The sequence below is a fragment of the Durio zibethinus genome, chromosome 5, assembly GCF_047325235.1.
Source record: "Durio zibethinus cultivar Kanyao isolate XHJ-2024 chromosome 5, ASM4732523v1, whole genome shotgun sequence".
NCBI lineage: Eukaryota > Viridiplantae > Streptophyta > Magnoliopsida > Malvales > Malvaceae > Durio > Durio zibethinus.
The window spans coordinates 2038254-2097865 of NC_143166.1; the positions used below are offsets into that span (position 1 = coordinate 2038254).

At 30.9% G+C, this 59612-nt stretch overlaps 3 protein-coding genes and 2 pseudogenes across 3 annotated transcripts; all 5 read left to right on the forward strand.

The window, feature by feature from the left end:
* Nucleotides 1-3849: 3849 nt before the first annotated feature.
* LOC149518657 (receptor-like protein kinase FERONIA) lies at nt 3850-4989 on the forward strand. The gene is made up of 3 exons (XM_089760362.1): nt 3850-4166; nt 4255-4501; nt 4567-4989. Exons 1-3 carry the CDS (start codon nt 3850-3852, stop codon nt 4987-4989), a joined length of 987 nt encoding a protein of 328 aa, XP_089616488.1.
* Nucleotides 4739-6195, forward strand: LOC111282400 (receptor-like protein kinase FERONIA pseudogene; annotated as a pseudogene).
* A 34377-nt stretch (nt 6196-40572) lies between these two features.
* On the forward strand, nt 40573-42045 carry LOC149518658 (cytochrome P450 CYP749A22-like). Its single transcript, XM_089761452.1, has 2 exons — nt 40573-41108; nt 41191-42045. Exons 1-2 carry the CDS (start codon nt 40695-40697, stop codon nt 41629-41631), a joined length of 855 nt encoding a protein of 284 aa, XP_089617578.1. The 5' UTR covers nt 40573-40694; the 3' UTR covers nt 41632-42045.
* Nucleotides 42046-44431: 2386 nt separating this feature from the next.
* Nucleotides 44432-45621, forward strand: LOC149518659 (cytochrome P450 CYP749A22 pseudogene; annotated as a pseudogene).
* Nucleotides 45622-45666: 45 nt separating this feature from the next.
* LOC149518660 (cytochrome P450 CYP749A22-like) lies at nt 45667-47070 on the forward strand. Its single transcript, XM_089761453.1, has 2 exons — nt 45667-46045; nt 46128-47070. The coding sequence occupies exons 1-2, from the start codon at nt 45734-45736 to the stop codon at nt 46566-46568; spliced, it is 753 nt and encodes a 250-aa protein (XP_089617579.1). The 5' UTR covers nt 45667-45733; the 3' UTR covers nt 46569-47070.
* The last annotated feature ends 12542 nt before the right edge of the window (nt 47071-59612 follow it).

Below are 59612 nucleotides of genomic sequence, written 5' to 3' on the forward strand. Positions count from 1 at the left end.
ATTTTTCACTCTTGTGGTTGCGTGGTGTATGATTGCTTAACGGAGAAAGTGGATGGGACAAGCCGTAAAATTGGAAGATTATTTGTTTTAGAAAACTTCAAGTGTCACATCATCCTTTTAGTCAATTTGATCATCCTTTCGTGCAAAAATCCTTATTAGTTTATGTTGTTCAAAATCTTTGATCTTTTTTCCTTTGGCGCTATAAGTTAGGACATATTTTTTGTTCTAAAGTTCAATATTTGATATCTAGTGGCAAGTTAGGTTATGTTAAGTCAGAAATGTCTAATAATTGTATCAATTGTAAACTAGCAAAATAGTTAGCTTTACCTTTCAATAAAAGTGAATTAGTTTCTTTATCTTCTTTTGATCTTGTTCATTGTGATGTGTAGGGCCCATCTCGTTTACCTACTATAAGGGGTTCTTATTATTATATTATTTTTATTAATAATTATTTGAGGTATACTTGGATTTATTTATTTCAACATTGTTTGGATTTGCTTAAAATTTATTAAGATTTTTCTACCATGATCAAAACATAGTTTTCTAAAACAATTAAACATTTTCGTGCTGGTTTACTTGAGAATATCACTCAAGTAATTTAAAACAGTTTTTTGCTTTTCAAGGTACTTGTCTTGAATCATCTTGTACTGATACACCATAGCAGAATGTTGTTGATGAAAGAAAACATCGTCATATCATGGAAACCACTAGAGCCTTGTTGTTATCTTCATTAGTTCTTAAGAAATTTTAGGGGAAAACTACACTTACTTTAGTTTATGTTATTAATTGTATTCCTTCTTCTGTCATTGGTGGAATTTCTCCTTTTGAACGTTTGTATAACAATACTCCTAATTATTTTGGGCTTCATATTTTTGGTTCTACATTTTTTGTTTCACTTCCTAAAGTTCAATGTGATAAATTATCTCAAAAAACTACCATTTGTGTGTTTTTAGGGTATGGTAGTGGACAAAAAGGATATCGTTGCTATGATCTTATTATACAAAAACTTCATGTTTCTCGACATGTTACTTTTTGGGAAAATATTTTAATGTGTTCATTACCTCATTTTCAGAAATCTACTAATGATCCTCATGGGTCTTTTGTTTTTGTTTTTTTTTATCCTTTTGTTGATTTAAATGACCCTAATCAATCTTTTTATCTATCTCAAAGTTCTCTAACTCCTTAGCAAATTCATCCAAATGAAGCTTGTACCATTACTGACTCAACCATAAGCAATCTTACACCATCATTATCCAATTTGTTAAAGTCGTCTGTCCCATAACTTAGACGTTCAACATGTGAGCAAAAATGTTATCATCATTTTCATTGTTTCTTATCTACTATTCTGTTTGTTTATGAACCTAAATTTTATCATGAAGCAAAATCTAATCCTTTTTGCAGCTATGAAAGAATAATTAGATGCCTTAGAGAAAACTCATACTTGGGATCTTGTTGATTTACCTTTTGGAAAATCTATAGTGGATTGTAAGTGGGTGTACAAGGTAAAGACAAAATCAAATGGGTCTATCAAGAGATATAAAGTTAGGTTGATTGCAAAAAGATTTACACAGGAGTATGGTATTGACTATAAAGAAACCTTTGCTTTTGTAACTCGAATGGCTTCTATTCGAACTCTTATAGCTATTGCTTCTATTTAAGGATGGGATTTATCACAATTGGATGTAAAAAGTGTTTTCTTAAATTGAGATCTTCATGAAGAAGTTTATACAAAACCTCTTTTTGGATTGTCTTGCCAAACTAATCAAGTGGGCAAGCTTCGACGAGCTTTATATGGTCTTAAACAAGCACCGCATGCTTGGTTTGAGAAATTCAGCATTGTTATGCTTGACTTCGAATTTGTGTAGAGTCCTTATGATTCAGCATTGTTTATTTGTCGATTTGAAAGAGGAATTGTAATTTTGCTTCTCTATATTGATGATATGGTGATAATTGAAAATGATAACCTTGTTATTCATAATATAAAAAATCATCCCAGGAAAACCTTTGAAATAAAGGATCTTGGTCCATTACGATATTTTTTAGGAATTAAAGTTGATTGTTCCTTTCATGGATTTGTCTTGTCTAAAGTGAAATATGCTTTTGATTTTATTTTTAAAGTAGGCTTATCTGATAATAAAATTATTGACACTCCTCTTGAAACTAATGTCAAAATGAAAGTTATTAATGGAGAACTTTTCAATGATGATACTTTGTATAGACAGTTGGTTGGTAGTCTTATATAATTTGACAGTTACAAAACCTGATATTAGTCATGCAATTCAAGTTGTAAGCTAATTTATGACAATACCTTGGACAATTCACTTTGCTATAGTTCTTAGGATATTAAGATATTTGTGAGGAATGATACATAAAGGTTTGTTGTTCTCATCAACTTCTAAACTTGAACTTTGTCTTTTTTTCATTTTGATTGGGTTGGTAATGTTAATGATCGACGTTTTACAACTGGTTATAATGTTTTTCAGGGTAATTCTTGGATATTTTGAAAAAACAAAAAGCAGACAGTTGTGGCACATTCAAGTGTTGAAGTAGAGTATAGAGCTTTATCAGACACTACAACAGAATTTATGTGGTTTTGTTGGTTACTTATGGATTTAGGTGTTGACACCTCTACTCCTATTATACTCTTTTGTAGTAGTAAAAGTGCAATTCAAATTGTTCACAATGATATTTTTCATGTATAGATGAAATATATTAAAATAGATTGTTATTTTATCAAATAAGAGATACACAAAGGCACCATCATGCTACCACATATTTCTTCTTAATCACAAGTGGCAGATCTTTTTACAAAGTCCCTTTCAAATTCATGTTTTTATTATTTAGATTTTAAACTTCAAATGTTTTATTTCGAACCATCTTCAATTTAAGGGGCTATTAAAATGTATGTTATGTTTAGTTGACTTATAAGGTTGTGCTTTATTTTTGGATATATGTTATGAGCTTTAAACCCATTTATATATTTATATATATGTATTTTACAACCTTAGAAATAATATTGGTTTTTCACTCTTCAAATCATCACTTACAAAGGTAAAAAGAGACTTAATTAACAATTTTTAATTCTTTACTTAACTTGACCTAAGTATAGAAAAAAATTTTTAAGTTTGACTCCAATTATACGATTCTTGCTAGATATTTCTCTCTATAGCCATCCGTTCTATCCTTTATCCTTAAAAGAATAAATTACAAATGTGGGGATTTGAATCAAAACCGTTAATTTTATGAATAAATCGGAGCTGGAACAGATGCAACTTTGCTTTTAAAGAAAAAATAATAACCCATGAAGCAATCCTCCCAGTCAACACAAATTAATTTACGGAACCTTCCAAGAATTTTAATGGTTTTCTAGAGAAGAAAAGTTTACCCAATTAGCCTCAGTGGAAGACTAGAGAAAGACTTATTGTCAGTATTTAAGTAATGAAACTGTGAAGCTAGTATTCTCAGTTGCAACAGAAAGATTCTTATAATTTCCTTGTTTTCATTTCTTTAATGGCTATGCTTTTATGTTATGACTGTTGAAATTCAAGTTACTTTCCCAGTGCAATGAAGCAATTGGGACTTTTGAGGAATGATCAAAGAAACACCCGCGTGCTTTTGGATGGAACTATATTCTCGACTTGATTCTCATCAATTCGAAAATGAAAGGCCAAAGTTTCCAGGAGGACCAAGACATTAGCTCTGGATCAGACAAATTTGGAATGGAAACATCGGACCAACGACCCCTTTACATTTGATTACCAATTTAACAACCTAGTTATTGGATGCTTCGGCTACGCTTGCCTACCTATCTTCTTCTCTTCCTTGAGCAGCTGTTACAATATTGCCTCTATGAAGAAAATTCCCAATCCCTACGCCTCATGGATATCACTTGTTTCTCTGCTTCACCTCAGCTTCTTGTTCAATTTCTGGAATTGTTTTTCCTCCTCGGACCAAATAATTCTTGACTGCGGAAATGCGGGAAACTCATCGTTTAATGGTAAAACTTGGATTGGGGATGTAAATCTTTTCCCGGATTATTATGAAGAAACATGGATCGGCCCTGTGATCTCGATTATAACCGGAAAGGTTCCGGCGAATCCATATGCAACTGCACGCTTCTTTCGTTCTTCTTTCACCTATAGTTTCCCCATGTCCCCTGGCCTCAAGTTTATTCGCCTTCATTTCTACCCTACTTCTTACACTGGCCGAATTCTCTGTCACCTCTGGCAATTACACTTTTTTAAACAATTTTAGCCCTTCTGTAATGGCAAGCATTTTGAAATCACCTTATTTCACTAAAGATTTCCTCCTTAACTTAAAGAAACAGTCCTTGAATATCATCTTCGCTCCATCACTACATGCTTCAGACGCTTTTGCTTTTGTAAATGGGATAGAGATTTACTCAATGTCCCTCAAACTCTCTGATTATGGAGTGAAGGAAACTTCCAATGCTACGTCCATTCAAGACGAACCTGAGCTTGAGATACTTCACAGAATCAACGTAGGTATAGTAACAGTCTGAATAAGCCGTTCAGGGTTGGGCTGGATGACCAACTATACAGACAGGGTTCTAAAAATGGCACTCCTATTGAAGCATATGATGTTCATATAGACTACAATACAAGCTCTTGGGCATTAAGTGAATATGGAGCACCGGGGGACCTGTACAATACAGCCAGGACAATTGGTGGTAGTGATGAGGCTGCCAATGTGGGGTACAATCTGACATGGACATTTCCTGTTGACTCAGGTTTCAAATACATTGTTAGGTTTCATTTCTGCGAGATTCAACTATATGTAACAGAAGTGAAGCAGAGAGTGTTCAACGTGTATGCCAACAACAAGACAGTGGAAAGCAGCCTGGATATAGTTGCTATGGCTGGAAGTCCTTTGGTTGCAATGCATAAGGACTATATAATCACAGTTTCAGAAGTGAAAGAAGAAAGAAATGATCTTTGGCTTGCCTTGCAGCCTAACACTGATTCATAGCCACAACTTGCTGATGTAATACTGAATGGAGTTGAGATCTTGAAGTTGACTGATACCAGTAACAATCTTGCAGCTCATGTTCAACTAGACAATCCGGGCAAGACTACTCCATCTAATATCTTCCTGGGATTGGTTCTGAGTATGGTTTTTGGAATTTGTCTAGTCTCTTCAATAGTCTACCTGGTTTCTCATTGGATTTCGAAACGTTACGAAGAGAAACCTTGGGAAAACAAGCAGCCTAAATGTTAAATCTTCAGATCATTACCGTCAATTTCCCTTGGAAGAGATAAGAGCTGCCACTAACAATTTCAGTGAAGCTCTTGTGCTTGGTTGTGGCGGGTTCGGTAAGGTTTATGAGGGTTAGCTGGAAGATGGGTTCACCAAAGTGGCAGTTAAGCCCAAAAATCCTGAGTCCCACCAAGCAGTCCAAGAGTTCAAAACTGAAATCGAATTGCTCTCCACTTTTCGTCACATGAACATTGTATCTTTGCTTGGATATTGTCAAGAGGACAATAAATTGATCCTGATACATGATTTCTTGGCTCATGGCACTCTTCGTGATCATCTCTACGGGACTCAAAATCCACCACTGTCATGGACTCAGAGGCTCAAGATTTGCGTTGGCGCTGCTCGTGGATTACACAACCTCCACACGGGCACAGAGCATTCCATCATTCACCGGGACATCAAATCAACAAACATACTCCTGGATCAAGATTGGATGGCCAAAGTCTCAGATTTTGGCCTGTCAAAAGTAGGCAAGACTGCGAGATCCTTTAGGAACCTAGTCGGCTCTGGACCAAAGGGTACCTTTGGATATTTGGATCCTGAATATGGCCGAAACAGAACTTTAACTCGCAAATCAGATGTTTACTCTTTTGTTGTGGTTTTATTTGAAGTCTTATGTGCAAGACCAGCTCTTAATCGTGAGCCAAACGAGGATGATCAGACGAACGTAAGATTGGCTAAATGGGCTGTTCATTGCTATCGAAGTGAAAAAATTGATATCCTGATTGAACCATACCTAAGAGGAAAGATCATGTCCGAGTGCCTTACCACATTTGTGGACAATGCAGTAAGGTGCCTGGCCAGTAGGCAAATAGACCGGCCATCAATAAGTGATATGCTCTGTAAACTCGAACAAGCATTGCTGTTGCAGGAGAAGCCTGATGTTAATATCCAAATCAAAGACGCATGACAAAACAGTGATAGCAGTAGCAGAGCATTGATATTTCGGATACATATTGTACAAATTATAATAGAATCTGAACGCTACAATAAATTCGTAAGATGCATGCACGTGTCCAAATTTGGTGAAAATTTTTTAATCAATTAAATTAAATATTTAATTGGTTAAAAATTTTAATTGAAGATTTACCAAAGTTACGTAGATCAAGATCCAGTCAATCAGAATTCACCTATAAATCATCATTTTTTATATCTAATTAAATTAAAATAATTTTAAAATAAAATCAAAGTGATTAAATTCTTTTGAAATTCTCTAACATGCAAGTGAGGTGACATTTTATAGGAAGCTTTTGTCTTATAACCTTTGGATGCAGGACATTTTCTAGGTGATTGGAAGATATGACTAATTTTTTTTCGTTCTTTTCTTCTTCCATGAACTGGGTATGATTGTGACTTCTTTTGCGGATAGATTTTGGTTGATTATATTATTTATATATAAAAATATTAATTTCAAAAGTATTAATAATGATTGATCTAAATATTTTTATAAAATTTTAAATTAACAAATTTATCTTTAAATATATAGTTTTTATTAATTTATTTTAGTTTAAATCAACTGAAATTAAAAATGGAGTTTATGTGAAATTAAACTACTTAAAATTTTAATTTAAAAAGTGTTAAAAGTGATTAGCTAAAATATCTTTAGTAAATGTTTTCATAAATTTTAATTTAAATGTATTTTTTTATTATAAACTCTTTTTATTAGTAAACTAAAAAAGTGTTAAAAATGATTGACTAACAATAATTATATAGATGATTTAATTCTAAAAATATTAAAAGTGATTGATAACAATATCATTAGTAATTTTTTTATAAAATTTAATTTAAATGATTTTTTTAAATTATTTGACTCTTTTTTTATAAATATAATTAATAATTTTTCTCATTAAATAAAGATACAAATAGAATGAGATTAAAATTTAATATGCATAGGAATAAAACAATTATATGGATTTTGCTTATTTACTTGTTGTCAAAATAATTCTATAGGTAGTTTATGTTGATAAATAAATTCATTAAAGATAATCATAATTAAGTTATTTCAGTATATAAATATATATATTTTGCCTTTCAATTTTTTGTTTTAATATATTAATTATATATGTGTGTTAATGATTTTATTATTTATATGTTTTATGAATTGATTATTTGATCACTGATAGTATAATTAAATCTTTTTAATCTTTTAAAATAATTTTTTAACATATCATTCTTACAATTTAGTTTGACTTCTAGAGTTAATTTTTCTTTTTTTTTCTTTAGAAATTTGTAATTGTTATTCCCAAGAAGAAAACTAATATTAAATTAAATGCAAATAAATTTTGCCCCTCCACCAATCATTAGCAATATGTGATTCATTGAACTTTTTTATTGAACTTTCTACCTACAAAATTAGATGATTATGGAGGTGATGAGTTAAAAGTAGCTTAGGATTGGGTTTCGTCAAATTCTCATAAGAATTATTCATCTTAATCAAAATAATAATTAATTTAATTTTTTCTCAACTTTTATCTTAATATGCATATATATGATTAATTTATATCTCAAGATTGATATTTCAAGATTATTTAATCTTTTTTAATTATATTAAATTACTAGCTTTTTTTTTTTTTTATCATCCAAGTGATTGAATGATCTAACGTGAATTATTTTAAGTAAAAAAATTATCAAGTGAAGTAAAAGTAATTATTTTTGGTGAATTATTTTGACAAAATTCATTGGAATTAGCTTTTGAATGTATTTATGCTAAAGTTTCATTTATTCACAAAAACTTATGCTGTTAATACTAAAAATGAAATCATTATAAATTGTATAAGTATTATGTAATAAGTTTGTATTTATGTTGTTAATTTTAAAAATTATGTATTTTAATATTTTTATATAATAAAAATGTATGCAAAATAAAATTTTTTAAATAAAAGAAAAATTAAGCTTCTAATTGATATAACATATAATTACATTTAATTAACGGAAACACCAATCCAAAATTTTTCTAAGTAGAAAAATGAAATGAAAGAATGATTGGTTATGCATAACTCTATTTTTTCCATATGATAAAGAAAGTTAGCGCTATATAATGTTTCAATGAAAAATACACAAGTGTATTGTTTTCAAATTTCTTTAGAATTAATGTGAAACTCTTTTACTTAGAAAGACATTGCATACTCCTTTATTTTCTCCTTTATGTTAATTGAAGAATATTCACTGTGATATCAAAAGTTTTAAAGTTGTCATATTAGATAATATTTGTTCAAAAGAATTGAAATTAATCAAATTAATTATCACATGACATTTAACTTAAAAATACTATTATAAATTGAATTTTAACTAAATATAAAAATGATATAAGTGCATTTATTAATAAAATTCATTGGATAAATATTTATTTAATTGTGTATCTAGTACCTCAATTATTTTAAATTTTGACTTTTCATACTTTCAAGTTAGATTTTAGATATAAAATCAATGACCAATTGGGTTGAGTCAAGTTTCGTTATATACTTTTATTCATAGAGTACTCAATTATTCATTTGTGCAGCTGTGCATACTTTAACCAATTCAACCACATAAACAATAAAAATAAGGCATTGAAGATGAATGAAAAAAAAAACTTAAATAAATAACTTTTAAATTGTTACAAAAGATGAATAAGAAATATTGAATTTTTATTGGGTTACTATATCAATTGAGATTGTAGTAAAGTTCAATTATTTTTGGGTTTTAAATAACTATTAAGTTATTAAAATCAATTGAAATTGAGTTTAATTAGTTCATTTCTATAACTATGTATATTATATTATTTTTAATTAAATTAAAATTTAAAATAAGTAAAAAATTTTATACCCAATTTGAATTTTGAATTATTTGAAGTTTGAATTGATTAATTCATGTTTTTTTAACTATACTTTTATGACATCGATAATAAATTTCAAAATAGAATGAGAGTACAATATAATAAAAATTTAAGTGCCAAAATGATGGAGATACTAATAATAATTCTAGAAAATATATTTTATGTTCAAGTCTTATAGAGATTAAAAATATATCTTCTTTTGAGGATTTGAAATTCGTATTGCAAAAATATTAATCCAAATCAAAGAGATTATAATTGCTTATTTGTTAATCGAGTTCTAGCTATATGGATCGAGGAAAACAATTCATACATTTGAAAGAGATATCGTAATTCATACTTATTTAGGAAGACAATATAGAGTTAAATATTATTTATATTATTATGACCTTTTATAATATTTCTTAGTCTTTCCAAATAGAGAAGTTCATTAATATCAAAATATTAAAAAGTTATTTTAAATTATGGTAATAAGAATGAAGTAATAATTAAAAATATGCTATTTTTTGTTTATTAGAAGAAATTTTTTTATGAAGAATGTGTAGGTAATTATTGTGAATTGAATATTTTAAAATTATTTTCTATTTAATTTTTATAAATTTTATTTAGTAAATTTGTTTTCATTATTTTTATCATATATATAACAAAATTTTTGCATAAAATTATATATTTAAAGATAGAAACATAGGGCAAAATTTATTACTTCCATTAGTGACAGAATATTTCAAATATTTTAATATTTTTTATGCAATTGTATTTCACTAGCAGTTTTGAAAACACATACACTAATAATTCAATGAAATCATCAATAAAACTTATCTTAATGTGTACTACTTTACCACAAACTAGAACATTTAAAGAATATTTTAAAAATATTGACTTAATATATATATATATATACATATTTGTATATATTTATTTAATTTAGTTTTAATATTTGCATTAGAATAAAAATTTATTATTTTAACTTATTATTACTTACTAAATCATTGATAGTAAATTAAGAACATTTACTCATATTTTTTAAGTTATTTATATTTGAACATTTTCTTCTTTCTTTCTTTCTTTTACAAATTACATTTTCTAACATATATTGTGATTACTTTCTTTTTGGATATACACAAATTAGTGATAATATAGTAATAAATAATTATTAGCTTAGTAATTAATCATTGAAAATTTAATTGTATTAAATATAACTTAATAATAATTATCGATAACTTAGCAGTAAATTAATGATAACTTAATAGTAGATTAATGATAATTTAGTAGTCAATAATTGATAACCTTTTAGTAAATGAGTAATAATACAATAATAAATGCATAATACCTTAATAGTAAATTAATTATAATATAGTTGTAAATGCATAACAATATAGTACTAAATCAAGGATAACTTAATAAAAAATAAATGATAATTTAGTAGTTAATTATTGACAAGTTAGTAATAAATCAATGATAACTTAATAGTAAATCAATTTCAGTTTAATAGTAATTAATTTATAGTAGTAAATCATAAATAAATTAGTAGTAAATCAATTATAAATTAAAAGTAAATAATTGATAATTTAGTAGTTAACCATTGAAAATTTAAAAGTAAATACTATAATTTAATAGTAAATCATTAATAATATAATAGGTAATTAGTGATAACTTAATAGTAAATCATTTATAATTTAAAATTAATCAATAATAATTTGGTAGTAAATCATTGATAATTTAATGGTAAATTGGTGATAATTTTATAATAAATAATTAAAAATTAAGTAGTAAATTAATGATAACATAATACTAAATACATAAAACTATAATAGTAATCATTGATAATTTAGTAGTAAATTGATAATGTAGACACTTAATTTAGTCCAGGCTCGGATCAATTGGGCTTGGTCCAAATAGGTAGACCCATTTTATTTTTATTTTTTATTTTGTATTTTATATTTTTTTCTTTTTTCTTTGTATCTTATGTATTTATTATTTATTTATTTATTATTACTATTTATTAATATTTATTTATTTATTTTTATTATTTATCTGTTAGTATATATATGTATTTATTATTATTTATCTATTTATATATTATTATTTATCTATTATTATTATTATTTATCTATTAATATTTTTATTTATTTAATTATTTTCTTTTAATTATCTATTAACATTTTTTATTTGATTTGATTTTCTTTTTCTTTTTATTCGACTGAGATTGGGATGGAAATTTGGGAATCCTACAGTGAATTTGGGATTCAATCAGAGTCCATATTGGATTCAACGATTGAATCCCAATCCAAGGAGGAGTTGGGATTGATCAGAAACTCTTCTGATCAATCCCTATAAATAGATCCATGAATCAAAGGACCAGAACACAAAAACATAGACACTGACTGAGAGAGAGTGAAAAGAGAAAGAAAAAGGCATCCAAAAGGGTCAGAGGCAATTTCAGGATTTTTTAAAAATTTTGGCGAATTTTTTTCTGGAAATTTTTGGAAAATTTTCAAATTCTGGTTGAATTTTTTGGTCAAATTTGAATTTTTCAGCCAGCTACCCAGTTTCTGATGACTATTTCCAAAAATTGATCAACTTTCCGGTGAGCTTGAGAAGAAAAACCCAGATTTTGATGAAAATTTTCAGAATCCGACAAGATTCAATGAGAGTTCTTCATCTATTTAGAGAGAGGGGAGAGGAAAAGAAGGGAAGAGAGAGAAGAGTAGAAGGGAATTCTGAAAAAAACTGACCTTCAGCCTTATATACCATCCCCAAAACGACGTCGTTTTTGCGTTAGTAAACCCACAGGATCCGCGCGTTTTGCCAAGATCCAACCCGACCCAAGCACCAACCCTCGTGCGACCAACGTGTGACCTGAGTGTGAAGCCAAGCCGAGTTGCCTACACTTGAGCCTCGTCTTCGAGCCGTCCTTTCTTTCTCAAGTCGAGCCGAGCTGAACCGGTAAGTCGAGCCGTTCTCAGGTTTTTTTTTCTTTTCATTTCATTTATTTATTATTATTATTATTTATTGATTAGATTATAATTGTTTAATACTTTTTATTTTATTTTTCTTTATTTTTATTTTCAATTTTTATTTTATTTATTTTATTTTATTTTCTTTAAAGTTTTTCAAAAAAAATTTTTTTTGAGGAAAAGTTGAAAGTATCAATTTTCTTTGAAAATAAGATTTCTAAAAAAAATTTTGAGGAAAAGTTGAAAGTATCAAGTTTCCTTGAAAATAAGCTTTCAAAAAAAATATTTTTGAGGAAAAGTTGAAAGTATCAATTTTCCTTGAAAATAAGTTTTTCAAAAAAAATATTTTTGAAAAAAAGTTAAAAGTATCAATTTTCCTTGAAAATAAGCTTTCTAAAAAATATTTTTGAGGAAAACTTGAAAGTATCAATTTTTCTTAAAAATAAGTTTCTAAAAAATATTTTGGAAAAAAGTTAAAAGTATAAATTTTTCTTGTAACAAAAGCGATGAATTTTTGAAAAGGAAAGGATTTATATTTAAAGCAATCATGTTTTTTTTTCTTTTTCCTTTTTTTTTTCTTGGATTTTCTTTAATGTTAAATAATTCGACGATGGAGCCTCTGCAAGTGAAATAGTAGTTTCCTTGCATACTCTTGAGGTGAGGGAATTTTCTCAATTTTTTGCTAAAAGTATTAGAGTCAATTGAGAATAATTTTCAATAATTAATTACTTGATAAAATTTTAAGGCTTATTGGATAACACAAAATTAAGCTGGTACCATCTTTCGATGAGCGTCGTGAGGGTGCTATAACCTTCCTCACACGTAACCGTACTTCCAAACCCTGTTCTGGTCAACAGACCCGAACCTATTCTTTTAAAGACCCTTAAACTTAGGTGTTCCCTAAAAGGATAGATTCCTTAGGTGGTAATTGCACCTAGATAAAAAAAATTGGTGGCAACTCCTTCAAGTCAATGTCTAGCAATAGATCCTCGGATCTAGACATTATGACAGCTTGGTGACTCCGTTGAGGACCTCTGAGAGTCAGGCCAGTAAATAAATTTTTGTTATCCAAAAGCCCAATAAAATTGAACCTTTTGTATAGATTTCTTTTATTCATTCATGTTTATTTACTTTATTAATTATGTCATTCATATGCATATGTATAACATGAGCTCTATACCCGAGCTCCGTCCCTCTAGGAGGGAGTAAAGTACCTATTGCTTTCGTGAGGTTTAATGCCTCCGTAGTGGTTGGCGAAATACTCCCACTCAAATTGAACATTTTTCGCTTGTAGCTTGTAATGGGTGAAAATTAGGGTGCCTTACTAGTCTGTGATGGACAATGATGTAAGGAGCAATTTAGGAACCTTTAGACTTTAACCTTAAACCACATATAGTGAACCTTAAAAGTGCCTAACTTATAGATAGAGCTATCACTCTTCCCTTTTAGAATTGACCAAAAGCATAAGATTCATTCCTTTTATTCTGTGTGATGTTTTAATTTACTTAGTTATTTATTTATTTCTTTTTTCTGGGCATATTAACCTTTTCTCTCATTCTTTTGCCTTGGTTCATGCTTATATCATAAAGTTGCATAAAGAACATTTGCTTAAAAGACGATCTTCAACAAAAATTTTTCATGGACTCCACAGAACGACCAGTTTGTTATTCATCTGTATTAGCATCTTATGAGTCACCCAACGAAGTAAAGGTCAAGTCAGAAAAGATTTAACCAAAGATGGAGGATTGTTTACTAATCGGATATAATTCTACCTTGTCTCAAAAAATATCTATCCTCTTCAAACAAAATAATCTAGAGAATTTGGTTGATATATGGAAGAAGATGAATCCGTCAAGACAAGAGCAGTTTTGCTAGAGACACCGATATATAACACACTTTTTAGCAGTAGTTGTCGATGATTAACTAATCAAAGCTGCAGCATAATTTTGGGATCTTGCATACAAGTGTTTCATCTTCAATGAAGTTGATATGACACCAACTATCGAAGAATATTTGATTTTATTGGGTTTGCACCTCAAGGCTCCCAATAAGATATATGTCAAAAACCACAAGTCAAGATTTCGTAAGGGTTTGGCTCAACTCATAAGGACAGACAAAGAAGTTATGGATTCTTATGCAAAGAAGAAACAAGAACAAGTTTGCCTACCATAAAAGTTCTTTCATGAGTGTCTATTGCAACATGCCAATGAAGAACGAGGGTTAGATGTATTTGCCTTAGCTATATATGAAATAGTAATTTTTTTAAAAGTTTTGGGTTATATTGAGATAGCGGTGATTGACTTCTTTTAGAGTATGATCAACGGCTGTAATCCTTCAATGGTAATATTAGCAGAGACTACCAGATCTTTGAGTTACTGTAGTCAGAATGGAGGGCATTTTATAGGCTGCATACAATTATTGTACTTATGGATGAAAAACCATTTCGAATGGAGAAAATGTGCTTTCTCGAAGCTTTATGTCCGTAATCAAGCTCTGATCAAGGAATTCTATGAATGTGGGTGGTCAGAACGAAAATCTAAAAAGGAATGGATAACTTTTCTATAAAAATTGACCAATGCCGAAGTAAGATGGTTGGCTCCGTGGATGAATCATGAGCCTATGTTGTATCAATGTGGAGATAATACAGTGGTTCCACTTTTAGGTTTATAAGGAGTGACAAATTATGCACCACTCCTAGTGAGAAAGCGATTTGGTGCAGAACAGTTCATTCCTATGACGCATGGTCTTCATCAGTTAGATTTTTTTTACAGTGAGCCAAAAGCATTTCAGAGGATGAATGAGATGATTAAAGCATAGAAAAATCCCCGTAGAGTGAGTCCTAAATCGTTTACTGATAAAGTCACTCTAGGGTATTTGGTTTGGAGAGCAAAACGAAAACAAGAAATGGTATTCACTTATGAAAGCTTTCAACCACCAACAAGAGGAAAGCTTGAAGAAACATAATCAGAATTAGAACTTGCGATAAAAAAATTTGAGTCTAAAAAGGGTAAGTTAAAACAAAAAATCCAGAAGCTTCAAGAAGAAAAAGACCAGTGGAAAAATAGAGCTGAAAGACATGAAGCTAAAGTTTGTAAGATTGTTAGAAAGACGTGATACGACTGTTGAAGATCTAATAGAGCTACACCAAGAACATAAGAGATTATATGTGAGAGAAAAGGCCAAAGAGATAATTATTGTTGAGTTGACTGAAAAGAATGTAAGACTGAAACAAGAATATACTGAATTGGAAGAAGAAAGTACCCAAGTATAGACAGAGAATAACATGTTGAATAATTATCTAAGTAGGCTGAGACAAAAGTTGAATGAATAAGAAGATCATATTGCTGCGTTGGTTAGGGAGCATAGAGAGTTATCATACTAAGTCTGGTGTGGTAAAAGAGAGAACTTAAAAAGACAGAAATACATTGAGCACCTAACGATCCAAATTTGTAAAGGGGTATGTAAGATAAGAGAGATGGTGGAAGAGACAGAGGCATTGAAACAAATGGTAACCCTAGTAGGAGAACATGGGCAGCGTCTATTAAACTTCATCGAAGAAGCCAAGGCCCAGTATGAACAGATCAAACAATTTTATGGTTATAATTCTAGGATGATAAACTCAATGTAAATAAAAGTTTTTTAGAATAAATGAAATCTTTTAGTTAAATACCGTCTTTAAGGCAAATGTTCTTTGCATACATGCATTCTCATTCATTGTATTCTCACTCATTACACTTAACAAAGTAACCATGAGATAGTTATGCAAATTTGCTAATTCTAAGATATGGTACTTAAGGTTTAATGATAGCTCCATCTAGCGAGAACCCTGTTTATCGATACAACACAAGAGCTAGAGCCAAACAAATGGAGCAGAAAAACTTTCACAGATTTGAAAAGCTAGAAAAAGTATAAGAAAAGATTAAAAATGAGTTGAACAAGATTTTAGATGCTCTCAATAAGCTGAACAAGGGAAAAGTAGTAGAAGAAAATATAAGCCAACAAGTTCCCCCATTACAAGAAGTGGCTGACCCTTTGTATCCTTCAAGTTTTAGTCCACCTCAAGCCCAATCTACACAAGAGGTTCCACCACAACACTTTGCATATCCTACATATCCTGGAATGCCATCAACCTCAAATTCAGGACATTACCATAGCTATGTAAATCTTGTCTTTATTAAAAAGGTAGTAGAACCGATTCCTGATCTAGATGACTTGAAAAATAAAGAGAAAGCAAAAGCGATAGAGTTTCAGGAAGATACAAAGATTAGTATGTTGGAACAAAGGTTACGGGCTATAGAAGAGATTGGATTTTATGGTTCTGTTGATGCTGCTGGGTTGTGCTTAGTCCCGAATATAGTCATTCTACCAAAGTTTAAAGTACCAAAATTTGAGAAATATGATGGCATAAAGTGTCCTAAAACTCATATCACCATGTATTGCACGAATATGGCAGCCCATGCCCATAATGTAAAACTATTGATGTATGTTTTTCAAGATAGCCTTACAAGCTCTACTGCTAGGTGATATATTCAGCTGGACAGAACCCGCATTCGCTCTTAGAGCAATATGGCTCATGATTTCATCAGTCAATATCAACATATTATAGATTTAGCTCCTGATCGTTTGTCTTTATAGAACCTAAAAAAAAAGGTAAATGAGTCTTTTAAAGAATACGCCCAAAGATGGAAAGATGTAGCTTCTCAGGTACAACCTCCTCTGACTGAGAAAAAGATTACAGTGCTATTTGTTAGCACTTTGAAACCTCTATATTATGAAAAGATGATAGGGAATGCAACAAAAAATTTTGCTAATATGGTAATTTTGAAAGAAATTATCGAGAGTGCCATCAAGAATGGCAAGTTGGAAAAAAGTGAAGCATCTAGCAAAAGAGTCCCAAAGAAGAAAGAAACTAAAGCTCAGGCTGTGAGCTTTGATAGATAGCAATTTGTGAGTTATCAACCCTACTCACTATAAGGATACCTTCCATATTACCCTACTATAAATAATACTTTCCCTTACCCATACCAATAATTTGTACAGTCACCTTATCCCCAAACATATTAACCTCCTCTTAGGCCTCAGAATACCACATATAGTCCTAACACTTAGCCTACCCCAAGACCTCAAACTTATCTAGCTAACCCAATGGGTGGTTCACGGAAGCAACGAATTACTCGTGAAAAACTTATACTTGACCGAATCCCAATGACTTATATAGAATTATATCATGAGCTTTATAATAGTCATCTAATTGCTCTTAGTAAATTAGAGCCTCTCAAGCCACCTTATCCTAAGTGGTATGATCTCACAGCTCATTATGACTATCACTATGGGATTACCGATCACTCCATCAAAAATTACACCGTCTTGAAATATAACGTGCAACAGTTGATCAAGGATAGAATGATTAGCTTTGATACAGAAAGGGTGACTGCACTAAATGTTAGTGGCAATTTCTTGTCTAATCATAATGTCAATGCTTTAAGTGAAGAACAGAAGTGCCATTTGAAGAAAGAAGTGGCAGATATTAAGACACCTCTTAGTTAGCTATTTGATATTTTATGGAAAGCTGACATGACACAACTAGTGAGTCCACACAGTTATCATAGAGTATATATAGTCGACACTAGTTATAAATATCATAGTGGGGCAATGGGCCACTCTATCAACACTTGTGAGCAATTTCACTGAGAGGTGCAAAAGCTCTTGGATTCATACCAGATGGAGGTCTATGAAAAAAAAAGACTTAAAAGGTGTTGAAGTGTCCATGATTGATAAGCCTACAAAACTATTTCTAAAGCCGGTGACAATTCATTATGGGAACAAGCCAAAGTCAATCATAGATAAACTCATTCCCAGGCCGATAACTTTTAAAGTTCTGACTCTCTTCCTATATAAGGATGATAAAGTTGTTCCCTAGAAATATGGCTGTGATACAGTAGTTCAAGGGTAAAAAGGGGATATCTCTAAAGCTGACACTTTCAATATGACTAGTGTAAGAGGCATTACCCGAAGTGAAAGGTGCTACACTCCAGAAATATTGGAGAAGGCTAGAAAAGAGAAAGCTAAAGAAGTAGAAGGATGAAATAACCTTGAAGTAGAATCTAAGGAAGATCGTCCGAAATCGGTGTCAGAAAAAGAGGCTTGTGAATTCCTGAAGCTGGTAAAACATAATGAGTATTCAGTTGTTGAACAGTTGAACAAAATGCTAGCATGAATCTCATTACTATCACTGTTATTAAATTCGAAGCCACACCAAAATGCCCTGCTAAAAGTATTGAACCAAGTATATGTGGCACATAATGTATCTATTGAATATGTGAACCACTTGGCTGAAAATCTAGTTATGCCGAATTACATTTCATTCAGCGATGATAAAATTTCTTTGAAGGGAAGGAAAAATGCCAAGGCTTTGCATATCACGGTCAAGTGCAAGAGCTATATCATAGCTAAAGTACTTATTGATAATGGCTCCACTATCAATGTCATGCTTATGTCAATTTTGGCAAGGTTACCCATTAACTACTCTCATATGAAAGACAGTCAAATGATTGTGAAAGCTTTTGATGGGACTAGAAGAGAAGTCTTAGGGGATATCGAGATGCCTTTGCAAATTAGGCCATGCACTTTTAATGTGAAGTTCTAAGCGATAGATATCTCTTCATCTTACAACTGTCTATTAGGAAGGTCATGAATCCACATGGTAGGAGCTGTACCTTTTACCTTGCATGAAAAGATCAAGTTTAATGTAGGAGGTCAATTAGTAGTGGTAGTTGAAGAGAAAGACATGTTAGAGACCCAACCGTTGAATGCTTCGTATGTAGAGGTTACCGAAAAAGCTATAGAATGCTCCTATCAATCTTTTGAGCTAGTTAATTTTGTAGGTGAAACACTTAAAAGTCAGCCCTTTTTAAGGATAGTGATGAGCCAAGTTATTAATAAGGGCTGGTATCCAAGATTAAGGCTAGGTAAGAACTTGCAGGGAATAAAAGAACCCCCGACAGTGATAGATAATAGTGAAAGATTAGGCCTAGGCTATAAGGTAGCAGAATGAGAGATCAAGAGAAGGCCAACAGTGCCAACAGGAAAAATAGCAAGACTAATGGTTATCCCACACCTGTACAAGACTTTTAGACCTAAAAGATTTATGTACCCAGATACAAGAAAAAATATGGAAAAAGCTTTTGCCTAGTTAACCATTAATGCTATTGAAGATGAAGTGGGGCTTAATCAAGAGGGGTGGGTCCGTCTTTGTTTGCCAGATTATGAGCTAAACAATTAGAGTGCCATTGAAGTGCCTGTGACTTTTGAAACTAATACAATGTAATTGTAACATCCCAATAACTATTGCCCAAGGTATTGGGGTGATCTTTCTTGTTTGGGTCATTTATCTTTTATTATTTTAATAAAAATTAAGAAAGATGCATTTTCATTCATTTTTTCTTGTGTCTTCATTATTGCCATCTTTCCAAACACATCTTGCCAACATATCCCATTTCATTCAATTTCAGGTTTTTAAATGAACATGAAGATAATTATGATAACAATCAAGAGGTTAGTTTTGAGAATTCAATTAACACTGATGAACTTGACAATGAAGAGAATTCTGAGGATTATGTTATGCCTCCAGACCTAATAAGATTGATTAAAAAAGAAAATAAGCCAATTGAGCCTCATCAGGAGATAGTTGACTTGATAAATCTGGGAGATGAAAAGAATAAGAAAGATGTCAGAATTGGCACTTCATTTTCATCAGGAGATAGATAACGTTTGGTAGATCTACTTCAAAAATTCATAGATGTATTTACTTAGTCTTACCAGGATATGCCAGGGCTGAGCACGAAGATAATAGAACACAGATTACCTATAAAGCCAGAATGTAAGTCGATTTAACAGAAACTGAGGTGAATGAAGCTTGAAATGCTACTAAAGATCAAAGAAGAGGTGAAAAAATAGTTTGATACAGATTTTCTATAAGTGACTAAGTATCCAGAGTGGGTAGCCAATATAGTACTAGTTTTTAAGAAAGATAAAAAAGTACGAATATGTGTAGACTATCGTGATTTGAATAAAACTAGTCCAAAGGATAACTTTTCTTTGCCTCATATTGACACATTGGTAGATAACACAGCTAGGCATTCAATTTTCTCCTTTATGGATGATTTTTCAGGGTATAATTAGATAAAAATGGCTACAGATGATATGGAAAAGATCACTTTCGTGACCATGTGGGGAACTTTTTATTACAAGGTCATGCCTTTTAGGTTAAAAAATGCTGAAGCAACATATCAAAGGGTCATGATAACACTTTTTCATGATATGATATGTAAAAAGATTGAAGTGTATGTAGACGATATGATTACAAAATCTTATGAGAATGAAGATCATGTCACCAGCCTTAAAAAGTTATTTGAGAGATTGAGAAGGTTTCAGCTCAAGTTAAACCCACCCAAGTACACCTTTAGGATAAAGTCAGGGAAGTTACTAGGTTTTGTGGTCAGTGAAAGAGGAATTGAAGTCGATCCAAATAAGATACGGGCCATTCAAAATTTGTCACCTCCTAGTACACCAAAGAAAGTTTGAGGTTTTCTAGGAAGATTGAATTACATTTTTCAGTTTATCTTTTAGCTTACCTATAAATGCGATCCCATATTTAAGTTTCTTCGTAAAAATAATCCTGAAAAATGGAATGAGAAATGTCAAGTGACTTTTGATAAAATTAAGCAATACTTGTCAAACCCTCTAGTGTTGGTGCCACCTGTTCTAGGAAAACCTTTAATTCTATACTTAACAGTATGTGAAAATTCAATGGGATGTGTGCTAGGGCAATAAGATAAGTTTAGCTGAAAGAAGAGAGCTATTTACTATCTGAGTAAAAAGTTCACAGAATATGAATCCAAGTATTCCTCATTGGAGAAAATGTGTTATGCATTAGCGTGGACTACCAAAAAACTCAGACAGTATATACTTTATCATACCACATGGCTTATAGCAAAACTAGATCTAATTAAATACATCTTCGATAAGCCTTCTTTGTTTGAAAGAATTGCTAGATGGCAAGTAATGCTATCGACATATGATATTATATATGTAAGCTAAAAGGCAATAAAATAGGGCACTATAGCGGAGTTCCTTGTAGTTCGTGCTACTGAAGAATATGAACCAATGAGGTTAGAATTCTCTAATGAAGATCTAATGGTTATTTCCCAACTAGAAAAAAGGGAGCATGAAGAAAAATGTTGGAGAATGTATTTTAATGGAGCTGTCAATGCCTTGGGACATGAAATTAGGGCAATTATGATCTCTCCAGAAGAATAATACTATCCTATAATAGCAAGGTTAAATTTTAATTGCACAAATAACATTGCTGAATATGAGGCATGTGTCATAGGCTTACAAACTGCTATAGATAAAAGAGTGAAAGCATTAAAAGTGTTTGGAGACTTAGCTCTAGTTATATATCAGTTGAAAGGAGTATGAGAGATGAGAGATTCAAAACTCGTTCCATATCATAAGTATATTTTAGAGTTGATAAAACAATTTGAAGATATCCAGTTTGACCATTTACCTCGAGAAAAGAATTTGATTGCTAATGCATTGGCTACTCTGGCTGTAATAATTCGAATTAATGACAATACTTACATTCAGCCCATCAAGCTAGATGTTAAGGATATGCCAGCTCATTATTCCAATGTAAAAGAGGAGGAAGATGAGAAGCCTTGGTATTATGATATCTTACAGTATATTAAGGATCAACAATACCTAGTTCAAGCAATAAAAAATGATAAAAGGGTCATCCAAAGATTGGCTATGAGTTTTTTCTTGGATGGAGGTGTTCTGTACAAAAGAAGCCATGATCAGGTACTACTAAGATGCGTAAATAAGGCCGAAGCAAAAAAAAAATCATTGAAAAAGTGCATGATGAAATATGTAGGGCACATACCAGTAGACATATGATGACGAGACAGATAATGAGAGTAGGATATTACTGGTTGACAATGGAGAGTGATTGCATTGACTATGCTTGTAAATGCCATAAATGCCAGATATATGCTGATAAGATCCATACTCTGCCATCTGTTTTACATGTTATGGCATCACCATGGCCATTCTCAATGTGGGACGTGGATGTCATTGGTCCTATCACCCAAAAAGCTTCTAATGGGCATAGATTTATTTTTGTAATGATAGATTACTTCATAAAATGGGTGGAAACAACATCATATGCAAACGCAACACGATCTGTGATTTACAAGTTCATAAAAAGAGAGATCATTCATAGATATAAACTTTCAGAAAGAATTATTTCAGATAATGTCAAGAATCTGAATAGTAAGATGATGCAAGAAATATATGCTCAATATAAGATCAAGCATTATAACTAGGCACCATACTATCCGAAAATGAATGAGGCAGTTGAGGCAGCCAACAAGAACATAAAAAAATTTTTGAGAAGATGACTGAGACTTATAAAGATTGGCATAAGAAGTTACCATTTGCACTACATGCATATCGAACGTCAGTGTGTACCTTTATTGGGGCAACCCCATTTTCTTTGGTTTATGGGATGGAAGCTCTACTACCAGTAGAAGTGAAGAACCCATCCTTAAGGGTTCTAAAAGAAGTTGAGTTGAAAGAAGTTGAATAGATTCGAGAACGCTATGAACAATTAAATTTCATAGAAGAAAAGAGATTGACTGTATTATACCATGGTCAGCTATACCAAAGAAGAATGATAAGGGCTCATGACAAAAAGATTCGACCCTGTTACTTTCGAGAAGAAGAGTTAGTCTTGAAGAGAATCTTCCCAATCTAGCATGATAATAGAGAAAAATAAACTTCGAATTACGAAGGGCCGTATATGGTGAAACGGGCTTTCTTGAGTGGAGTACTGATACTGACTGAGATGGATGGAAATGATTTACCCCATCCTATAAATTATAATGCTGTGAAAAAATGCTATGCTTGAAAAAAATGAAAAAAGAAAATGAAAAAGGAAAAATGAAAAAAAAAAGTGAATGAAAAAGGAGGACTCAAGGCGAAAACCCTAAAATAGCGGTTTGAGTCATAGGGGGTTTATTTATGTTGAAAACCTGAAAAGGTAGCTTAGATAAAAAGAATACAGCATCAAATTTGAAAATCCATTGGCATGGAGACTAGCAAATTTGGAGGAGCTCTAAGTTGTTGAATGCATCAAATGGTTGGGTTTTCAAAAAAACCTTGAGATATGTTATCATGATTATTCGATTGTTCATTTTTGGGCTTTGTCCTCCATACTTATCCTTGTAATTCTTCCTTGGCCAAAGTTTGCCAATATTTTGTTAATAAAAGACATTCTATTTCACTCTTTGTGTGCCTCTTATGTTGACAGTTTCTCAACCATTCTTATTCTTTTCTTCTTAATACTCTATAATCGAAGAAATGTGCAAATGCATTCTTACATGTTGAGTTCGAAATAATGATTGATAAATGAATAATGGCATGAAAGATTTTTACATTACTTTAAAGAAGTCAAGAGTGATAAAGGCAGAATCGAGATGTTCAGTTCCTGATAAGGACATTGAATTTGGAAAGAGATTTTTTACAAGAAGAATGTGAGTGGAAGAGATAATTGAGAGCTACACTACTTCGATCTTAGAAGAGCAGCGTAACTTAGTCTTTGAAGAATCAAAGTGTTCGATGCCCAAGAAAGAGCTTGAGAAACTTGAGTACCACAATTGAATAGAAATTAGTTAGCCAACATTTGCACAGCATGCATTGAATTTCATATGCATTGCATAGCATATACTACATTTAAGAAAATATAGTGCATAAATTCAAGAAGCAGGGGTATTCCAACATCCCACATAGAGAAGATAGATGTGAAGACATTTTCAAAATTGAGAAAAAGCTTGTCAGGTAAGTTTTTAATCCTTGAAATAGGATATCTCTCGATATCATGGTTGATTTGCAAGAGCTTTGGACATAATCTCCTGAAATTCCTTCAAACATGATTTTTAACTCCTTTGGACATGATTGTCAATGAGCCTTTTTTTTAAGTTGTGATGCCTTTGATTAGAGGAGCAATTTATTTTCAAAGTTGTTGAGCCTCTGATTAAATGAGCTTTATTTATTTCCAAAGTTGTTGAGCCTCTGATTAGAGGAGCTATTTATTTTCAAAGTCGTTGAACCTCTGATTAAAGGAGCTTTATTTATTTTTAAAGTCATTGAGCCTCTGATTAGAAGAGCTTTATTTATTTTCAAAGTTGTTGAGCCTTTGATTAGATGAGCCATTTATTTTCAAAGTTGTTGAGCCTCTAATTAGAGGAGCTATTTATTTTCAAAGTTGTTGAGTCTTTGATTAGATGAGCTTTATTTATTTTCAAAGTCGTTAAGCTTTTAATTAGAAGAGCTTTGTTTATGTTTTTCAAAGTCGTTGAGCCTTTGCTTAGAGGAGTTTTGATCAAGTTTTTAACACAAAAAAATGAAAAAAAGAGGTCGAGTTGAGTCTTGAATGGGTGTCTACGTCTTTGCATAATTTTTGTTACACAAAAAATATGCAAAGAGGGGTAGCTGTAGACACCCAATTTGGTCCAGGCTCGAATCAATTGGGCCTGGTCCAAATGGGTAGGCCCATTTTATTTTGTATTTTATATTTTTATTTTTATTTTATATTTTTTTTCTTTTTTTCTTTTATATCTTATGTATTTATTATTTATTTATTTATTATTACTATTTATTAATATATATTTATTATTATTATTATTATTTATCTGTTAGTATATGTATGTATTTATTATTATTTATCTATTATTATTATTATTATTTATCTATTAATATTTTTATTTATTTAATTAGTTTCTTTTAATTATCTATTAACATTTTTTATTTGATTTGATTTTCTTTTTCTTTTTATTCGGCTGAGATTAGGATGGAAATTTGGGAATCCTATTGTGAATTTGGGATTTAATCAGAGTCTATATTGGATTTAAGGATTGAATCCCAATCCAATGAGAAGTTGAGATTGATCATAAACTCTTCTGATCAATCCCTATAAATAGATCCACGAATCAAAGGACCAAAACACAAAAATGCAGACATTGATTGAGAGAGAGTGAAAAAGAAAGAAAAATGCGTCCAGAAGGGTCAGAGGCAATTTCAGGATTTTTGAGAGAGAGTGAAAAAAAAAGAAAAATGCGTCCAGAAGGGTCAGAGGCAATTTCAGGATTTTTTAAAAATTTTGGCAAATTTTTTTTCTGGAAAATTTTTAGATTTCGATTGAATTTTCAACGAAGTTTGAATTTTTCGGTGACTTTTTTGGCCAAGTTTAAATTTTTCGGTCAGCTACCCAGTTTCTGGCAACTATTTTAAAAAATCGATCAGCTTTTCAATGAATTTTCGATGAAAAACTCAAATTTCGATGAAAATTTCCAGAATCTGGCGAGGTTCAACCGGAATTCTTCGTCTGTTTAGAGAGAAAAGAGAGGAAAAAGAAATTCTGAAAAAAAAATCAACCTTTAGCCTTATATACCCTCCCCAAAACGACGTCGTTTTTGGGTTAGTAAACCCACAGGATCCGTATATTTTGCCAAGATCCGACCCGACCCGAGCACCAACCCACGTGTGACCCGAGTGTGAAGCCGAGCCTAGCCGAGCCATCTACACCCAATCGTGTTTTCGAGCTGTCCTTTCTTCCTTAAGCTAAGCCGCTAAGCTGAGTTGTTCCTAAGTTTTTTTTTTCTTTTCATTTATTTATCTATTTATTATTTATTTATTTATTTATTTATTTATTATTATTATTATTTATTGATTAGATTAGAATTGTTTAATACTTTTTATTTTATTTATATTTTTCTTTATTTATATTTTCAATTTATATTTTATTTATTTTATTTTATTTTCTTTAAAATTTTTCAAAAAAAATATTTTTGAGGAAAAGTTGAAAGTATTAATTTTCCTTGAAAATAAGTTTTTCAAAAAAAATATTTTTGAGGAAAAGTTAAAAGTATCAATTTTCCTTGAAAATAATTTTTCTAAAAAAAATTTTGAGGAAAAGTTGAAAGTATTAATTTTCCTTGAAAATAAGCTTTTTGAGGAAAAGTTGAAAGTATCAATTTTCCTTGAAAATAAGCTTTCTAAAAAATATTTTTGAAAAAAAGTTGAAAGTATCAATTTTCCTTGAAACAAAAGCGATGAATTTTTGAAGAGGAAAGGATTTATATTTAAAGCAATCATGTTTTTTTTTCTTTTTCCTTTTTATTTTCTTGGATTTTCTTTAATGTTAAATAATCCGATGTGGAGCATCTGCAAGTAAAACAGTAGTTTCCTTGCATACTTTTAAGGTGAGGAAATTTTTTTAATTTTCTGCTAAAAGTATTAGAGTCAATTGAGAATAATTTTCAATAATTAATTACTTGATAAAATTTTAAGGCTTATTGAATAACACAAAATTAAGCTGGTACCATCTTTCGATGAGCGTTGTGAGGGTGCTATAACCTTCCTCACACGTAACCATACTCCTGAACCCTGTTCTGGTCAACAGACCTGAACCTATTCTTTTAGAGACCCTTAAACTTAAGTATTCCCTAAAATGATAGATTCCTTAGGTGGCCAATTGCACCTAGATAAAAAAAGATTGGTGGCAACTCCTTCAAGTCAATGTCTAGTGATAGATCCCTAGATCTAGACGTTATGACAGATAACTTAATAATAAATCATTAATAACGTAGTATTAAATTATTAATAACTTAGTTATAAATCAGTAATAATTTGGTAATAAATTAGTTAATCATTGATAATTCTTTAGTAAATCATTGGTAAATTATAACTTTATAAAACATCATTAATAACTTAGTAGTAAATTATCAATAATTTAATGGTAAATCATTTATAACTTAATCACAAATCATTCATAAATTAGTAGAAAATAACTAATAACTTAATAGTAAATAATTGATAACTTAATTGTTAATCATTGATAACTTGATAATTTTGTAATAAATAATTAAAAATTAAGTAGTAAATTAATGATACCTAATACTAAATACATAAAAATATAATAGTAAATCATTGATAATTTAATAGTAAATCATTAATAACGTAGTAGTAAATTATTAATAACTTAGTTATAAATCAGTGATAATTTAGTAGTAAATTAGTTAATCATTAATAACTTTTTAATAAATCATCGATAAATTAATAGTAAATCGTCATAACTTTATAATAAATCATCAATAATTTAGTAGTAAATCATCACTAATTTAATAATAAATCATTCATAGCTTAATCGCAAATTATTAATAACTTCGTAGTAAATAATTGAAAACTTAGTAGTAAATAATTGATAACTTAATTGTTAATCATTGAGAATTTTGTTTATTTTTAAACTTGCTAGGGACTAAACCCTGATTACTAGCGAAAATGAAACAAAAATTTTTATTTTGGAGTTAGGGTAAACATACTATGAATCTATTCAATAAAAAAATTAGTGAAAAGATTTCAAATTTGAATAAAATAATAGTGTTATTATATAAAAAGAACATTATCTCATATATTGTTAATGCATTTTTAAATTTCATATTTCATAGTTATAAACGTACAACAATATATTAGTAAATTAATAATAGGTTAATAAAAAAAATGATAACTTAGTAGTTAATAATTGATAACTTAATAATAAATTAATGATAACTTAATAGTAAATTAGTGATAATGTAATCACTACAGAGGGTTTAGTTTTTAGCAACATTTTTTTAACCGTTTAGTGGCGTTTATTAACACCACTATAACATTGCGACGTTTGCGAAAAAATGCCACACAGAGTGTCGCTTATACACGAGTCGCTGTGAATAGCGGGGTTTTCGAAAAAACGCCTCAATATTAATGGCATTTGTATGTGAAACGCCGTTATTTTAACAACGTTTATATCTTAGAGACGCCGCTATTTCAATGGTATTTTTATGAGAAAAATGCCATTTTGCTGTAGTTAATAGTCAATCAATTTCAGTTTAATAGTAATTAATTAATAAACTTAGTAATAAATTAATAATAATTGTGTTATTAATCATTGAAAACTTAAAAGTAAATCAATATAATTTAGCAATAGTTAATTATCAATAATTTAATAGTTAATTAATAAAATAACTTAATAGTAAATTATAAATAATTTAATAAAAATAAGTTATAACTTGATAATGAATCATGGTTAATTTAGTAATAAAATCAATAACATTTTTTAGTAAATAATAAAAAAAATTAAGTAGTAAATCAATGATAACATAATAGTAAATCACTAATAATTTAATGGTAAATATATGATAATTTAGTAGTGATAACGTCTAGATCTAGAGATCTATTGCTAGACATTGACTTTTAAGGAGTCACCACCAATCTTTTTTATCTAAGTGTGATTGGTCACTTAAAGAATCTGTCCTTTCAGGGAACACCTAAGTTTAAGGGCCCCTAAAAGAATAGGTTCAGGTCTACTAACCAGAATAGAGTTCGAGAGTTCGGTTACGTGTGAGGAAGGTTATAGCACCCTTACAACGCCCATTAAAAGATGGTACCAGTATAATTTTGTGTTATTCGATAAGCCTTAAAATTTTATCAAGTAATTAACTATTGAAAATTATTCTCAATTGACTCTAATACTTTTAGCAAAAAATTGAGAAAATTCTCTCACCTCAGGAGTATGCAAGAAAACTACTGTTTCACCTGCAAAAGCTCCATCGTCGGATTATTTAAAGAAAAATCAAAATCAAAATCAAAATAAAAAGGAAGGAAAGAATGATTTTTTTGTGCAGAAAAATTGATACTTTCAACTTTTCCCAAAAAAAAATATTCTTTTGAAACTTTAATTTCGAGGAAAATTGATATCTTCAACTTTTTCTCAAAAATTTATTTTTTTGAAAATTTATTTTTAAGAAAAATTGATACTTTCAACTTTTTCCCAAAAATATTTTTTTGGAAACTTTTTTTTCAAGGAAAATTGATACTTTCAACTTTTCCTCAAAAATATTTTTTTGAAATTTTATTTTTAAGGAAAATTAATACTTCCAACTTTTCCCCAAAGATATTTTTTTTTATTTTTATTTAAAGAAAATAGAATAATAAAACAAAATAAAAATGAGAAATAAATAAATAAATAAAGAAAAGTAAAACAAAAATAAAAATAAAATAAAGATAAAGAACATTAAATAAACCTAATTTAATAAATAAAAATAAATAAATAAAATAAATAAATTTTAAAAACAAAACCTGGAGCGGCTCGGAGTACGGCTTGGCTCGACTCGGCTCAAGAAAGAGAAACGGCTCGAAAAAGTAGCTTGGGACCTCGGTTCAGCTCGACTATCGGCTCGGAAAGGGGAAGACACGCGTGGGTCAGGAAGCGGGTCGACGCTCGGGTCGGGTCGGATCTCTGTAAAATGTGCGGATCCTCTGGGTCACTTAAAGTAAAAACGACGTCGTTTTGAAAGGATATATAAGGCTCTTCCCTTTATTTTTCGATAGAAACCTTCTCCCCTCTCTCTCTCTTCTTTCTTTTTCCTCTTGTTTCTCTCTAAACGGTCGAAGAACTCCGATTGAATATTCATCGGATTCTGAAATTTTTCATCGAAATCTGGGTTTTTTCATCGAAAGTTCATCGAAAAGTTGGTCGGTTTCTGGGATCTTTCGTCGAAAACTGGGCAGCTCGTCGGAACTTCAAAGTTGGTCGAATCGTCGCTGAAAAATTCAACATTCGTCGGAAAAATCATCGGAATCTGGAAATTTTCCAAAAATTTTCAAAAAAATTTTCGCCAAAAATCTCTAAAAAAATTATTTTCGATTCCCACAGCTATTCTAACACTTTTCAACCTTCTTTTAGCCTTCAAAAACTCTTTTATACGCCTTTTCTCTCTCAAATCAGTAGCTTTTTGCTCACTATTTTTCTATCTTCTGTTCTGTTCCAGAGGGTCCCTTTTATAGGGATTGATCAGAAGAATTTTTGATCAATCCCAATTCCTCTTTGGATCGGGATTCAATCATTGAATTCAACATGGACTCTTCTGATTGAATCCCAATCTAATTTCCAGCCAGATAAATAAAAAAAAATAAAAGAAAAAATCAAACGAAAATAAATCAGATAAATAAAAAAATTAACAGATAAATTAAAATTAAATAACAGATAATCACATAAATATTAACAAGAAAAAAAAAAAGAAGAAGAGAAAAAAAATAATAAAGATATATACATATTAATAAATACATAAATACCTAAGATAAAAAATAATAATAAAAGAAAAGAAAAAATATATATACATATATAAAATAATAATAATAAAAATAAAATAAAAATGTAAAATAAAAAAAATAAAAATAAAAATAAATGAAGAAAAAAAAATATAGACTTACCCATTTGGACCAGGCCTAATTGATTCGGGCATGGACCAAATTGGGTGTCTACAACTGTCCCTCTTTGTACATTTTTTGTGAAACAAAAATTGCGCAAAGACGTAGACACCCAATCAAGACTCAACTCGACCTTTCACTTTTTATTTTTTTATTTTTTATTTTTGTTTTTGATCAAAGCTCCTCTAGGCAGAGGCTCAATGACTTTGAGAAACATAAATGGCTCCTCTAATCAGAGGCTCAACAAGTTTGAAAAAAATAAATTGCTCCTCTAAACAGAGGCACCACGACTTTGAAAAGTAAATTGCTCCTTTAAACAGAGGCACCACGACTTTGAGAAAGTAAATTACTCCTCTAAACAGAGGCACCACGACTTTTGAAAAGTAAATTGCTCCTTTAAACAGAGGCACCACGACTTTTAAAAAGTAAATTGCTCCTCTAAACAGAGGTACCACGACTTTTGAAAAGTAAATTACTCCTCTAAATATAAGCACCACGACTTTTAGAAAGTAAATTGCTCCTTTAAATAGAAGCACCATGACTTTTGGAAAAAGTAAATTGCTCCTCTAAACAGAGGCACCACGACTTTGAAAAGTAAATTGTTCCTCTAAACAGAGGCACCACGACTTTGAAAAAGTAAATTGCTCCTCTAAACAGAGGCACCATGACTTTGGAAAAAGTAAATTGCTCTTCTAAACAGAGGCACCACAACTTTGGAAAGTAAATTACTCCTTGACAATCATGTCTAAAGGAGTTGAAAGTTGTGTTTGAAGAAATTTCAAGAGATTATGCCCAAAGGTCTTATAAATCAACCCTGATACCGAAAGACATCCTATTTCAAGGATTAGGAACTTACCTAACAAGTTTCTTTTTTCTCAATTTTGAAAATGTCTTCACATATATCTTCTCTATGTGGGATCTTGAAACACCTCTGCTTCTTGAATTTATACACTATACTTTCCTAAAAGTAGTGTATGCTATGCAATGCATATGAATTTCAATGCATGCTATGCAAATGTTTGGCCAATTAATTCCTATTCAATGTAAGGTACTCAAGTTTCTCAAGCTTTTTTCTTGAGCAACAAGCCTTTTGATTCTTTAAAGATCCAATTACACTGCTCTTCTAAGATCGAACCAGTGTAACTCTCAATTATCTTTTCCACTCACATTATTCCTTGTTCAGTTTCTCAATACTTTGGAATAAGCTTCATCAATCGATCATCACTTGACTATCATTCAATGAATTTCTCAGCACTAACAAATTTCAAAACAAGTTTCATCCACCATCACTGGGTCATTACTCATAGGTGTCTCAGCATTAACCATTCCAAAACAAACTTTGTCCACTGATTGTTCTCATCATTCAGTCATAACTTGCAAGTCATATCGACCAATTCATCCTTGTACTCATCACTTGGTTATACCACTTTTCAAGAATTGCCCCATTATATTCTCCATTTAATCACATCATATATCTTTTCAAATCATCTCTTTTAGGTTTCTACCATTTCTTCATTTTGTTACCACCATCATCTTAGATTTCTTTTCAAATGAATGTAAGATTCTTTTAAACACATATTCATTCATTCATTATCATTTCAAATCTTGATAAATACAATGCAATCAAACATTTTCTCAATTCATTCTAGGGGTGTAACAATAAGAGAACACAAGGTGAATTATGGTAAAGATAATCAATGAAGATCTATTTTGGTACAAAACAAATGGGAAAGGAAATAAATTGGATACATGTCATTGGGATGGATGGTATGTCCAAATGATGAAGATTTAGACAATTCTCAACATTAATCTAGGATTTTTTTTTTCAAAAACTCATTCCATTTATTGTTAGAGTCATTTTAAACTTGGCGAACTTTACCCCAGTCTTTGAGGGATCTTCGGATGTCCTGGATCTTTTTCTGCCAAAATCATCCTTTCAGGTTTTCAATTTGAATATCCTTTTTTTTCTCATTTTTTCATTCATTCTTTTTTTTTTTTCATCATCATTTTTTTTCTCATTTTTCATCCATTGTTGATATCTTCCATACATCCAACTTTAAAGCAATGTAGCATGATTCTATTGCTTCATCATAAGCATACCTTCGCTTAACATGTGATCATTCAAGTTGAGTATTCACACTTGATCCAAATGGACTTTTCAATATTGTAATGTAGGCCAAGGTGAGGGGTTATAAAAGAAATGGATATAATAGGCTCAAAACATGTATTAAAAAGGTTTAAAACCAAGGATCATTTGATGTAACTTGGCATTTTGCCTCACATCATTTCACTACTTTTTTTTCTCACACAAAGGATTCTCATTATTTTGCCCCAAATCATGCGTGGCATTTATGTGGTTTTTTATTTTTTTTTGTTTTCTCACATAAACTTGTTTTTTTGCCCCAAACAAAGGTTCACTCCTTTTGTGGCTTTTTGTTTTTTTTTTTTCAAAAATTACCCTCTAGTGTAGAGGGTGATCCTTGGTTGGGGTTCTTCAGAAAAAAAAATCATAATAGGCTCAAAGGGGTAGCAATAAATGGTTTTTCGAATGGTAAAAGAAAGATGGCCATTTTCCATCTCAATTGTGAATACTTTTCTTGAACATCATCTATTGAACAAAGCTCATGATCCTGTATAAAATATTACATATCTTCAAGACATATCTCTTTCACCTTGCGTAATGGCTTACCTTTTTTTTTTTTTGCTCAAATCATCTCTTCATATTAATGTGGATGAGTTCTCGAAATTAAATCTCAGAATTATTGTTATCATTGTCTAAATATTCATCATCTGAAATTTAAGAATGAAAGTATAAAGTTATGAAAGGTAACAGAGCATGGAGTACTGGTCAAGTGAAAGAGAAAAATGTAACGAAATGCATTAATTTACCTTTATTAAGATGATAATAAGTGAAGTCATATTGCAAAAAAGAAATCTAACATTACTCGAAAAGAAATCTTAAAATGACAAAAAAACTTTCAACCAGCCTTATCTCCATTCTTAAAAATTATCCCTCTATATGATCAGGTGAAGAATCTCTATTGACATCTTGCCTTCAATTTATTGTAACTCTTCGGATCTTTTCTGTTCTTGACTTTCACTCAGAACGTTAACATTAGGTGTTGTTGCTTTTCTTTGATCAAAACTTACCATTCCATCATTGATCAACCGTTGCACCTTATGCTTTAAAGCAGTGCAATTTTTAGTAGAATGACCAATAATTCCATAGTGGTAGTCGCAGCGAGCTGTAGGATCATACCACTTTGGATAGGGTGGTTTAAGTGGCTCCACATGACTAGAGGCAATCAAATGGCTATTATAGAGTTCTCGATATAACTCTTTATAAGTCATAGGGATTGGATCAAATACAAGTTTTTCTCGAGTAATCTGTTGTTCTCGTGAACCACTTGCTGGGTTAATAGGGCGAATTTGGGTTCTTGCAGGAGCTTGAATGTTAAGGCTATATGTAAGATCTTAAGGCTAAAAATTGATCGGTATGTGGATGAATAAGGTGGTTACGGGGGCTAGTTGGTATGGATAAGATGAAGCATTGTTCACAGTAAGATAGTATGGAGAGTAATCTGAGAGTAGATAGGGTTGATATCCTCTAAACTATCTGTCAAAGCCTACAGCTTGAGCTTTAGTCTCTTTCTTCTTGGGTGTCTTCTTGATTTCTTCTTCTTTCAGCTTGCCATTCTCAATGATTTCGCCTGAGATCACCATGTCAGCGAAATTGTTTATGGCATTCCCTATCATCTCTTCATAATAGAGGGACTTCAAAGTATTGACAAACAATAAGGTGGTCTCCTTTTCAATCAAAGGAGGTTGCACTTGAGAAGTAATATCCTTTCACCATTGGGCATATTCTTTGAATGATTCAATTGGTTTCTTATTCATATTCTGTAAAGAAAGATGATCAAGGGCCAAGTCTGTTATATGCTGGTATCGACTAATGAAAGTATAAGCCATATCGCTCTCAGAACCAATACGATTCCTGTCTAACTGGACATATCACCTAGCAGTAGAGCCAGTGAGGCTATCTTAGAATGCATGCATCAAGAGCTTTTCATTATTGGCATGGCTAGTCATTTTTCGACAATACATAGTAATGTGAATTTTTGGACACTTTGTACCATCGTATTTTTTGAACTTTAGCACCTTGAATTTTGAAAGAATAACCACATCAAGAACTAAACAGGGCCCAACAGCATCAACTGAGCTATAAAAACTAACTCCCTCCACTGCTCGCAGCGTTTTCTCTAACATGTTCATCTTCTATTCAACTTTTGAGGCTTCTAAAGTTCCCTTCTCCTTAGGCCTCAACTTTTCTTCTAGATCATCCAAATTATGGATTGATATTGGTTCTACTACCTTTTCAGTAAAGATAAAAATTTTCCTTGATTTGAAGCTGATGGTATTTTGGGATATGTGTACCCTACAGGATAGGTGAACCGCTGTGGTGGTAAACCTTATACAGATTAGGCTTGATATGGCTCGAAACCAGGAGGGCACAATGGGCCATCCTCTTCCTATTGGCTAGCATTCTCCTCTATTACCTTTCCCTTGGTTAGCTTGTTCAAAGCTTCTAATATCTTATTTAACTCTTCTTCTAACTTCTCTTGAGCTTTCTCTAATATCTCAAAATGATTGAAATTTTCTTATTTCATTTGCCTGGCTTGAGCTCTTGTGTTGTATTGGTGAGTGGAGTTGCTTGGTGGAGCTATCTTTGAACCTTTAGCACCACAATTATGATTAAAAAATGCTATGCTATGCTTTATGTATGATGCGTTGATGCACGAATGAAATGTATATTTTTCTGAATGAAATCTAATATGAAATGGATGCAAATAATTGTATTAAAACATGATCATGAAAATAATACAGATGCATAAAATTAGACAAACAACATAGTTAGTTTCATGGATGAAATAAAAGTGATGTTAATGCATAATGTTACATATGATAATGAAAATGATGCACAAAGTCAGACAATCAAAATGATTAGATAAACACCCTTTTTGTCTCTTAATTTCAGGGTATATCTATCATTGGGTAGAAAGGGCTCTATCCTAGGTTTAGGCACTCTTAAGGCTCACTATATGTGGTTTAAGGTCAAAGTCTAAAGGTTCTCAAATTGCTCCTTACATCTTTGTCCATCACAGACTAGTAAGGCACCCTAATCCTCACCCATTATAGGCTACAAGCGAAAAAGATTCAATTTGAGTGGGAGTATTTCGCTAGCCACTGCGGAGGCATTAGACCTCACGAAAGTAATAGGTACTTTACTCCCTCCTAGAGGGACGGAGCTCGGGTATAGAGCTCATGTTATGCACATGCATATGAATGACATAATTAACAAGGTAAATAAACATGAATGAATAATAACACATATATACAAACAGGTTCAATTTTATTAGGCTTTTGGATAACATAAATTATTTGCTAACCTGACTCTCAAAGTCCCCAGCGGAGTCGTCAAGCTATCATAATGTCTAGATCCGAGGATCTATCGCTAGACATTGACTTTTAAGGAGTCGCCACCAATCTTTTTTATCTAAGTACGATTGGTCACCTAAAGAATTTATCCTTTCAGGGAACACCTAAGTTTAAAGGCCCCTAAAAGAATAGGTTCAGGTCTACTAACCAGAACAAAGTTCGGAAGTTCGGTTACGTGTGAGGAAGGTTATAGCACCCTCACAATGCCCATTAAAAGATGGTACCAGCATAATTTTGTGTTATCCGATAAGCCTTAAAATTTTATCAAGTAATTAACTATTAGAAATTATTCTCAATTGACTCTAATACTTTTAGCAAAAAATTGATAAAATTTCCTCACCTCAGAAGTATGCAAGAAAACTACTGTTTCACTTCCAGAGGCTCCATCGTCGGATTATTTAAAAAAAAATCAAAATCAAAATAAAAAAGAAGGAAAGAATGATTGTTTTTGTGCAGGAAAATTGATACTTTCAACTTTTCCCAAAAAAAATATTCTTTTGAAACTTTAATTTCGAGGAAAATTGATACTTTCAACTTTTCCTCAAAAATTTATTTTTTTAAAAATTTATTTTTAAGGAAAATTGATACTTTCAACTTTTTCCCAAAAATATTTTTTTGGAAACTTTTTTTTTCAAGAAAAATTGATACTTTCAACTTTTTCTCAAAAATATTTTTTTGAAATTTTATTTTTAAGGAAAATTGATACTTTCAACTTTTCCCCAAAGATATTTTTTTTAATTTTTTTTAAAGAAAATAGAATAATAAAACAAAATAAAAATGAGAAATAAAAAATAAATAAATAAAGAAAAGTAAAACAAATATAAAAATAAAATAAAGATAAAGAACATTAAATAAACCTAATCTAATAAATATAAATAAATAAATAAAATAAATTTAAAAAAAAAACCTGGAGCGGCTCGGAGTACGACTCAGCTCAAAGAAGAGAAACGGCTCGGGGAAGCGGCTTGTGACCTCGGCTCAGCTTGGCTATCGGCTCGGAGGAGGGAAGACACGCGCGGGTCAGGAAGCGTGTCAACGTTCGAGTCGGGTCGGATCTTGGTAAAACGCGCGGATCATTTGGGTTACTTAAGGCAAAAACAACGTCGTTTTGGAAGGGTATATAAGGCTCTTCCCTCTGTTTTTCGGTAAAAACCTTCTCCCCTCTCTCTCTCTTCTTCCTTTTTCCTCTCGCTTCTCTCTAAATGGTCGAAGAACTCAGGTTGAATGTTCACCGGATTCTGAAATTTTTCATCGGAATTTGGATTTTTTCATCGAAAGTTCGTCAGAAAGTTGGTCGATTTCTGGGATCCTTCATCGAAAACTAGGCAGCTCACCGAAAACTTTAAAGTTGGCTGGAATCATTGCCAAAAAATTCAACCTTTGCCGAAAAAATCACCGGAATTTAAAAATTTTTCAAAAATTTCCAGAAAAATTTTCGCCAAAAATCTCTAAAAAAATTATTTCCGATTCTCACACCTATTCTAACACTTCTCAACCTTCTTTTAGCCTTCAAAAACTCTTCTATACGCCTTTTTTTCTCTCAAATCAGTAGCTTTTTGCTCACTGTTTTTTTGTCTTCTATTCTGTTCCAGAGGGTCCCTTTTATAGGGATTGATCAGAAGAATTTCTGATCAATCCCAATTCCTCTTTGGATCGGGATTCAATCATTGAATCCAACATGGACTCTTTTGATTGAATCCCAATCCAATTTCCAACCAGATAAATAAAAAAAATAAAAGAAAAAATCAAACGAAAATAAATTAGATAAATTAAAAAAATTAATAGATAAATTAAAATTAAATAACAGATAATTACATAAATATTAACAGGAAAAAAAAAGAAGAAGAGAAAAAAAATAATAATAAAGATATATACATATTAATAAATACATAAATACCTAAGATAAAAAATAATAATAAAAGAAAAGAAAAAAAAATATATACATATATAAAATAATAATAATAATAAAAATAAAATAAAAATGTAAAATACAAAAAATAAAAATAAAAATAAAATGAAGAAAACAAAATATAGACTTACCCATTTGGACCAGGCCTAATTGATCCGGGCCTGGACCAAATTAGGTGTCTACAAGTAGTAAATTAATTAATCATTGATAATTTTATAGTAAATTATTGCAAAATTAATAGTAAATCAATTAAAATTTTATAACAAATCATCAGTAATTTAATAATAAATCATCAACAATTTAATAGTAAACCAATTATAAATTAGTAGTAAACCAAATATTAACTTGTAATAAATCATTGATAATTTAGCTATATATCATTAATAGTAGTAAATCATTAATAATATAGTTGTAAATCAATAATAACTATTATTAATAAATTTTTTATACTTGAAGTTGGCCGGAATTGACCTCAGTTACTAACAGAAGCGAAACTAGAAATTTCATTTTGGGAGGTTAAGATAAACCTACCACAAATCTATTTAATAAAAAATTTAATGAAAAAATTATAAATTTGAATTAAACAATAATGTTATTGTATAAAAAGAAAATTATCTTGTACTAGAACTAAACTCATACTTTCCTACTGTAATCTATTGTTAAATATATGATGATACATATTTTATAAATAATTACTCAAAATATATCATAAATTATCAAAAAATTACTAAAATTACATTAACAGGTTACTAAAATTTTGTTGAAGATTATAAAAATTGTATCAATAGTTACCGATATCGTATCAATAGTTACCAAAATTATATCATAAGTTACCAAAATTGTATTAAAATTACCAAAAGTTTATCAAAGGTTATCAAATTTTACTTATATTAATCAAAATTAAAATTAAATTATTAGTATTTATTATTATTATTATTATTTTAGTATAAAAAATTATTTATTGACATGAATTTCTAAAGATTGGAATTACTTGTGTAGTATGCATGTATCAACTTCTAAAATATAATCTAATTTATATAATTAGCTGACAATATTCTAGAAATGATATCAAAAGTTTATTAAAATTTTGTTAAAAATTATCAAAATTGTATCAATAGTTATCAAAATTATATCATAAGTTACTAAAATTGTATTGAAGTTACCAAAAATTTATCAAAAGTTATAAAATGTTATTTATATTATATCAAAATTAAATTATTAGTATTTATTATTATTATATAAAAAATTATTTATTGACATAAATTTATAAAGATAAGAATTACACGTGTATTATGAATGTATCAACCTCTAAAATATAATCTAATTTATAATATCAGCTGACAAAATTCTAGAAATGACACTAATGCAAGAAAATTTTGAGTTGTAATTTCATTTTATTTTTACTAAAATATAATCTAATTTATAATATCAACTGACAAAATTCTAGAAATGACACTAATTAATAATGCAAGAAAATTTTAAGTTGTAATTTTATTTTATTTTCTTGTTTCCTTTGATTCCTTTATGATTAAATTTTATTATACAAATCTATCAAAAAAATCCAAATGAAGTCAAAAGCGGGCTTCTAAAGCATCAGTCTTCGGCCCATAAAAGCTTATATAAAATGGAAATTAATGTTTAGTACATAAAAACATCTGAATTCATTGTTAAGAGACGAAAATGAATTCCACAGCAAAGCTTTTAATCCTTCTCACAAGTTTTTTGTGCCTGTTTCTTCTCATAACTCTTTTCAAATTCCTTCACAAATATTGGTGGATACCTTTACGCATACAGTACGCACTGAGTTTACAGGGAATCAAAGGACCTCCATATGAATTCATCCATGGAAACAACAAAGCATCTGTCCAATTCAGAAAAGAAGCATTAAACAAACCTATGGCTGCCTTAACTCACGATATATTTCCCAGGGTGCTGCCTCAGTTTTACTCCTGGACCAACATATATGGTAAGATGATTCCGATGTTTTTCACTTGCAATATGTTTCTAACTTCAAATAAAAAAAATGAACCCTTTTTTTTGTTCTTTTATTAGGGAAGAATTATCTTACCTGGGAAGGAACTCAAGCTCAACTGGTAATTTCAGAACCAGAACTAGTCAAAAAGGTTCTGAAAAATATCGAAGGATCTTTTCCGAAAAAGAAGGCTGAAGGCTTTATCTATAAGTTACTTGGGGACGGGCTTCTGACAACCGAAGGTGAAAAATGGGCCAGGCAAAGGAAGTTGGCAAATCATGCTTTTCATGGGGAGAGCTTAAAAGTAAAACTTCGAACAAAGTCTACTTCGTACTGACATTTAAGAATTATGAATTAGTTTCTTACAGAATGGATGGTTGTATTTGGCAGAGCATGAATCCAGCAATAATTGCTGCCGTTGAGACAATGCTAGAGAAGTGGAAAGGCCAAGAAGGGAAAGAGATCGAAGTGTTTGAACAATTCAGGTTACTGACTTCAGAAGTTATATCTAGAACAGCTTTTGGTAGCTGTTACTTGGAAGGGGAGAAGATTTTTCAAATGTTGACTAAATTATCAATACTTGCTACCAGAAATCTCTATAAATCTCGGATTCCTGGCATCAGGTAAGTTAGTAAGTTAATTTGTAACGTTCTAATCTCTCGTCGAGGCTTTATAAAGATCTGTTTAAATCTATGAAAATATTAAATCCATAATGTTTTTGTGAGATAAAATCACCAAACTTTCAAGTAAAATTAATAATATCTTGGTCTGGTGTGGTCTTCACATGATTAATCTAGACTCTGGAGTTTGCCCCTGATTTCCAAATAGAAAGGAAATACCTAGAAGTCACTTGAGTGCAAAATCTGAAATATGATCACAAAGGATTAAGTTTTTCTCCTTTTCTCCATGTATACGGCTTATACCTTTGTTTGCTTTTGCAGCAAGATTCGGAAAACTACTGATGAAATAGAATCAGAAAAGCTTGCTAAAGGAATACATGAATGTGTGATGGAAATGATTAAGAAAAGGGAAGAGAAAATAGTGACTGGAGAAGCTGACAGTTTCGGCAATGATTTTCTAGGATTACTTGTAAATGCTTTTCATGATTCGGATGACAAAAACAGGCTCTCCGTAGAAGACTTGGTAGATGAGTGCAAAACATTCTACTTTGTTGGACAAGAAATGACTAAGTCCTTGCTCACATGGACAGTCCTGCTTTTATCAATCCATTCAGATTGGCAAGAGAAAGCAAGACGAGAGGTGATCGAGGTATTCGGTGACAAAAATCCTCATTCTGAAGGCATTTCCAAACTAAAAACTGTAAGCAAAACCGCAATCTCTGACGATTTCAATAGCGTGCATTACCAGCATTTAATAAATTATAAATTTATTTTGCTCACAGATGAACTTGATCATCTATGAAACCCTGAGATTGTATCCTCCTGTATTTGCCATATCTAGAAAGGTTGCAAGAGATGTTCAATTGGGAAAGCTCATTATTCCTGTTAATATGGAGATTATGATCCCGATCATAGCACTTCACCATGACCCTCAACTATGGGGTGATGATGTGAATCTTTTCAAACCAGAGAGATTCGCTGAAGGTATTGCCAAAGCTACCAAATACAATACGGCTGCATTCAGTCCCTTCTCATTGGGACCTCGATCTTGCGTGGGTATGGGCTTTGCAACCACAGAAACAAAGATTGCTCTCTCAATGATCCTACAACGCTACACTATTACTCTCTCCCCAGCCTATATTCATGCGCCATTTCCTCAATTTATGCTTCAGCCACAACATGGACTTCAAGTAATGCTTCATTCTTTACAGAGTGATTTGTAAAGTTTTTAAAGCAATAGCTGCTTCTATTAGTGTCCAAAATGGTAAAATAGTCATGATAAGTGAGAAACAGTTGTAAATAATGGTGTGATCAATGTACAACACACAGTTCTTACCAGCCATTTTTGGCTCCTAATTATGTATCAATTCAAGTTTTTAAATTGGGTGATCCTTGACATGCTGTCAGAGCCTTTCAGTTTTAAACAATTTCTTCCTCTTTTCCATATTTCTTGGCCACTTACGGGTGCAGGGAACCGGGTAACTGGTGGATTTGTCGACTACTGTATCCAGAATGCCAGTTGCATGGCAATTGCAGTAAGAAGGAAAAGCAAAAAACTTGGCGGTTATTTGATCACCACTAAGCTGCACAAGGATTTCTGGCTCTTGGCTTAAACTTTTATTTGGGAGTTAGGGTAAACACACCATGAATCTATTCAATAAAAAAATTTGTGAAAAAATTTCAAATTTGAATAAAATAATAATGTTATTATATAAAAAGAACATTATCTCGTATATTATTAATGGATTTTTAAATTTCATATTTCATAGTTATAAACATATAACAATATATTAGTAAATTAATAATAGGTTAATAAAAAAAGTGATAACTTAGTAGTTAATAATTGATAACTTAATAATAAATTAATGATAATTTAATAGTAAATTAGTGATAATGTAATCACTACAGGGGGTTTGGTTTTTAATAACATTTTTTTAACTGTTTAGCGACGTTTATTAACGCCACTATAAGGCTGCGACGTTTGCGAAAAAACGTCACACAAAGTGTCGCCTATACATTCGTCGCTATAAATAATGACATTTTCGAAAAAATGTCTCAATATTAACGGTGTTTGTATGTGAAGTACCGCCATTTTAATGGCGTTTATATCTTAGAGGCGCAGCTATTTCAATTACGTTTTTATGAGAAAAACGTCATTTTGTTGTAGTTAATAGTTAATCAGTTTCAGTTTAGTAGTAATTAATTAATAAACTTAGTAATAAATAATAAATAACTTAGTAATAAATCAATAATAATTGTGTTATTAATAATTGAAAACTTAAAAGTAAATCAATATAATTTAGTAGTTGCTGATCATCAATAATTTAATAGTTAATCAATAAAATAACTTAATAGTAAATTATGAATAATTTAATATAAATAAGTTATAACTTGATAATGAATCATGGTTAATTTAGTAATAAATCAATGACATTTTTTAGTAAATAATAAAAAAAAATTAAGTAGTAAATCAATGATAACATAATAGTAAATCATTAATAATTTAGTGGTAAATAAATGATGATTTAGAAGTAAATTAATTAATCATTGATAATTTTATAGTAAATTATTGATAAATTAATAGTAAATCAATTAAAATTTTATAACAAATCATCAGTTATTTAATAGTAAATCATTAATAATTTAATAGTAAACTAATTATAAATTAATAGTAAATCAATATTAATAAATCATTGATAATTTAGCTGTATATCATTGATAATAATAAATCATTGATAATATAGTTATAAATCAATAATAACTTAATTATAAATTATTAATAAATTTTTTATACTTGAAGTTGGCAGGAATTGACCTCGATTACTAACAGAAGCGAAACTAGAAATTTCATCTTGGCAGGTTAAGATAAACCTACCATAAATCTATTTAATAAAAAATTTAATGAAAAAATTATAAATTTGAATTAAACAATAATGTTATTATATAAAAAAAAATTATCTTATACTAGAACTAAACTCATACTTTCCTATTGTAATCTATTGTTAAATATATGATGACACATATTTTATAAATAATTACTAAAAGTATATCATAAGTTATCAAAAAATTACTAAAATTACATTAAGAGGTTACTAAAATTTTGTCGAAGATTATAAAAATTGTATCAATGGTTACCGATATTGTATCAATAGTTACCAAAATTATATCATAAGTTACCAAAATTGTATTAAAATTACCAAAAGTTTATCAAAGGTTATCAAATTTTACTTATATTAATCAAAATTAAAATTAAATTATTAGTATTTATTATTATTATTATTATTTTAGTATAAAAAATTATTTATTGACATGAATTTCTAAAGATTGGAATTACTTGTGTAGTATGCATGTATCAACTTCTAAAATATAATCTAATTTATATAATTAGCTGACAATATTCTAGAAATGATATCAAAAGTTTATTAAAATTTTGTTAAAAATTATCAAAATTGTATCAATAGTTATCAAAATTATATCATAAGTTACTAAAATTGTATTGAAGTTACCAAAAATTTATCAAAAGTTATAAAATGTTATTTATATTATATCAAAATTAAATTATTAGTATTTATTATTATTATATAAAAAATTATTTATTGACATAAATTTATAAAGATAAGAATTACACGTGTATTATGAATGTATCAACCTCTAAAATATAATCTAATTTATAATATCAGCTGACAAAATTCTAGAAATGACACTAATGCAAGAAAATTTTGAGTTGTAATTTCATTTTATTTTTACTAAAATATAATCTAATTTATAATATCAACTGACAAAATTCTAGAAATGACACTAATTAATAATGCAAGAAAATTTTAAGTTGTAATTTTATTTTATTTTCTTGTTTCCTTTGATTCCTTTATGATTAAATTTTATTATACAAATCTATCAAAAAAATCCAAATGAAGTCAAAAGCGGGCTTCTAAAGCATCAGTCTTCGGCCCATAAAAGCTTATATAAAATGGAAATTAATGTTTAGTACATAAAAACATCTGAATTCATTGTTAAGAGACGAAAATGAATTCCACAGCAAAGCTTTTAATCCTTCTCACAAGTTTTTTGTGCCTGTTTCTTCTCATAACTCTTTTCAAATTCCTTCACAAATATTGGTGGATACCTTTACGCATACAGTACGCACTGAGTTTACAGGGAATCAAAGGACCTCCATATGAATTCATCCATGGAAACAACAAAGCATCTGTCCAATTCAGAAAAGAAGCATTAAACAAACCTATGGCTGCCTTAACTCACGATATATTTCCCAGGGTGCTGCCTCAGTTTTACTCCTGGACCAACATATATGGTAAGATGATTCCGATGTTTTTCACTTGCAATATGTTTCTAACTTCAAATAAAAAAAATGAACCCTTTTTTTTGTCCTTTTATTAGGGAAGAATTATCTTACCTGGGAAGGAACTCAAGCTCAACTGGTAATTTCAGAACCAGAACTAGTCAAAAAGGTTCTGAAAAATATCGAAGGATCTTTTCCGAAAAAGAAGGCTGAAGGCTTTATTTATAAGTTACTTGGGGACGGGCTTCTGACAACCGAAGGTGAAAAATGGGCCAGGCAAAGGAAGTTGGCAAATCATGCTTTTCATGGGGAGAGCTTAAAAGTAAAACTTCGAACAAAGTCTTTTTCGTACTGACATTTAAGAATTATGAATTAGTTTCTTACAGAATGGATGGTTGTATTTGGCAGAGCATGAATCCAGCAATAATTGCTGCCGTTGAGACAATGCTAGAGAAGTGGAAAGGCCAAGAAGGGAAAGAGATCGAAGTGTTTGAACAATTCAGGTTACTGACTTCAGAAGTTATATCTAGAACAGCTTTTGGTAGCTGTTACTTGGAAGGGGAGAAGATTTTTCAAATGTTGACTAAATTATCAATACTTGCTACCAGAAATCTTTATAAATCTCGGATTCCTGGCATCAGGTAAGTTAGTAAGTTAATTTGTAACATTCTAATTTCTCGTCGAGGCATTATAAAGATCTGTTTAAATATATGCAAATATTAAATCCATAATGTTTTTGTGAGATAAAATCACCAAACTTTCAAGTAAAATTGAATAATATCTTGGTCTGGTGTGGTCTTCACATGATTAATCTAGACTCTGGAGTTTGCCCCTGATTTCCAAATAGAAAGGAAATACCTAGAAGTCACTTGAGTGCAAAATCTGAAATATGATCACAAAGGATTAAGTTTTTTCTCCTTTTCTCCATGTATACGGCTTATACCTTTGTTTGCTTTTGCAGCAAGATTCGGAAAACTACTGATGAAATAGAATCAGAAAAGCTTGCTAAAGGAATACATGAATGTGTGATGGAAATGATTAAGAAAAGGGAAGAGAAAATAGTGACTGGAGAAGCTGACAGTTTCGGCAATGATTTTCTAGGATTACTTGTAAGTGCTTTTCATGATTCGGATGACAAAAACAGGCTCTCCGTAGAAGACTTGGTAGATGAGTGCAAAACATTCTACTTTGTTGGACAAGAAATGACTAAGTCCTTGCTCACATGGACAGTCCTGCTTTTATCAATCCATTCAGATTGGCAAGAGAAAGCAAGACGAGAGGTGATCGAGGTATTCGGTGACAAAAATCCTCATTCTGAAGGCATTTCCAAACTAAAAACTGTAAGCAAAACCGCAATCTCTGACGATTTCAATAGCGTGCATTACCAGCATTTAATAATTTATAAATTTATTTTTCTCACAGATGAACTTGATCATCTATGAAACCCTGAGATTGTATCCTCCTGTATTTGCCATATCTAGAAAGGTTGCAAGAGATGTTCAATTGGGAAAGCTCATTATTCCTGTTAATATGGAGATTATGATCCCGATCATAGCACTTCACCATGACCCTCAACTATGGGGTGATGATGTGCATCTTTTCAAACCAGAGAGATTCGCTGAAGGTATTGCCAAAGCTACCAAATACAATACGGCTGCATTCAGTCCCTTCTCATTGGGACCTCGATCTTGCGTGGGTATGGGCTTTGCAACCACAGAAACAAAGATTGCTCTCTCAATGATCCTACAACGCTACACTATTACTCTCTCCCCAGCCTATATTCATGCGCCATTTTCTCAATTTATGCTTCAGCCAGAACATGGACTTCAAGTAATGCTTCATTCTTTACAGAGTGATGCGTAAAGTTTTAAAAGCGATAGCTGCCTCTATTAGTGTCCAAAATGGTAAAATAGTCATAATAAGTGAGAAACAGTTGTAAATAATGGTGTGATTAATGTACAACACACAGTTCTTGTTGCGTCTGAAGCAATAATCACAAAATACAGAAGCAATAGACAACAATCAATAATAAAAAACACAAGAAAAATAAAGCACACCAATATTGACGTGAAAAACCCTCCAGTGTAGAGGGAAAAAATCACGGACCACCAGAAAAATCTTCACTATCAAATAATAGATGTACAAAATTTTTCTCTAGCTAAAACTAGAGCTAACCAACAACTAGAGAAATAATTGGAGAAATCTCACCAAATAAGTGACTCAACAAATACACCATGGATTTGTTCCTAGAGAGCTTCAAACCCGATCTTCACCATTCAGAATGTAGAACTCTGAATCATAAACCTCCTGACAAGGTTCCAACTCAATCGAACCACGGATCGACTTCTGTTCAACCAACTCTCCCTTTTCTTTTTTCTCTTTGCTTTTTTTTACTTTTCTTCTTTCTCTACTTGGTTTTTAACACACCCTTAAAACAACCTCACTTTTTTTTTATTAAATAGCTAGGGCTCTGTGTAAAATGAAAGATCAAGGCCCATGGCCTTTACTTGGTCCAAAACCACTTACATGAGGTTGGACCCCATTTTCCTAACAATCTCCCCCTTCAGCCCCATTATGAGGAGATTCATCACCATAGTAGTTTCATTTGGAACTTACCTTGGCTAGGAAACTCATTCCGACTAAGTTACTACAAAGCTCAAGTTTTTCCCTAGGAAGTATCTTAGTCAATATATCTGCTACATTCTTATCAGTATGAACTTTCTTCAATAGCATCTGTTGTTCTTCAATCACTGAACGTAACCAATGATATCTAACATCAATGTGCTTTGTTCTAGCATGGTACATGACATTCTTACTCAAATCTAAAGCACTTTGGCTATCATAAAATACCACATACCCTTTCTGATTCAACCTCAATTCGAGAAGAAAACGTTTCATCCAAAGCATTTCTTTACATGTTTCGGTTGCTGCAATGTACTCAGCCCTGTAGTTGACAAAGCAACACACTTTTGTAACTTAGATTGCCAAGATGTAGCTCCTCTTGCAAAAGTGAACAAATATCCTGAAGTAGATTTTCTACCATCAAGATCGTCTGTCATGTCAGCATCAGTAAACCCTTCTAGAACTGGTTGTGAAACTTCATAAGTCAAGCACATTTTTGAAGTACCCCTCAAATATCTAAAAATCTATTTCACTACTTTCCAGTGAATCTTCCCCGGATTAGAAAGAAATCTGCTCACTACACCAACTGCATGAGCAATGTCAGGCCTTGTACAAACCATAAGATACATTAAAGAACCGACTGCAGAAGAATAAGAAATACTAGACATAGCTAGTTGTTCTTTCTTAGACACTAGACAAGATTTCTTAGATGAAAATGGTTGGCAAATGGACTGCTAACTGATTTAGCATGTTACATGTTGAATCTACCAAGCACTCGTTCAACATACTTTTCTTATGACAACCACAGCTTTTCAACTCTCATATCTCGGATAATGTCCATACCAAGAATCTACTTTGTTAGACCTAAATCCTTCATATCAAAGGACTTAGACAATTGTTCTTTCAACCTACAAACCATACTAGCATCTTGTCCTACAATCAACATATCATCAACATATAATAATAGGATAGTGAAGTTACCATTAAGAAATTATTTAACATACACACAAGAATTCGTTGCTATTCTTTTATAGCTATGACTCACCATAAAAGAATCAAACTTCTTGTACCACTATCACGAAGCTTGTTTCAAGCCATACAAGCTTTTCTTCAATTTGTAAACTAAGTGCTCTTTCCCTTTCACTTCAAAACCCTTAGGCTGATTCATATAAATGTCCTCCCGTAAATCACCATACAAAAATGTTGTTTTAACATCAAATTGCATCTATATCTTATACATTTGCAGTATAGTTTTCCCCTTACAACTACCATAAATCCTTTGAAAAGCTTTCACTGTCCATTCTTTTGTCGACTTTCATATCCCTCATTATCAAGGACATTAATAGCAAGTAAGTTCATTCTCATATCTGAAATGTGTCTGACATCTCTCAAAGTCAATATGCAACCTGTACTAGTTTGTACAACAATATCACCAATCCCAATAATCTGACACAATCTTATTTTTTATCTTGGTACAACCAAAATCTCCTACTTTGTAAGTTGTAAACAACTCTCTCTTAGGAACACAATGATATGTCGCTCTTGTGTCAACTATCCACTCAATATTGAAATCACTAACATGATTAAAATCACCATGTGTACAAATCAAAGTAACTGAATCACTATCTGAATTCACTGCTACAACATTATCATTATCTGAACTCTTACTTTCTCATCTTTTCGCTCTTGTTTCAAGATTTTACAGTTTCATTTTATATGACCTGCCTTACCATAATAGAAATACTTCACTTTACCTCTAGACTTGGATCTATGTTTAGACTTACCACAACCTTTTGAGTTCTGACCTCTGTCGATATTTCTACCCCTGTTCTCTGTGACCAGAGCTTGATTCTCAAGGTCTACATCTTTTCGCCTTACTTCTTCATTAAGCATATTATCATTTATCATCTCCAATATCACCTTATAATCAGGAGCTGAATTAAAAACAGTCACAACTAGAGTATTTCAGCTGTCTAGCAATGAACCCAAAAGAAATAACACCTTTATTTCATCATCCATCTTAAGCTCCATAATAGTTATCCGATTAAATATATCTTGAAAATTACTCAAGTGCTTTGTAACAGATCGTCCATCCCTGTACTATAAAGTTACAAGTTTTTTAACAAGCATAATTTTATTCATATCTATTTTTCTCTCATACAATACTGTTAATTTTTTCTAAACAATGTGAGCATCTGACTCCTACGCTACAGGATAGAACACGCTGATATCAACTCATTTTCTGATTGTAGCCAGCGTCTTCTACTTAGCTTCTTCCAGCTTTCATCTTTTATATCTGTTGGTTTAGTCGAATCACTCAATCCTGACTCATACAAATCTTTACAGTATAGATGATCTTCTATTATAGGCTTTCAAATTCAATAATTTGATGCTGTCAATTTTATCATGAAACCTGTATCACCTTCCATGATCTCAAATAAAATTTGTTTCTATCCTGATTGCTTCTGTATCGATATCTCAAAATAACCCTCACTCTGATAGCACTTGTTGTGCCTGAAGCAATAATCACAACAATACAGAAGCAATAGATAACAATCAATAATAAAAAATATAAAAAAAATAAAACACACCAAGATTTACGTAAAAAACCCTCCAATGTAGAGGAAAAAAACCACGGACCACCAAAAAAATCTTCACTATCAAATAATAGGTATACAAAGTTCTTCTCTAGCTAAAACTAGAGCTAATCAACAACTAGAGCTAATCAACAACTAGAGAAACAATTAGAGAAATCTCACCAAATAAGTGACTCAACAAATACACCATGGATTTGTTCCTAGAGAGCTTCAAACCTGATCTTCACCGTTCAAAATGTAAAACTCTGAATCATAAACCTCCTGACAAGGTTTCAACTCAATCGGATCACGGATCGACTTTCGTTCAACCAACTCTCCCTTCTCTTTTTTTTCTCTACTTTTTTTGACTTTTCTTCTTTCTCTACTTGGTTTTTGACACACCCTTAAAACAACCCCACCTTTTTTTTTATTAAGTAGCTAGGGCTCTATGTAAAATGAAATATCAAGGCCCATGGCCTTTACTTGGTCCAAAATCACTTACATGAGGCTGAACCCTATTTTCCTAACAGTTCTTACTAGCCATTTTTGGCTCCTAATTATGTATCAATTCAAGTTTTTAAATTGGGTGATCTTTGACATGCTGTCAGAGCCTTTCAGTTTTAAATAATTTTTTCCTTTTTTCCATATTTCTTGGCCACTTACTGGTGCAGGGAACCGGGTAACTGGTGGATTTGTCGACTACTGTATCCAGAATGCCAGTTGCATGGCAATTGCAGTAAGAAGGAAAAGCAAAAAACTTGGCGGTTATTTGATCACCACTAAGTTGCACAAGGATGTCTGGCTCTTAGCTTAAACAAAACAGCATTATTTTTTTAATTAGCCGTCAACTCTTTTCAACAAAGAGGATTCTAATCTTACTCTAAAATATATGTGATTTTCCTAGTGTTATTGTTTGTAAATAATAATATTACAGTAAAAGGAACAAGAGGGTTTGGTGTGTGAATGAAAAAGTTTGTGTTGTGTCATTATTGATGGCCCTGGATTATGGCTAAGGGAAAGACAATAGGGTCCTTTAACCCCTTTAGGATCTCTTCCGGATGTTACAATGGCCTAAAAGAAGCACATGGTTTTACAACTTTTGTTTTTTGGAACTCATACCTAAATCTGCAAAACTCCATAACTATATCTTGCATGGTTGTACTTGCAATAATTTGGCTTTTTGACAAGGTTTCAACTTGAATCTTGCAACTTTTTTTTTTATCAGTTGTTTTACAATATAAGTGCTTTCAATCTGATTAACTGGTAATTTTTGTGTGATATTGCCATGTTTGTAGACCAACTCATTCAAAAAGGCCATTTCAAAGTGGGGATATAATTGACCACCAAATCAACCTTGTATACTAGAATGTTCATGATATAAATGATAAAGATTTCTAGAAATCAGAATTCAAATTTTAGCATATTCAAATATCAAATATCAAATATCAAATCTCATTTTAAAAAAATTATTGTTCAAGATCCTCTGTGATACTACATCAAATTTGCAAAATTAAAGTTCACATATTCTTTGATCTTTTCTACATTTCAAAAGAATAAACCATTTTGTTTTCAAACATTTAGAGTTTTTCTAATATTTTATAGTATTATTATTTTTTTTATTTCTTTACATTGTGATGTTAGAAACTATTAAACACAACATTGAAAATTTTCTTAAAATTAAAATACAAATAGCCTATTTCATGTTAAATTAAATATGAATATTTGTTTTGTACTGAAAGAAGTGAAATGGTATAAAAAAAGGAGATATATATGCATCTGCAAGAGAACTAAGTAAGAACATATAATTCTTTTTCTTTTTCTTTTTCCTCTTCTCTGCCTTCTTAATAGTAAGAATGTAGAAAGAATTGAATTCATGAATTTTTGTGGCCAATCAATTCACTAATTCAAGCTATATTTAAATCTTTTATATACACAAGTAGCAGTAGGGGTGCATAGAAACAAGAGGCAAATTGTATATATTTCATGTGGTTCCATCAACTATAACATTGTCATTATATAAAATTTTCAAGTAGAAGATTAATTACCATAAAAGAACATTTAGGAACATTTAAGAATCAAAATTAGTTTAAAAAAAATTTATTTAGGGATATTATGAAAAATTTTAAATTAAAGAAATACTTTCAAAACCTCAAACATAAAGATAGAATTTAAAAATAGTCTTTTTATTTAAGATTTATCATAATATTCCTTCTAAAATAATAAAATAACATTATTTGTAAATGATAATTACTGATGACTCTCTAACATTTAAATAAAGTATTAATAATTATATTTCACAAGAATACTATTTTAATTTTATTTATTTAAAATTAAAAGATTTTAAGAAAACTTTTTATGCAGTAAAAAAATGAATAATATAATTAATATTAAACATCATCAAACATATATATAAATTATGAATACACACACTATTCTAAAAAATTAGTTATTAAAATGAGTTTGGATTTTTGGTAGGTTTGGTCTAATTTTTCTAAAAAATAAATTTTTATATTTGTACATATTTTATATATATTTCTTCTCTTTTTTTTTAAATTACTATTATTATTATTATTATTATTATGATGCATAAATTTAAAGTGTATGAAATATAAAATATACCAAATATAAATTAAAGTATGAAGGACTAAATTAAAATGAGCGTAGGAATCCAAATAATCAAAAAATTACCAATGTATAAAGTTAAACTAAAACATCATGAAAATATACATATAGGAATGATTGAATTTAAATATACATGACAATGAATCTTTATTAGGAACCATATAAAAAAAATCATTTAAAGAATTTAAACTAAAAACAGAAACTTGGACCTAACCTATTCGAGGGCAACCAAAGGATATGGTCTTCCTCCCCTACGTCTTAAAGCTTTCATTCAAAAAAACATCGAATAAAACTATGGCTTTGCCTTTTTTAATACCTTCATGCTTCAATCCTAGAGAAAGTAAGTCAACCGTGTAGTCCCCACTCATTTTAAACAAAGTTCTAATTTTGTCCTATCTTTGCTTTAGTAATTTTTCTATTCTTCCATCTTAAAAACAATGCAACCCGTAGCCGCACCCCCCCCCCCCCCCCCCCATTCCGTTTAAACAAAGCTTTAGCTTTGTCCTATGGCTTTCTTTACCATGGACTCTTTTCTCCCTATAAACAATATATATATATAAACAATTTGAAGAAGTCCCAGGTTCTGGGCCAACAATTTCCTTTCACTCCCACAACTATCGCGCCAAGGTAACCAAAAACGCCTAAAAAACAAACATATACAGAGAAACAGTGGAAGAACACAATTGGACTTTAACCCAAAGTTAGCTTTGGAATCTTGAAACTCCATGCACAGTCCCTGTTTTATTATTACCACTCCTGTATAAGCAATATATATATATATATATATATATATATAAACAACATAGAGGAGGTCCCATGATTTTTGTTTTGTAAAATACCTACCATTCTTAAACTCTTTGGACTTTAACAGAACCTATCTGCACTAGCTGCCATAAACCATAAAGCATGAATGAACTTTTAGAACTCCTTACAGTCTTCCCACAAAGAGATTTTAACCATAACCCAAAATACAATGAAAGCAAAGTCAACAACAGATAAAGCTTGGATTTTCAAGCTTCAAGAACGAACCAAAATAGCATACAAGCTTATATTCCATGCAAGAAACGAATCACAAACAGTAAAGATGGCAACTTTGGACCCCTTTTATGCATAGTCCACATATGAAAAAGAAGTGAGTGGCTAAAAAGGCAAACAACTTATATGACTTTAATCCTCTGCAAGTCTTATGTAAGCTAGAAAAGAAAAGGACAATCTCTTAAAAACTTTACCTATGCGTTCACCCCTTTTTTATTCTGGAAGCCATTTCATTGTTTACAAATATATATATTTATTTACGAAGTCCATGGACTCTCTTTCTTTCATTTACAAGTAACTATTTAAAACCCAACTACATCTTTTACGTGGAGAAAGATGAACAACAAGGAAACACCTATTTTCTGCCTCAACTGGGACCGTATAAACAAAAGTAAACTTTATGGCAACCCCCAATGCATCAGAAGCAGGAGGAAACTATGCAACAAAAAAAAATGAAGTGAAGGACAGAAACAAGAAGCAGGCGTTCATAGGAAAAGATGCAGGGAGAGAGAATCACCTTTCTGTTACGGTTCATAGCTTTGTTTCAAATAAAAAAAAAAAAAAAAAAAAAAAACTCTTTAGTTTTTCTGTCTACGGCTGATCACCAACCTCGTTCTCGCTTTCTGTTTCTTCTCTTTTTCTTTTTTTATATTTTTCTTTTCTCTTGGTCGCCACCTAGGAGGTTTCCTTTCTATTTCTGGTTTCCTCGAAAACTCTCTTCTTTTTTCGTGATTCTCCTTTTCTATCATCCTCCAGCTCTCTCTTTTTTCCTCTTTGGTTTTGTTGGACCCCTCTTTTTCCCAGACTCTCCTCCTCTTTTATGCTTGAAAGCCTTCCTTTCCAAGCTTTAGGATTTGTCTTCTTCCATGCTTCCCTAAGGCCCCTCTTTTGCAAGCCACTAACTCTATTTTTTTGTCTGCTGCAGGTTGGGTTTATACACGGGTCACCAGCTTCTGTTCAGGTGGATGTTCCACCTTTTCTTACATGCATTCACGTGACTAAGACGGGCCTTTGCTTGGGCTCCTTCCATAAGGGCTATATTTGGTCCATAAATAAAACAACTATAGGTGTACAAATGAGCCATATTCGGCTGTGAATTGGGCCGTGTAATAGGCTATCTTTGGGCTTTTATGGGTTGTAAATGGGCCCAAAAATGGTTTACGTAATGGTTCTAAATTAATGGTTTCGGTCCATGTTTGAAAATAGGTCCAAGTCAATTATATTAAAAAAATGTTTCGAATAAAATTCGGTGTTTACATGGATCTTGCTACTTTGAAACAAAAAAAAGGACAATCAATTTTTTATTTTCATTTTGAAATGTTAATTATTTGGGATCAATTAGCTCTTATGAAACCTAAATAGACTATTGATGCATAATTATATTACCGATACAGAGAAGAAAGTTGTCTTGCATAATTCTTAATGGCACTTTAAGATGATTTTGAATCCATTCGTGCTTCTATTTTACATCGTGTTCCTTCTCTTTCTATTGATGCTATTTTGTCATAATTAATGGTCAAAGAAACTAAGAGGGGCATCCTCAATCAATCCAAAGGAGAGGATGATATTGTTTGAGTAGCTGCTGCATATCCAAAAAATTTTATCCCTAATTCATTTGGCTCATCTCAATGAAGGGATTCTTCTAAAATTGAATGTTACTACTATTACGAGTTGGGACATACAAAGTATAATTGTCTATAATTGAAAAAGAAATTTGGCTTGCATAAAATGGGGCGAGTTGTTGCTACGACATCATTTACAGAAACTTTTAATGTTAACTCTCACTCTATTGCAATTCAAACTTAAGAGATTATTCGACAAATTATTTCTAGTATGAGTAATAATTTTATGGGTAATTCTTCTAAATCTGCATTATCAACTACTACAGGTACTAATTTTAAGAATTGGATCATTGATTCTGGAGCTTTTAATCATATGACTTTTGATAATTCTATCTTTAACTTTTCAAGTCCTATTACTTATTCACCTTCTATTCATACTGCTAATGGTTCAAATATGTCTGCTACTCATATTGGCTTTGTCTCATGTTCTCAAAATGTTTCTTCTGATAATGCTCTTTTGGTTCTATCATTTTCCATGAATTTGCTATCTATTGGTCAGTTATATGATCAAGGTCTTGATGTCATTTTTCACTCTTATGGTTATGTGCTGCAGGATTGCTTGACAAGAAAAATGGTTGGGATAGGTCGTAAAATTGGAAGATTATTTGTTTTGAAAAACTTACATGTGTTATATCATCCTTTTGGTCAATTTGATCATCATTTTGTGTGAAAATCTTTATTAGTTTCTGGTGTTCAAACGCTTTCATCTTTTTTCCTCCGACATTGTAGGTTAGCACATGTTTCTTGTTCTAGAGTTCAATATTTGGTATTTAGTGGAAAGTTAGGTTATGTTAAGTCAAAAACGTCTAATTGTTTTAGTTGCAAACTAGCAAAATAATCTACTTTACCTTTCAATAAAAGTGAATCAGTTTCTTTATCTTCTTTTGATCTTGTTCATTTTGATGTATGGGGCTCACATCGTTGATCTAGTATAGGAGGTTATTGTTATTATGTTATTTTTATTGATGATTATTTTAAGATACACTTGGATTTATTTGTTTCAGCATCATTTTGTATTTGCTTAAAATTTATCAAGATTTTTTTATCATGATCAAAACATAATTTTCTAAAACAATTAAACATTTTCGTGCTAATTCTACTCGAAGATATCAATTAGGTAATTTTAAAGAGTTTCTTGCTTCTTAAGGTACATTTCTTGAATCATCTTATATTGATATACCACAGCAGAATGATGTTATTGAAAGAAAACATCGCTATATCATGGAAACCACTAGAGCCTTATTGTTATCTTCATTAGTTTTAAAGAAAATTTAAGAGGAAGCTACACTTACTTCAGTTTATGTTATTAATCATACTCTTTGTTCTATCATTAGTGAAATTTCTCTTTTTGAATGTTTGTATAACAATACTCTTAATTATTCTGAGCTTCGTATTTTTGGTTTTACATGTTTTGTTTCACTTTCTAAAGTCCAATGTGATAAATTATTTTAAAAAACTGTCATTTGTGTGTTTTTGGGGTATGGTATTGGACAAAAAAGATATCATTGCTATGATTTTGTTGTACAAAAACTTCATGTTTCTCAACATGTTACTTTTTGAAAAAATATTTTGATGTGTTTATTACCTATTTTTCAAAAATCTACCAATGATCTTCATAAGTCTTTTGTCTTTTTTAAACCTTTCATTGATTTAAATTACTCTAATCAATCTTCTTATGTGCCCTAAAGTTCTCTAACTCTTCGGCAAATTCATCCAAATAAAGCTTATATCATCACTGACTCTACCATAAATAATCATGCACCACCATTGTCTAATTTGTTAGAGCCATTTGTCCCAAAACTTAAACTTTCAACACGTCAGCAAATTCCTTCAAAACATTATCATGATTTTCATTGTTTCTTATCTACAATTCTTTCTGTTTATGAACTTAAATCTTATCATGAAGCAAGTTTTAATCCTCTTTGGTAAGCAACTATGAAAGAATAATTAGATGCTTTAGAGAAAACTCATGCTTGGGATCATGTTGATTTACTTTTTGGAAAATCTGTAATGGATTGTAAGTGGGTGTACAAGGTAAAGACTAAATCAGATGGGTCAATTAAGAGATATAAAGTCATTTGGTTACTCAAGGATTTACACAAGAGTATAGTATTGACTATGAAAAAACCTTTGCTCCTGTAGCTCGAATGACTTTTGTTCGAACTCTTATAGCTATTACTTCTATTCGAGGATGGGCTTTATCACAAATGGATGTAAAAAATTATTTCTTGAATGGAGATCTTCGTGAAGAAGTTTATACGAAACCTCATCTTGGATTGTTTTGCCAAACTAATCAAGTGTGCAAGCTTCAACGAGCTTAATATGATCTTAAACGAGCACCATATGCTTGGTTTGAGAAATTCAGCACTACTATTCTTGACTCTAAATTTATGTAGAGTCTTTATGATTCAACATTGTTTATTCATCGATTTGAAAGAGATATTGTATTTTTGCTTCTCTATGTTGACGATATGGTGATAATTGGAGATAATAACCTTGGCATTTAGAATATAAAAAATCATCTTAGCAAAACCTTTGAGATGAAGGATCTTGGTCCAATATGATATTTTTTGGGAATTGAAGTTGTTTGTTCCTCTCATGGATATGTCTTATCTTAGGTGAAATATACATCTGATCTTATTTCTAAAGCTGGCTTATCTGATAATAAAATTGTTGACACTCTTCTTGAAACTAATGTTAAAATGAAAGCTCCTAATGGAGAACTTCTTAATGATGCTACTTTGTATAGATAGTTGGTTGGTAGTTTTATATATTTGACAGTTACAAGACTTGATATTAGTCATGCAGTTCAAGTTGTAAGCCAATTTATGACAGCACTTCGGACAATTCACTTTGTTGCAGTTCTTAGGATATTGAGATATTTTCGAGGAATGCTACATAAAGGTTTTATTGTTCTCATCAATTTCTAAACTTGAACTTCATCTTTTTCTGATTCTGATAGGACTGGTGATGTTAAAGATCGACAGTCTACAATTGGTTATTATGTTTTTCTAGGTGATTCTTTGCTATCTTGAAAAAACAAAAAGTAGATAGATGTGGCATGTTCAAGTGTTGAAGCAAAGTATAGAGCTTTATCAGACACTACATTAGAAATTATATGGTTGTGTCAGTTACTTATGAATTTAGGTGTTGACATGCCTACTCTTATTCCACTCTTTTGTGATAGTAAGAGTGTAATTCAAATTGCTCACAATGATATTTTTCATGAATGGTTGAAACATATTAAAATAAATTATCATTTTATTATACAAGAGATACACAAAGGTACCATTGTGCTACCGCATATTTCTTCCGAATCATAAGTGATAAATCTTTTTACAAAATCTCTTTTAAGTTCATGTTTTTGTTATTTAGTTTCTAAACTCTAGATGTTTCATTTCGAATCATCTTCAGTTTGAGGGATTGTTAAAATGTATATTATATTTAGTTGACTTATAAGGTTAAGTTTTATTTTTGAATACATCTTATGGGCTTTAAACCCATTGATACATTTATATATATATATATATATATATATATTTTTACACTGTTAGAAATAATATTGGTTTTTCACTCTCCCAGTTATCAGTTACAGGTAAAAAAAGACTTAATTAACAATTTTTAATTCTTTACTTAACTTGACCTAAGAAAAGAAAAAATTTTCGCAGTTGACTCCAATTATCCGATCCTTGCTAGATATATCTCTCTATAGCCATCCGGTCTATCTTTTATCCTTTAAAAGAATAAATTACAAATGTGGGGATTTGAATCAAAACCGTTAATTATATGGATAAATCGGAGCTGGAACAGATGCAACTTTGCTTTCCAAGAAAAAATAATAACCCATGAAGCAATCCTGTCACAGTCAACACAAATTAATTTACGGAACCTTCCAAGAATTGTAATGGTTTTCTAGAGAAGAAAAGTTTACCCAATTACTTTCTGTGGAAGACTAGAAAAAGACTTATTGTCAGTATTTAATTAATGAAACTGTGAAGCTAGTATTCTCAGTTGCAACAGAAAGATTCTTATAATTTCCCTGTTTTCATTTCTTTAATGGCTATGCTTTTATGTTATGACTGTTGAAATACAAGTTACTTTCCAAGTGCAATGAAGCAATTGGGACTTTTGAGGAATAATCAAAGAAACATCCGCGTGCTTTTGCATGGAACTATGCTTTCGACTTGATTCTCGTCAATTCGAAAATGAAAGGCCAAAGTTTCCAGGAGGACCCAGCCAATAGCTATGGATCAGACAAATTTGGAATGGGAACATCGGACCAACGACCCCTTTACATTTGACTACCAATTTAACAACCTAGTTATTGGATGTTTCGGCTACGCTTGCCTATCTATCTTCTTCTCTTCCTTGAGCAGCTGTTACAATCTTGCCTCTATGAAGAAAATTTCCAATTCCTACGCTTCATGCAT

Excerpts from the sequence above, each read along its gene's own strand:
- LOC149518657 (XM_089760362.1), top strand. The coding sequence starts at position 3,850 with ATGAAGAAAATTCCCAATCCCTACGCCTCATGGATATCACTTGTTTCT. Across the intron at positions 4,167-4,254 it reads CCCATGTCCCCTGGCCTCAA|CCCTTCTGTAATGGCAAGCA; the intron begins GTTTATTCGCCT and ends AAACAATTTTAG. Across the intron at positions 4,502-4,566 it reads AGATACTTCACAGAATCAAC|GGTTCTAAAAATGGCACTCC; the intron begins GTAGGTATAGTA and ends CTATACAGACAG.
- LOC149518658 (XM_089761452.1), top strand. The coding sequence starts at position 40,695 with ATGTATACGGCTTATACCTTTGTTTGCTTTTGCAGCAAGATTCGGAAA. Across the intron at positions 41,109-41,190 it reads GCATTTCCAAACTAAAAACT|ATGAACTTGATCATCTATGA; the intron begins GTAAGCAAAACC and ends TTTTGCTCACAG.
- LOC149518660 (XM_089761453.1), top strand. The coding sequence starts at position 45,734 with ATGGAAATGATTAAGAAAAGGGAAGAGAAAATAGTGACTGGAGAAGCT. Across the intron at positions 46,046-46,127 it reads GCATTTCCAAACTAAAAACT|ATGAACTTGATCATCTATGA; the intron begins GTAAGCAAAACC and ends TTTTTCTCACAG.